This window comes from Cupressus sempervirens, chromosome 9 (genome assembly GCF_028749045.1).
Source record: "Cupressus sempervirens isolate cs-2001-9-10 chromosome 9, ASM2874904v1, whole genome shotgun sequence".
In the NCBI taxonomy this organism is placed as follows: Eukaryota; Viridiplantae; Streptophyta; class Pinopsida; order Cupressales; family Cupressaceae; genus Cupressus; species Cupressus sempervirens.
This window is the reverse complement of record NC_143126.1, coordinates 631,766,122-631,838,210: the sequence shown is the minus strand read 5'-3', so window position 1 is coordinate 631,838,210 and position 72,089 is coordinate 631,766,122. Positions and strand designations below refer to the sequence as shown.

The 72,089-nt window shown below is 35.1% G+C and overlaps 2 protein-coding genes and 1 pseudogene across 2 annotated transcripts; 1 reads left to right on the top strand and 2 right to left on the bottom strand.

Moving 5' to 3' along the window:
• Positions 1–35,865: 35,865 nt before the first annotated feature.
• On the bottom strand, positions 35,866–36,996 carry LOC149540299 (replication protein A 70 kDa DNA-binding subunit C-like). The gene is made up of 3 exons (XM_089802672.1): positions 36,729–36,996; positions 36,421–36,602; positions 35,866–36,180 (listed from the first exon to the last, which is right to left on the bottom strand). Exons 1-3 carry the CDS (start codon positions 36,994–36,996, stop codon positions 35,866–35,868), a joined length of 765 nt encoding a protein of 254 aa, XP_089658798.1.
• A 2,668-nt stretch (positions 36,997–39,664) lies between these two features.
• On the bottom strand, positions 39,665–45,971 carry LOC149540298 (uncharacterized). Its single transcript, XM_089801424.1, has 3 exons — positions 44,655–45,971; positions 44,466–44,542; positions 39,665–40,449 (listed from the first exon to the last, which is right to left on the bottom strand). Exon 1 carries the CDS (start codon positions 45,125–45,127, stop codon positions 44,714–44,716), a length of 414 nt encoding a protein of 137 aa, XP_089657550.1. The 5' UTR covers positions 45,128–45,971; the 3' UTR covers positions 39,665–40,449; positions 44,466–44,542; positions 44,655–44,713.
• LOC149540297 (TMV resistance protein N-like) lies at positions 45,332–53,829 on the top strand (annotated as a pseudogene).
• The last annotated feature ends 18,260 nt before the right edge of the window (positions 53,830–72,089 follow it).

Here is a 72,089-nt window from a genome sequence, read left to right as displayed (position 1 = left end):
TCAAAGCTCATGAGGGTTATCAATGATACATCAAATGCTACATGATGGTCATGTCGACACCTAAAATAACCTATCTCATTTTCAAGAGATCACATTCCATTTGGATTTGACACAATGATCTTCCTCAATGCTAAAACTTGCAGTGTGCCTTGGTTCATAGATGCATCACAATATAACATTGAAACTACTGACATTGGCATCAAATCATCAGTATTGTTCACTTTGGATGGGTGGGTGAACCTTAGTGATACCCTTGTTTTGGTTGTGGAGAACCTCCATTGTTCACGGCCACCCTATACCAAAGAGTCTCCAAGGTTCTCTAAGTGTGTGTCGAGGTCGATCTTCCAAGGGTCTAACTTGGAGCTTGTGGGGGTTATCGATGAAATTTTAAATGCTACAAGATGTTCATGTGGAGACCTAAAATAACCTATCCCATTTTTAAGAGATCACAGTCCATTTGGATTCAATACAGTGATCTCACTTGATGCCAAAACTTGTAGTGTGCCTCAGTTCATAGGTGCATCATAGCGTAACTTTGAGACCATTGATCTTGGCATCAAATCATCAGTGCTATTAGCTTTGGATGGGTGGGTGAACCCTAGTGACACTCTTTTTTTGGCCATAGAGAGCCTCCATCACTCGTGGCCACCTCATACCAAAGAGTCTCCAAGGTGCTCTAAGTGTGTGTCGAGGTCGATCTTTCAAGGGTTATAACTCATTGCTCATGGGGGCTATCAATGAAATGTCAAATGATACAAGATGGTCATGCCAAGGCCTAAAATAACCTATCTCAGTTTTGAGATATCACATTCCATTTTGATTCAGTACAATGATCTCATTTGATGCCAAAACTTGTAGTGTGCCTCAATTCATAGGTGCATCATAGTGTAACTTTGAAACTACTTATCTTGGCATCAAATCATCAATGCCATTAGCTCCAGATGGGTAGGTGAACCCTACGAACACCCTTGTCCCAATTGTAGAGAGCCTACATCATTTGTGGCCACCTTGGTGTAGGAGCACCTAGGTAGTCTTGTTTGTACCTTGTGCTTCTTTCTTGTAATTTTGGCATGTAGTTATGCTAGCCACATTATTAGTGGTTTAATAAGACCTATTAGGTCCTTAGGTAATGTTAACTTAGTTGTTGATTGGGTTTTTTCTCCTAAGTTGTTGTTATGCCTATAAGTTTCTCAATAGGGGTTAGGTTGACCAAAATGGTAGAAAAGTTGACCAAGGGTCAAAAACCATCTTGGAATGTATAAATAAACCTAATAGGACCCCTTACCAAGTTTGGTGAACTCGTCTAAAATTAAGAATTTTAAGTTATAGAAAAAATTGTTCAAAATTGCAATTTTGCAACTTTTTCTTACAAAGTTGAAAATGAGTGCAAAGAGTTAGTTAGGGGTTTGAGAATGACCATAAAAGGTTGGAAACACCTATATAAGGTGTTAAATGACCTTGCTATGACTATGATTTTAATGTGCTAACAACAACATCTAGTTGAAATTTGTTTGAGATATTAATTTTTACTTATTGTAGAGCTGTTGGTTGATCCAAACTCATACATATCAATGTCATGATCTTGATGGAAGCCTCGAATCTTTCTTGCATTGCCAAAATTTCATGTGGGATTAGTAAGCCAAATGTGTAGTAAAGTCTCATAATAGCACTTGTTCTCATTTTTCTTTGTAAAGTTGTTGTACCAGGGTGAAGGAGGTGAATTGAAAAGATTATTTCAAATTAAACATATATGATAACATTTCAAATTAAACATTGCATTAAAATTTGATAATAAAGGTTATTAAAATGTTATTCACAAATTATTGCATTTGAATCTAATATAACAAACATGATCAAAATGAATGATATTCCATAAACATGAACAATACACATGATCAACGATAAATTGAACAATATTATACATAATTAATACTTATATCATTATGCACATAAATGAAAAAACTAAATAAATATCAAAATACATGTATCCATAGACAAATTAGACAAATATATATCAACTTTTATGTATCCATAGACAAATTACACAAATATATGTCAAAATACATAGATCCATATACAAAATGTGGTTGATCATGCCATCAGAATGTGTATAATATCAATGTTTATGCAAGCAATGTGACATATGCCATCTAAAAATGTCTCATGATGCATCCTGTGACAACTATACTAACCTAGGCTACTGGTGGATTACTAAAATGTAGCCTCTTCACTACACTAAGTGGATAAGATGCCTCCTACATAAACAAAAAAGGAAAACCCAAAGTTAGACTACTAATTTATACGATTCTATGTATCTAACATTGAATTACTCAAGTGCATAGTGATCTTTTATTTAATGAAGAATAATAGTATTAAAATTTCATTATAAACATCTCTCTCATCAACCTCCTATGCCGGTCAAGAGTTGCATCAATCAGGAACCATATGTCCTTGACAATGCTTGAACCTTGCTGATTGTAGCTTCTATATGTTCAAGTATGTTTTCTAGATGAATCTACAACTTAAACTATAACATTATAGTTCATAGCATGCTAAATTTATAACATATAATCAAGAATTCAAACTACAACTTACTTGTGTTTACTCTTCCTCTGGATATAATGGTTGCATCAACAAAGATACAAAAATTTGATGTCCAACCTCTTGTGTACTAGGTGTTTCCTATAAGATACAAAATACTTTTTAATATCAAGGAAAATAGTTTTGAATTTGTTTATGAAAATAAGGAAAATAAAAAATAAATGATAATTATACATACGGTGGGGCTCTCAATGCAAATGAAAATGCTAGAGCATTTGCGCCATAGAATCTACTTGGACTCATCACTAGTAGCCACGCCCTAGACAATAAATAATGTAATTAAATTTCATTACCACAAAAATTTTACAAGAATGCATCGATATTTAATCAAATAGAAAGTACCTAATTACCTTTCCCTTGTTAATGGTTCCTACCTCATCCTGCACACTCTGTCTCCCACTGACAGATGATACCTGCAAGAAAAAAGAAAGATTAGAAACCATATATGCTACAATATCAAATAGAAAAAACAATGAGAACACAACATAATGTACCATACATGTCTCAAGGGAAAATAAAATAGTGGAGAGTGTGACATTATCAACCTATCAGAGATCCTCCTCAGTCATTAACTAAACATGAATGAAGATCACATACATGTATAAGTTAGTATAGGATAAGAATTAAAATTACTCTATCATAAATATTACTTTAAATCGCATATGTCATAAGAAAAAAATGTAAACATGTACTGACATAGAAGGAGTCCATGCCTTTACATACCCCTCCTCTCTCATGTTAGGGTGAGTAGCCTCTGTATGTGCATCTAGTGTATCCTCATCAAATACAAACTGATCCTCAGAAAGATCACCTATGAGACCTTGACAAATATTCTTGCGCGTTATGTAAGTAGGGTCACACAAACATGTGATGAGCTTGCCGATGATGAACTCACGCCAGCATCATCAACATAGGGAGGGAACAGTAACCTATCCCAGGATATCAATAGGCTACTCAATCTATGGATGGCTCTAGTAGTCTTAGAGCTAGCCTCTATAATGATATAAGGATGTTGTACTCAAGGAGGGTGGGAGACATCAGTAAAGGGGATGAAAGTGTTAGCTTTCTTCCACTGGGCAAAGGGTCTATCTTGAGGAGCTCCTCCTCCTCCTACACCCATGTTGGGCATCATTCTCCAATAGTTCACCTTGAGGCCCAACACAAATTTTGCATTCAATTTTCTAAGGAAATAAAATGGCACCTCTCAATTGTTGTGTGGAGGGACGTGAAAAACCATCCATCGACGATCCCAAAAGTTCGCATGCATAGCCTCATTTATGCATCATTTAATTGATAGTTTGGGCTTTATGCATTTGACTTGTTTACCAGTTTTTGGGTCCATAGAAAGGCTAAACAAATCATCTTTAGTTATATTTAGGGCCGCAACCTCATCATAGTCCAATCCATCATCAAAAATGGCATGCATTTTGTCATGCCAGTGAAGAGCAACATTTTTATTCATTAGTAAGTCTTTCAATATTATCCAGTATGGTGTTTAACATGGATAACGTAGGAGCCAATGCGGGTATAGTATTATATGTTGTTCGCAAAACTCTCAATTCAGTGAGATTTTCAAATATCAAATCTTCAATTCAAGGAGGTTTTTAAGGGGGTAGGGGATCATTTGGTGGATGGTTTTGAGGGGGCACTAGATTGTTTGGTGGAGGGTTACAAGGAACATTATTTCTTGCCTTCGTATCATCATTTTGGTTAGCCATACCTATTAATTTGTAAAACATAATTTCTATTCAAAACAACCTAAATTTAAACAATTTCTATTTAAAAAAAACTAATTTTCAATAAATCCAATTAAAAATAACTAATTTATAATAAGATCCATTCAAATAATTTAAAAAAAACTTACTAATATCATATACCTTTTCTGAGATCCCATATGGGACAAAAAATGCAATGTGAAAAAAACCCTTAGGTTTTTTTTGAAATCAATGTTATAGGTATCCGGTATCTGATGTGATATCAAATACCCGATAAGGTTTGGTCCTAACTTCTTAGCTTTGGTATCAGGATGGGTGGAAAAAAGTTAGAGCGGATTTTAAGATGCTTTGAGACGTTTCCAAACTCTCTTTTTTTCACATCGCCACTTTTAGCACACCATGATCCTGAACATACCCTCTTCTTTCCCTTTCTTATTGTCATATGATTTTTATTCCACCAATCTCCATTTCATCATATGAAATAATTTAGTACTGTTATTGTGAATTGAATCATTAAAATTGATACATGTCTCACCTACATGAAATAGGACAAATAGTTATTTGCAATTTAGTGTCAATAGTTTAACAAAGGTATAAATAATAACTAGAAAGGTTGCCTTCAACAAATTTGTTCTAATTGAATTGATCATTTCTCGATTAAAATGTTTCTATACTTTTATATAATTTCATTTTTTAGAATGCTAACAATTTTTAAATTCAATATTTTATAATATATTTTAATTAATTTTTTTCTATAAATAGAAATTATTTTTATTAAATGAAGGAATATTTTTAAATAATTAATAATTAATTTTATTTTTTTTAATTAGTAAAAAATTGGTTATGATGAATATAATAAAAGGTAATAATCATTTTAATTAAAATTACAATAGAAATGTTGAATTTATTATTGTAGATTGTTTCTACTTTTCCTTATGTGTTACTCATAGTGAACAAGGTTGCATAGCAATTTAGTTCCTGCCAAAAAGTTTTAAATAATAGATAGTTGAAATGTAATTTTGGATTTTAAAAGTTTACATAAATATTATGTAATTTTTTAAAAATAGATAATATATTTTAGAAAATTAAATAAAATTTTATATTTATTAAAAACATGTTTGATTTGATTTGATTTAAGTGAGACAACAACTTTTTATACTATAAACATCAAATAGTAAAGACTATGTGTTTAGATGGTCAAATGTTTAAAACTAATAAATATTAATATACTTTTCAAAAAAAAAATTTAAAAATTCTAATTTATAATTTGATAGTGCTATTATTTTAAAAAATAATCATAGAGATCGGCAAGGTTTTCCTCTCCTAGAGTTTCATGTGATCTTTGAGTTTCCTTGCGTATGACTCTCTGTCTAAGCTTTCCTTCTATGTTTTCCACCTATCACACCACATTTAATGCAGGAGTTTTTAGGCTAGTTTATAATGGCCCCAGCCAGTGATGACCCAGTTGTTGATACTCGTGTTCACGCTGCTACTTTGGAAAGCCATGGCTCCTCCATTGAATAAACATCCTCACAAATTCATACTGACTATTTTTCACAAGGTAATCTTGATATTGTCCTTCCTTTGCAAGAATTTGATGCTGCTTGTGATTGGTTAGAACAACATACCTTAATTGGTTATTTTGTGGGTAAGACTCCTCCTGAAGTTATGCTTTGATAATGGGTTAACAAGAGTTGAACTCCTCATGGAGTCTACCTTGATCCTGTGCAAAATCTTACCAAAGGTTTTTTTATTTCTCTTTGCCAACCCATCACAGGCTGACGCAGTTTTTAGTAATGGTCATTGGTCTGTGTGTTCTTCCCTCCTAGTTTTTCAAAGATGGTCAAGAGAGTTCATAGTCTCTAATGAAAAAATGCTTAGGGTTCCTGTGTGGGTAGAGTTCTTTGGTTTACCCTTACCATGTTGGCCTTTCATTGAGTCTGTTGTCAATACTATTGGAAAAGTTATTATAAAAGAATATGAATTATTTTTTAATACTCATCCTCAGAAACACGTATGCATTGAGGTTGATCTCTCCAAATATCTCAAGGATTCTTTGGAGATACAAATTGGCTCTCAAACCTTCTCTCAAGAGGTGTTTTACTTGAACCTACCTAACACATATTATAGGTGCCAATCAATAGAACACAAGATTAGGGATTTCCCTTTGGCTATGCCTAGGGTTAAAACCTTACCTAAAGAGGCCCCTGTCAAACAAGAAAAAGGGAAGAAAAAAGAAGAATGGACCACTGTTGGATGCAAGGGCAAGGCTCCCTTAGCTCCTAAATAGTCATATGTGAATGTTGTTTTAGTTCCTCCTCTTTCAACGAGAGTGCAAACCCCAACCAATGTAGGAAAGCAAGCAATTTTTTCAGAACCAAACCCTGGTGTTGTGCAAGTTTCAAACCCTAGTTCAAAGGGGATCAAGGTGGTCACTGGGGCTAACACCTCGATTGTGATTTGCACTCCTGTTGCTGCTTCTTACATTGCAAAGAAAAATGTGTGGCATTCTTGCAATCCTCTTAGACGTGCTGAGAAACTATAGGAGAAACATCAGACCATCAATCCAAAAGATTTTCCTTCTAGCTTTAACCAAGTTTCAACTTTCTTGTAGAATAGTTACTCCTTTCTTGAGGATGAGGAAGATATGGAAGAATTTTCATGAATTTTTTTATCATGGAATGTGCGAGGTCTTCTAGACCTCTCTAGAAAGTACTATGTCAAGGATACCCATCATAGACTTGGTAATTTAGATTTTCTTTGTTTGCAAGAAGTAAAGATCTCTGGTTTCATGCTTTCTTCTACATGTTATGTCATTTGGCCAGATGACATTATGTTTTCATCTCAGCACTATTCTAGCAGAGGTGGTGTAGTTACTCTTCTATCATCTCATCTTCATTATGCTATTATTTTGCATGGTTTTGACCTGATGCACATAATCATTTGGCTTTTGCTTTCTATCAATAATCATTCTTTTTGAGTAGTTAATGTTTATGCTTCCAATAATGTTGTGGAAAAATCTGAGTTGTGGAGCTGGATGGCTAACAACTTGCCTCCAGCTATGTGGGTTATGTGTGGTGACTTCAATATGGTTGAGTTGGCCTCTAACAAAGATGGGTTTTTTCTATTTCATTGGACAATTGGGGAAATGGAAGCCTAGTACTGCATGCATAATAAATTGGGCCTTTTTTATCCTAATAGTAACTGCCACTAGCATAGTGGAGTTTGGTAAACTTGGTCCAAATTTTGAGCTGGCTTTGATCATATTTTAAAACATCTCGTTCATGCCATGATTACTGCACAATTTTTTTCTCCTTTTCTAAGGATCGAGATTTACTTGTCATTCCCTTTCCATGTGTGATGTTATTAGATCACTATCCTATTTATTTTTTTATTTTGTGGTACATAATTTTCTAGTGGGTTGTCAAGACTCAGATTTTCCTCAATACGTTAGTACTAATGCATGCTTCCACTATTGCTCATATCCTACGTGTCTAAAATTTGGCGCCACGTCTGCATTCTTAGACATGATGGATTCAATGGTGGAATGATGTCAATACTAGAACTGCTCAATTTCTATGCATTTATGGACAACAATTGACAATTTTCATAAGGCAATCTTATGAATATACTACCACTACTCTCAAGAAAGCTTCTGAGGCTCTCACCCTTAACCCTTTTGATGTTGATTTACAAATTTATCTTTCCAAACTGTGCCATGACAAATAGGTTGCAAATAATTATGCTACACGAGGGGCCCAAATCAAAGCTCTCCTCCATTGGTTGGAGGTTGGCTATAAGGCTTCGAAGGAGTTCTTTTAGGCTTATTGATTTCGTCATACCAATTTTGGGATTAAGAAAATCAAACAAGGCACTTCTAATCTTTCTAGTCTTCCTGACATCATGTAAGCTTGTATTCACCATTATGAAAACATGTTTACTTCACAGAAAAATTTAGTTGCTTGGGAGGGAGCCCTCAAAAACTGTATTTCTATTACTCCAGACCACCTAGTGGTTAAGAAACATGCTTTATGTGAGAAACTTCTTACCATTTGAGACCTTAACAATGTAGTTTTTTCCATGGCTAACGACAAGTTCCTCGGGTGTGATGGGTTTCCTTGTTAATTTTACAAACACCTTTGGTTGCATATTGGTCTTGACCTATACAAAGTTTATCTTGAAGCCTACCATTCTAAAAGCTCAGAAGCTATTATCAGAAAAGGGAACACCAATTTTATAACTAAAGCTAGCAATCCTGAGGATATTTGTAACCAATTAGCTATCTTTTTTATTTTTAATTGATTTTTCCAAAGCCTATGACCAGATTGAATATCCTTTCATTTTGGGTATGCTCTAGGATCTTGGTTTCGGTAGCAATTTTCTTTAGTTGATGGCGATGCTTTTTAGAGATGCTAATGCTTGTATTACTATCAATAGCTCCTGAAGCCTTTGGGCTCTTTTGTTCCATAAGAAAGGTTTCCCTCTAGCTCAGGCGTTATATGTTCTTGCAACAGAAGGGTTTGGTTACTTGCTAGCCCACTCCATTTATTCAAGTTTGGTTCATGGCATTTCCTTACCAGATTCCTCTTTCCAGTTGGTCAATGGTCATTTTTCTGATGATTCCTTTCTAACTCTTTTGGAGGATGAAGAAAACATCACTAATGACTTGAATTTCCTTAATACTTTTTGTCAAGCCTTTGGCTCTACTATTCAATGGAATAAAACGCTCTGTTATCGCCATCCTTTTATGCTAACTTTGCCTTAGCTCAACTAGTTTCAATGGAAATGGGTTATGCACAAGGAGATTTTCTTCTTTTTGGGCATTCCTTTTTCCTTTCAAGCTTCGCCGATTGATCTGCAGAATGCCATGCTTGCCAAGATTACAAAGAAGATTGACTATTGGCTTACAAAACCTCTTTCTCTTGTGAGAAAATTCTAGAGTTTCTCTAAAGTTCTTGCAGCTACACATGTGTTTTATTCTTCCTTTTGGGCTCCTTCCAAATCCTCTTATCAAAAATTAAAGTGATTGCTCTGTGATTTTCTTTGGGCTTCTAGTTCTGACCATCATGGATTTCATAGGGTTTCTTGGGACTTTTGTTACCTCCATAAAGAGTTTAGAGACATTGGCCTTCTCTCCATGCAAAAGTGAGGCCTCGCTCTTTGTGTAAAATGGATTATTTGTGCCATCACTAGAGATGAGGCTTGGAAGATTCTAGTCTAACATTGCATTTCCTCTAGGTTTCCTATTAACAGACCTACATGGAAGGGGATTGACTTTCAAACCCTTCTCATTATGTAAGAACCCATGCACACATAGGGATATTTTTTTATCAAGAGCGTATGGAAATCTTGGGAAGTTGTCAAGCCTTGGCTTCACTGGTCTCGTGATGAGTTTTGCGATGGGCTCTCTTTGAACCAACAGAACATTTGGTGGTCTCCTCTATTTTTCATTCAAGGTATTCCTTTAGCCAAAACTTAAGGTGCTAGTGCTCTATGTTTCTTCAAATGTGGCATCAAGAGTCATAAAGACCTTTTCTCTAGGGTCTCCATGAGTCTCAGATCATGGGAAGATATGCAAGTCCAATTCTGTCTTACCCGTTCAAATTGATAGACTTTTCAATTGTTGCTTTCTACAATTCTAAGACACTTAATTCACAAGCTAGGTATTCAATTTCTTCGACCTTGGTGGACTAATTGGAAGTGGTATCATGCCACTCCCTTTACCAATTACAAGCCAAGTTTGGGATATCAATGACTTTCTATTAGAGTAAATAATTAATTATTTATTCTATTTACTTAAGCTTACTTAGGTAAATGCATTTATTAGTTGTAGTCTAGGAGTTTGATATAAGTTATTGACAATACAAGATTTTGTTCTCTCCTAAGTCATACTTATCCTCTCACCTTGTTCGAGGACTTTCCACCTCATGTGGATGTTGTGGGGCCCATTTTCCATTGCACCAAAAGCCATGACTATTAGTGAACATGGAACACCACATAATTAACCACCTGTGGGTAGGGGAGCGCGTCGCATCATCCAACAATATCCCCCTCGACGCGCATACCAGGTGCTTACGCGGGTCGGGATGGCACCGGGGAGATTTGAACCCATGACCAGGCCAAAACTAGGCTCTGATACCAATTGTGGGGCCCATTTGCCATTGCACCAAAAGCCATGACTATTAGTGAACATGGAACACCACATAATTAACCACCTGTGGGCAGTGGAGCATGTCACATCACCCAACAAATGTATGCTTAATTGTCACACTTATCTCCTAGTGTCTTCTAGCTTGTTCTAGGAGATTCCTTGAGCTCTTTATATTCGAGCTCCCTCATTGTATTTCATATCACTTATTGCATATTGTAAATACATATTTTCTTGTGTTTCAATATCTTGTGGTTTCTCATGTTCATTTAGGGTTTCTCCCTAGCTCCGGGCTCTTCCTTCCTCGACTTCCCTTTGACAGGTTATTTGCATGTAGGTGATCTTGGGCATCTTCAGAGTTGGATTTCTTCAACTCCAACATAGTATTAGAGCCTTCTTGCTACTGCTTCATTGAAGGGATTTTGAAGCCGTGATTTGAAGTCACAAACCCTAGTTTGTTTGTGTGTTTTTCTTCAAATTAGGGGAACAACAAATTTTCAGAGCACATTGGGCCCAAATGGATGCTTCCATTGGATCCGAAAGGCCGTTTATAATTAGGATTCATATAAAACTTGTCAATTTTGGAGACAAAGCTCAGGGAGGCAAAAAAAATTTAGTTGCAGGGTTCTGTACGGACGCAAGGTTGAGAATTTTTTTTTTAAAAAGCTGCCACCACAGCAGCACTCACATGCCACCACAAGGCAACCTGCACTCCACCAGTTTTGACAGTGCCACTTGCGCGCCGCCCTTTCAATGCCACAGTCCGACCTCAGTCTATGCTCCACCTGAGCGCCTCCTTCTCTAGATTGTGCCTCCCAGTAGCTTCACTCTGACAGGCAAACTCCTCCAGTACACCACCTTTGCAGTGCTCTACAACCAGTTCACAGCCTTTGCTCTACCCATTGACACTTGGCAACACAGTCAACCATAGTTTGAGCATAGTTGGCAACTTGGGGGGGTGACACATGGCCTAGGTACCACATGGCACACTACCACGTAGACCTACCACATCACCCCTACCACATCATCATTGCCACGTGGACTTTCCATGTGGCCTTCTTTTTTGTTGTGATGGTCATTTAGCTGTCAATTTTAAGCTAGTGATTTTTTGATGTCAGCATGACATCAGCACTGCATCATTAGTGCCTTGCACCTTTGTAAGGTCCTTTTTGACCTACCTTCAATTTTTTTGCCATAACTTGAGCATACAGAGGTATTCTTCCGATCTGAAAGAAGTGTCAAAAAGCTAGTTCCGAGATAGAGACATTGGTGCAAGTATTTTCAAATTTTGATGCTTTTTTTTTTGTAGCAAAGTTCGAAGTCCTATTTTTTATTCTGGCAAGCTTTTCTTTTGCATTCCATGTCCATTTTTTGAAAACGTTATATTTTTGAAAAGCTGGTTCTATCTACTTTTTGAAAATACTATCATTTCCTTTAGATTCTGCCCCATGTTTTTCTATCATTATTTTGGCATTTTTGGTTCATGGTGGATATCTTGGGTGTTTAAGGTCTAAGGATCATTTTCTTGGTATGGGATCCTTTGTTTTGGGATGTACTATGTTTTGTTGCAGCTTGTTTTGTGTTTAGATCATTGTAGCTATCACTTGTAAGCACTTTTATGTATCGCATTGAGATAAAGTGTCACTCTTGCATTCCAGGGGTCATGAACATTGTTTTGAGATAGTTGTACTTGCACTATTTTCATAAAGCACCATGGGGGGATAGTAGTTGCCATGTTTGTGTCATCTTCCTTTGTCAAGTGAGTGTCCCTTCCACGACATTAGCCCCATGCAGAGTCAGTTTGACCATGCCTTTATGGGTGTTTGTACCTCTTCATCTTTCTCTTTTTTCTTGGTTTGTCTGCAGGAGATTTTGGCCCACCTTTTTAGTTGCTTGTCATCTCACCTTGTCTTCATTAAGAGGGGGGGGGGGGCCTTGGGGTTGTTATTTTGTTCTAATGCTTCTGTGGTTCAATGGTTCGATAGTGTGAGCTATGTATTCAGTGGTTAATCCTATATATGAGGCGATTGCAGTGGTTGGCTACCTATGCATTTCAGTGAGATGGATCATCTACCATATGGACATGCTCAGTTCATGCCATCTTCTACCTTGGTGGTACTTCAAATCAGCAGTTGCAGTTTCTTTCTGATGGCAGATTTGTGGCTTCTTCATGCTTCAGTGATGCTCTTCATGATCTTCTTTGTTCCTATTTTAGGGGACATTCCACTAGTTGGAGGCTTCTTCAGTTCTTCACTAGGTTCTTACCTCTTTTTGGGGGAGGGGTTTTCCCACGTGGTTTTCTCTCTTTCCCTATTTTCAGAGGTTGCATTCCTTTGCATTATTCATGGGTACCTAACATGGCTTCATTGCCGGGACCCATTCTGCATTTCTTAGTTTTGTGAGCTTAAGGCATTTCCCTAAGTTGCACTTAAGGGGGGGTTTTAGAGTAAATAATTAATTAATTATTTATTATTTATTCTATTTACTTAAGCTTACTTAGGTAAATGCATTTATTAGTTGTAGTCTAGGAGTTTGTTATAAGTTGTTGACAATACAGAATTTTGTTCTCTCCTAAGTCATACTTATCCTCTCACCTTGTTCGAGGACTTCCCACCTCATGTGGATGTATGCTTAGTTGTCACACTTATCTCCTAGCATCTTTTAGCCTATTCTAGGAGATTCCTTGAGCTCTTTATATTCGAGCTTCCTCATTGTATTTCATATCACTTCTTACATATTGTAAATACATATTTTCTTGTGTGTCAATATCATGTGGTCTCTCATGTCCATTTAGGGTTTCCCCCTAGCTCCACGCTCTTCCTTCCTCGGCTTCCCTTTGATAGGTTATTTGCATGTAGGTGATCTTGGGTGTCTTCAGAGTTGGATTTCATCAACTCCAACACTTTCTCCCTATTTTTTGATGGTCTGGTGTTTGCAATCTTCTTTTTCTCAATGGAGAAAGTGCTTTGACACTATTTGGAGTGCCATTATAGAACCTAAGATTGCACATTTTTCTTGGTACCAGGATTTTTATGGTCTTCCTCTTGGGCCTTGACTCAAGCATATTTTGTTCTGGATCCTCAATGTCCATTTTGTGGGCAAACAGAGTTCTTGCATTTTTTTGGTTCTATAGACGTGCTCAAAATTATCGGAAGTAGATTCATGATTTCTTTAAGTCGTTTCAGCCTGAACACTTTTCTTGGCATATCATTATTTTGGGTGATTTCCTCAAGTTCCTAAGAAAATTTACCTAGACCTAGCATACTTTCAGGATGGAGATTTTGTTCACTTTGTGGAAAGATATAAATGTTCTTTTTACTAATAGTTTTATTGACATAAATGTTTCTATGTACACTAAAGCATGCATTTGTAATAATGTAATGATGCAAATCCAAGTGCAAGCCAACTAGGTGGCTTTGGAGGTGGCCCAACTTTAGGTGCTTCTTAATCATTAGGGCAATGCCCCTTGTATAGTTGCCAGAGTGCCTCCTAATTCTTTGGTTGATACCATGCCGCCCAGGGCTACCATTGAGGGTACACCACGTGAGTTCACCTATTGTATATGCAATGATCGTAGGCTTCATGCCACCACTCTCCCAATGGCGGTGATGGTAGGTTGCATCACCATTCAATTTCTCTACCCCATGGTGGCACACGTTGTTCCTCAGGATCAGTGGCACCCCCTCCTGGTGCATGACGAGTTATTTCTAGAAAGTGGCCCTTTCACCTAGAATTGGCCACCTCACCTCTATGGCCTGATACCAAGGATGTTGATCTAGCCCTTGATGATATTGTTGATGGCTAGACTATTCCCAGCCCATCTACCAATCCCAAGGATAACTAGGGATTTCATGATCAAGATGAACCACCCCCCTCAGTTGGCACTACTTTAGCTAGTTGAGGGTTGCTCCTTATATATATTTTTGATGAATAAATGTTGATTCTAGCTTCAACCATGTGAACTTTCACGGGCTGATCTTGTATCCGCCAACCCTTTTTTGTGAATTGTAACTTAACTAGTATATTATTTCTTAATAGAAAAGGAGTATTCATAAAAATAAAATAAAAATTACAATTTTTTACATCTATTTTGTTCAAATCTTTAAATATAATATACTTTTTATCAAACAATTTTTTTCAAATCTTACAGTAGTAAAACATATCATTGGCCACACAATAATATTTTCTTGAATTAAATATTATAGTCAAATCCACTCTTATCGCTTCATTTTATAAACCAATTAGATGTATGAGAAATAATTTAATAAATTAAGAAAGTTAAATATTTTGCATTTAACTTTAGTACATACTCAAATATTATATTGTTAAAATTTTGTATGAAGTTTGATTGGTTAAAACTGTGACATTTAATGACTAGTTAGATTTTGTCGTTTCCTATAGTTTTATAGCCTATAACAAAAACTAACGAATATTATAATGCTTGGTAAACTCAAAATAAAAAACATTAATTGACAATGTACATTCTTCATGAATTCTTTATAAGAATTTCTAAAAAGTCTCAAACAGTTTGTTTAATGTCAGATCTATAAACTATTATGCAATAGCATTCATTTTTTTTTTAAAGTATTATTAATATTTAATAGTAGTTTCAAGTTTCAATTGAAGAAAATGTTTTAAAATGTTAGATTGGACAACATTGACATAGCTTAATGCTTTTAGAACAATAGTATTAAAAGAAAGATTTTGTTGATAGTATCTAAAAGTAAATATGATAATATTTTTTAGAAGTTGTAGTATTAATGACTTATCCTTCTATGACAATAAGAATGACCTTCAATCCATTGTCAAAAGTAGATTGTTAACTAAATCATGACGGTTTTACTGTCTTCTACAATTACTAGGTTTGAAATCAAAGAAACATGTAAGGTCATAAGAAAATTTGATGCAATTAGTCTTCACAGCTTCAAAGAATCTAACATTTTGTTTCAAGTCCCTAGTTAAATGTACAACATGACTCAACTCTTACCTTAAAATCTACCACAATGAAGGCAGGAACATCTTTTGTAAAAGTATCAGAGTTGCTATTATTATTATTATTTAAATTTAATATTTGAAATAAAAATATATTAAAATTTTTATTAATAAAAATTCAACTTTTTTTAATGAATTCCCTTTCTAAAGTAGTCATTTAGGCTAACTTCAACATCTAGAACTCCTAATCTATGTGTTAAAATTTACCATTTTCAAATGAATTTATGTAAGTATTTTCCACATTTACTAAATCATAATAGAACCCATAAAATACGAGGTGGTTTTAAAATGCCATTTTAAAATTTTTGCCAAAACCTGTTATGTTCACCCTAATAACCACTTGACAAAAAAAACTTGTATGCATACTATCATTTTATAGAACTATTTATTTTATAGAACTATTTATGAACGTTACTTGGGAGAATTTATAAGATAGACTTGACTTGCAACTAATTAAGTTGCGGGGTTGCCCCTCTAACATACCTTGTTGTTCCTCCCAACGCAGTTTCCTTTTAATCTTCTATGGACCCTACATACAATGCCACTTTACCTATTAAGTCTCATCTTTCATTACCATGATAATAGCGAATGTACCTTGCTCGTTCCTCCAAAATGCTTTTGCATTTCTTCCACGCGTTTTCTTCTCACATGCACAGCATTTCACCTTCCTAGCAAATAGCGTTTTCCTTCATTCAGCTTTTATCTTTCCTTTACCATGGTATCTACTTCTACTTTTATAAATTCAATAATTTCCATCATCATACGTTTGAGTGAACTCCTGAAATATCCCATCATCATCATCAGAAAATGCCACAATAATTTCAACTAGCACTTGTCCCTACAGGTCCAAGATTACACCGATTGTTATGCTAAAGATTGTGTTTACAGCTAGACAGATCTTATTTATTCGGTTGAAATCATCTCTGCGATCAAGCCCATCTCAAGTGCATAATCTGGAGGTGACAGCAAAATTAAATTACTACAACAGCAGAGTCCAAATTTCATATTTGCTGACCCAAACATAACCTTTGAGATTGGATACCTGCCAAAACATTTGTGATAGCAGTGTATCTCTATATTTAGATTTCCTTATTTGAACAAGCTACTGGTCAAAATCAGTTGATTACAAAAATATAATTGTACATCATAGAATTAGAGGAATGTTATATATTTAGATGGATAATGAGAGGAACAACTCCATTCAATTTGATATGATCATATTTCATTTGAATAGGAAATCTAGACGGATAACAAGAAAAACAAGTGCATTGGACGCCTAGGAATGCAAAAATAAGATGAAGATTCAGCTCTTTCATCCTGGATGCACAATAAATGGAAAAGGCCAGATTGAAATTAGATGATTCATTTATACCATATTCAATATTCAGAGCATTAAATTTCACATTAAAAGCCCAAGAGAGATTGCCAGGAGCAAGTGTTTATTGTGGCTCATACCATATGCTGACAAGATCGAGAGAAACCCAAATTATCCCCGCAATCTCTATTTCACCAATGACAGAAATGATAATACTGCACAAATCTATTAGCCAAGCATTTCATTCATCATTGCTATTTGATCTTTTAGTGTAGCATTCTCCATCTCAATTTCCTTTCTTTTGTTGCGTTCTTACTGAAAGCGCAACTAAAGATGATCCAGGGAGCTAGAATCCTCTTCTAAGTGTTCATTCAATCCATTTATTTCGCTGTCCTATTTTTCCAAAACAACAAACTTAAAGCTTTTGTCAAATCACATTAACAAAAGCAACTATATAAGACAATAGCATGATTTTGACTAAAATGATGCATGAAATAAATGAGCAAGGTAAGCATGATTAGAGAAATATCTGAAGAATAAATTTTTAAAACTAGGTTAAATAATTTGAAGCTTTTAGAGGCGCAATAAATGAAATAGGATATCTGTAGGAAAGGAAGAAAGGACAAAACAACAAAACTTAAAATTCAAGCAAGATAAAGAGATGTGCGATATAAGTACAACATTTAAAAAATAAAATTTAATGAGTCAAAACATATGGGTCTAATATGCTTGTCATGAATGTTATATGTCACAAAATTTTGCTAGTATTGCACACGATTTAAACATATGTGAATGACATGGTTGTGTTATGTACATAAATGGTGTGTCATGTTACATCTTGTCTAAACAAAATTAGTATTTCTAGTATTGTAATAGCTGGGCTTATTCATATTCAATAGTAGTTGCATCATTAATTTGAGGTCAATTTACTGCACCAATTTACAATGTAAGATGTTAGCTCTAGACAATTTTTGCAGATGTGTAGAGAAAAAGAGGGGGAAAAAAAGCATTCAGTGGTGTTGCCTATAATAATATCTGGTATGTCTGATCTATGACATTATTTATCATAGGTACAATATTAAATTGTAACGCCCCGCCAAGGGATCCAAAAGAATTAACCTAAAGTTTTACTAAGTTTGCTAAACTTTTTTTTTTTTTTTTAAAGTAAGAACGTATAACATACACATCAAACACATAGTAGCGGAAGCAATAATATGTAATCATCAACAAACATACATAACAGGTTACATTCCTTAAAGATCCCAAGACGTTGAGTCACTTTTAAATTTAATTAATTCTAAGTCTAACAACTACCACATCCACTTGAAAGAATAATAATAAAGTCCAATGTCCACAATATACATTTGTTTTGAATGCCTCTTGGCAAATTAATTTGAAATGCTCAATCATCCACTGTACATGTCACAGGGTATGAAAGGCTTAAAAGAATATACATATGTAAAAATAGAAATGCATCAACCTCCACGAATCCATGATACAAAGTACAGTAAAAATATATGAAACCATTCACCATATATGATACATCCATACATCCATAATGATAAAACATCTATCATAAAATCTAACCATCCATCATAATAATCCAAGAACAGAATGAAGGTAAATGTCAACCAAGAAAGCTCAAGCCACGGCAACCACGGACGGATCTCAATGGTAAGAGTAAAAGCACTACCACCCGACCGCGTGGAACCTAAATGGTCCACTCCCACCGCGCTGAGGAGATAGTCTCAAGTCCCAACAGGATATCAAAACACAAAACACAATTACTCTCTAAGTCTGAGAAATCCTAAAAGTACACTAACTCAAAAGTTCCAACATAGATAGACATCTAGACCCAGAGGCACCACAAAGACACACGTAGGTATCTACCATGCAAGCGAGAAAGTGTCATCACATGAATCATATTGAAAGTTACCCGAGCAATCCTTTGGGAATCTCGGGTCCCCAGTAATCCTGCGGCCACTAGTATCCTCTCGTACTGACGAAGCATACTATGGAATGCAAGGTCGCAACCAAGCATTCTCTCTACCCCATCCTAGTCTGTACTAGCACTCAAGGTATGGGAGAGAACATAAAATTATCTTATTAGGTTCATTTAAGTCAGTATTTAGGTGAGATGTTATCACTTATTAAAACAAACAACTTACAATGAGTCATCCCCAGAGCCACTTCGGGTCTCCCGTCCCTCATTGCAAGCCACTTCCCGATAGTACACATAGATAACCTACCCTAGGCTCATGAAATCACAATCAAAGAATCATAATAAAATCACCTCAATCCTATACAAGCGACTGGAAAGCATCAAAAGATAAACCACAATAGTCACATCAGTTCTCCACGAAAAACTGGAAAGCATCAAATAATAATCATCATGATCACAACAGTTCTTTATCAGCAACTGAAGGCATCAATGATAAATCACAATATCCATTGGTTCTTAGCAAGCAACCAATAAAATACAATACTGATCGAAGACTCCAAAATGGTCAAGTCAAAACATGTCACAACATGACATCATAAAAAAAAAAACAATCACTTAAAACACCTCAGCTTCACACAAAGAAACTAGAAAGCAATACAAACATGTCATAGAGCACTCCATCACATTAACATGGTCGGATTAAGAATATCGAGACCAAATCATCATAACATCACAATCGCATAACACCCAAGCCTCTGGTAACAACCTAAACTAATCAACACTCTAGGACCACCCAAACCCCAGACATAACCAGTACATAGAAAACATCATAGTTTCACAGTAGGTTTGATTTGAAAGAAAATTATCGAGTTAAAAGTAAGGACCTAGTTTTCAGTTAACATATGTTTCAAGTAATTAAGTTTCATAGTTTGGGTTTGTTTCTAAAACACACAATAGGATTTAAATTGAAGTTTTCAATTTGTGTTCCAATGTACATTTCTAATGCAAAGGTTTCCCCACTATTACCCTTAAATTTTAATCTGATAATTTTAATCCGATATATAATTGCTCTCACGTTAAAAAGTTAATTTTCCTAACAAAATAGTCTAGGATAACCTTTTTATTTTATTAAGTTATAAAAGAAATCCCTTAATGATTATAAATAAAATAATCATGATTTTATTAAAATCAATATTTTAATATCTTCTAATCTTAACAAATATTATTTGAAACATATTTAATTTAAATAGATTAAAGTTTTAGTTCAATATATAAATATTATTATTAACATATCAAATTGTAAAATATTATAAAAGTTTAATATTAAAAATATTAATAACATAAATTAAATATAATTAAAACTTATATTTCTTTAAAAAACTAAATTGCAATTTATATTATATATAAAAAAAAAACTCTTAAATCGCAATTGTTTTGGGACTACATGTAAAAGTTTTAATAAAAATAAAACTAGCGATTTAAAATTGCTATCCTACGACATTAATCCACTACGCAGGGTACTGCTGCGTCAGCAGTACTGCTGCCGCAGTAGTACTGCTGTCGCAGCAGTACATGCTGCAAAAAGTGTGGTCGGCAGCCGAGTTGGGGTGTGGGTCAACGAAACCGCCCCCGCCCCACCACACACACACACACACACACACATATATATATTTTTAATAAAACTTTGTTTTATAAAAACTTTATAAATATTTAAATTTATTAAACAATTTTTTTAAAATATAACTATTATTATTATTATTATTATTATTATTATTTAAATTATTATTATTATTATTTTATTTTTAAATTGATTTCATCTATACTCTGCTGGAGAAAGTAAATAAATATGATTAACCATCCAAATTTAGAATTTCATCTTTAGATTCGACCCTTTCCTAATTAAATTCTATGTTCTTTGATTTAGAAACTAGGGTTCTTTCAGATCTCTTTTCTAATCCCTATGTGTACAGAAGATTAATTCATGAGCATTTGTTAATTTTCAATATTGGAATGTTTAAACTTTCATCACAGAGAATTTAGATATACAATCCACAAGCACGAAGAAGATAGGAAAGGATAATTGTGTAATTAATCGATGATCAAAACACAAGACTCTACCTGAACCTGATGCTATTATGCAATCCCCAAAAACTGTAAGAAAATTCGCTCCTCTTCAATAACCTTCTTCTGAAATCTTTCTTAGAATTCGCCTTTTGAAATTCGCTTCCAAGAGTTGTCTCCCAAAATTTCTGTCTCCCAAAATTCTTGTCCAAATTCGTGTCTCCAAAAATGAACCCCAACGTTGTGATAAGGAGTTTTCTCCTCAAATCGGGACACTAATTGTACGTTCACCCGAGAGGACTCTTTGCTCAACTGAGTTAACTCAAAATTAACTTTATTTATCTTTGCTTTATCTTTTAATGCACATTAAATGAATTATTAAATAACTTTATTTAATATTCCACTTGACTTCTATTTTTAATCTTTATTACTTTTAAACCCATGCACACTTTATGAAATTAAAATAACATTATTATTTTCACTTATTTTATCTTTTAATTTATTTCTTTTATTTTCAACTCAAGCTCACATCATGTGATCTAGAAACTTTAATAATTTAATATCTTTCAACTTTTAATTTATTTCAAAAACTTAATTGATAAAATATTTAATTAATTTAAATAACAATAATATTTAGCATTTATTTAAAAATGAATTCTAAATATATTATTATTAAATTAAATTAATATTATCATGTTCTAAATTATCCTTAAACTTTTATCTCCAAATTTAATTCTTTTATTTAATTAATTTCTCAATTAATTAAATATAATTAAATATGAAAATGTCATAATAATTTTTCATTAAGTTAAATCATTAATTAATCTTTTTAATTAGACTTAATTAATAGAAAACACATCAAGGACTCGTAAGGCAACATACAAAAACCCATCAAAGAAAAACACATACTAAATCAAACAAAAGGGTTATAATCACGAAATTACATCATGTGATGCATTCGGAGGGTACTTAACTCAGATACTTGTCCTAATTATCAATTAGGACAATTGGCTAAAGGGTTTTAGGATTTGGACTTAAGAGTTTATCTCCCCTCTCTTACCATTGAGATAATGCGATAGGGTACGCTCATCCTGGCAATTCAAGGAAGTCCATACCCGGTACCTGCAACCTGCATAAAATCCACGCATGTACAGACACAATATTCTAAGCTAAACAGACAATGGCATGAAGTGGTGCATCGTGTAGATCCTGACTAGCAGGTGACTACGACTCCCTTCCTTAACCATATCAGAAACACCATACATAAAGAAAACAAACACGCACACCATACACATGCAGTATGGGGTAAGTATCCATAAGAAAGCACATGTGATAATAAACAATCTAACTAATCATCATCGATAACTGAAAACATTGAATAATCATCATACATGCATGAAGTATAGAGTACCAAGTAATATCATCATATAATAAACTGAGCATAAAACAACATAAAAATAATAATACTAATCATCAAACATAAAATTGGCCTAAAAGAGTTTGGCAAGGATGACTGAAATACGACTTAGGGGCAAGCACTACATCCACCCCCCCCTAGACTTAGGCTTACTCCTGGAAGCCTACAAGAATAGAAAAGCTATGGACTCACTGTACGGGTCCCATTGGACCCTTTCCCCTTATAGGAGGATATGACTCCACTGAGTACACTCTCTGGGCTCTACCCATGTCACCAACTGTAGGTTCTGAAGCTGTGGGTCCCTAGCCTGAGAACTGTGGTTTCCTTTGAACACAATGAGATGATTTGTGTCCACATTGTCCACATGTGAAACACTCTCCATCGAAGCTCCTCTGAACTCTAGGTGCACTAGATTGCTGAAAACTACCCCCACTAGGAAAAGACTGAACACTCTGAGATGGCCGATCATACTGGTTGGGCTTGTTGCGATGAGTCTTGTGATAGTTCTTAGCATTGGAACCATCACCACCATTCTGTGTTGGAGGATAAGTACCTTCCTGCCATTGATTACCCCTAGAAGGAGGTTTCCTATTGCCACCTGCTCCTTGACCACCCTTCGATCCTGATGCTGAAGGTGCTCCTACAAAACCCCCATGTCCTAAGTTCACACTCTGCTCCACAAGGACAACTCAATGTACCGCATCCTTGAGGGTTTTAGGTTCAAACACCTTAACACCCCCAATTAAATGGTTGTTCAAACCTCTGATAAAATGTTGTGCCAACTATACTGGGTTGTCACTGAATCCTGAAAAGGGCATGAGCTCAAAGAACTTGCGCTCATACTCTATAATGGTCATAGTATACTATCTTAGGTTATGGAACTCATTTTCTCTATGCTGCTTCCATTCCTCTGGTAGGAATTTCTCACAAAAGCTCTCTAAGAATAACTCCCATGTGACACTATTCATGGTTAAGCCCAGCTTCTTTTCCTCGATTGTCCACCAAGTGGCCCCGAAGAACTCTAGGTTGGTGATAGCAAACCTTGCTTTGACATTGTTGTCAAAGTCTTGCATAGCAAAAATCCTATCAAGGGCAATAAGCCACTGCTCAACTACATACCTAGAACCTTGCCCGTTAAAGGGCTTGACCTTGGACCTCTGAAGGTCCTTCATCTGTGAAGATACAATGGATCTATGTCGATCCCTCAGAGGGCTCCTAGACCTAGGTCTATGCTCATGTGCTGCCCGATGTGCTCTATCCTGATCATAAATAGGAGGTAGGCGATCAATGATGGTTCGCATCATTTGCCTCATGTCAACCTCCTCCGAGTTAGCATGCTCCTCTCTATGGTTCTCTTCCTGATGCTCACTAACATGCTCTTCCCTATTCTCTTCCTGATTAAGGTCTTCATGGGCAGACTCATGGACACTGATAGCTCTACCTCGTCCACGGCCCCTACAACGACCTCTAATGGAAGACCTCGTCCCAGATACAATCTTATAATAATATCCAAGACACAAGATGCTATAATAACCATGAAACATACTACTGAAACACATAGATAAAAGATACATGTTTTGCAAACAAGATAGTTTCAATTTTCAGTTTGCCTATACTTTCAATTTTGAAGTCTTAAGTGTTGAAGTATGAAAAAAATGCAACTAATAGTTTACATCATGTTTCAGTTCAACTAGTTTCAAGTTTTAGTTTGAAAGAGATACACATAATAGTTTAAAGTTTGTGTTCTTGTTCAACTAGTTAACACTAGTGGCGTTCCAATATACCCAGAGCTCCCAATGTAGAAACTCGAGCTCTAATACCAGATGTAACGCCTCGCCAAGGGATCCAAAAGAATTAACCTAAAATTTTACTAAGTTTGCTAAACATTTTTTTTTTTTTAAAGTAAGAATGTATAACATACACATCAAACACATAGTAGCGGAAGCAATAACATGTAATCATCAACAAACATACATAACAAGTTACATTCCTTAAAGATCCCAAGATGTTGAGTCACTTTTAAATTTAATTAATTCTAAGTCTAACAACTACCACATCCACTTGAAAGAATAATAATAAAGTCCAATGTCCACAATATACATTTGTTCCGAATGCCTCTTGGCAAATTAATTCAAAATGCTCAATCATCCACTGTACATGTCACAGGGTATGAAAGGCTTAAAAGAATATACATATGTAAAAATAGAAATGCATCAACCTCCACGAATCCATGATACAAAGTACAGTAAAAATATATGAAACCATTCACCATACATGATACATCCATACATCCATAATGATAAAACATCTATCATAAAATCTAACCATCCATCATAATAATCCAAGAACAGAATGAAGGTAAATGCCAACCAAGAAAGCTCCAGCCATGGCAACCACGAATGGATCTCAATGGTAAGAGTAAAAGCACTACCACCCGACCGCATGGAACCTAAATGGTCCACTCCCACCGCGCTGAGGAGATAGTCTCAAGTCCCAACAGGATATCAAAACACAAAACACAAGTACTCTCTAAGTCTGAGAAATCCTAAAAGTACACTAACTCAAAGGTTCCAACATAGATAGACATCTAGACCCAGAGGCACCACAAAGACACACGTAGGTATCTACCATGCAAGCGAGAAAGTGTCATCACATGAATCACATTGGAAGTTACTCGAGCAATCCCTCAGGAATCTCGGGTCCCCAGTAATCCTGCGGCCACTAGTATCCTCTCATATTGATGAGGCATACTATGGAATGCAAGGTCGCAACCAAGCGTTCTCTCTACCCCATCCTAGTCTGTACTAGCACTCAAGGTATGGGAGAGAACATAAAATTATCTTATTAGGTTCATTTAAGTCAGTATTTAGGTGAGATGTTATCACTTATTAAAACAAACAACTTACAATGAGTCATCCCCAGAGCTACTTCGGGTCTCCCGTCCCTCATTGCAAGCCACTTCTCGACACTACACATAGATAACCTACCCTAGGCTCATGCAATCACAATCAAAGAATCATAATAAAATCACCTCAGTCCTATACAAGCGACTAGAAAGCATCAAAAGATAAACCACAATAGTCACATCAGTTCTCCACGAAAAACTGGAAAGCATCAAATAATAATCATCATGATCACAACAGTTCTCTATCAGCAACTGAAGGCATCAATGATAAATCACAATATCCATCGGTTCTTAGCAAGCAACCAATAAAACACAATACTGATCAAAGACTCCAAAATGGTCAAGTCAAAGCATGTCACAACATGACATCATAAAAAAAACAATCACTTAAAACACCTCAGCTTCACACAAAGAAATTGGAAAGTAATACAAACATGTCATAGAGCACTCCATCACATTACCATGGTCGGGTTAAGAATATCGAGACCAAATCATCATAATGTCACAATCGCATAACACCCAAGCCTCTCGTAACAACATAAATTGGTCAACACTCTAGGACCACCCAAACCCCAGACATAACAAGTACATAGAAAACATCATAGTTTCACAGTAGGTTTGATTTGAAGGAAAATTATCGAGTTAAAAGTAAGGACCTAGTTTTCAGTTAACATATGTTTCAAGTAATTAAGTTTCATAGTTTGGGTTGCTTCCATAACACACAATAGGATTTAATTTGAAGTTTTGAATTTGTGTTCCAATGTACATTTCTAATGCAAAGGTTTTCCCACTATTAGCCTTAAATTTTAATCCGATAATTAATTCAACCCATATATATATATATATATATATATATATATATATATATATATATATATATATATATATATATATATATATATATATATATATATATATATATATATATATATATATATATATATATATATATAAAATTGCTCTCACGTTTAAAAGTTAATTTTCCTAACAAAATAGTCTAGGATAACCTTTTTATTTTATTAAGTTATAAAAGAAATCCCTTAATGATTATAAATAAAATAATCATGATTTTATTAAAATCAATATTTTAATATCTTCTAATCTTAACAAATATTATTTGAAACATATTTAATTTAAATAGATTAAAGTTTTAGTTCAATATATAAATATTATTATTAACATATCAAATTGTAAAATATTATAAAAGTTTAATATTAAAAATATTAATAATATAAATTTAATTTAATTAAAACTTATATTTCTTTAAAAAACTAAATTGCAATTTATATTATATATTAAAAAAAATTCTTAAATCGCAATTGTTTTGGGACTGCATGTAAAAGTTTTAATAAAAATAAAACTAGCGATTTAAAATCACTATCCTGCGGCATTAATCCGCTGCGCAGGGTACTGTTGCGTCAGTAGTACCTGCTACCGCAATAGTACTACTGTCGCAACAGTACATGCTGCAAAAAGTGCGGGTGGTAGCCAAGTTGGGGTGTGGGTCAACGAAACCCCCCTACCCACACACACACACACACACATATATATATTTTTTAATAAAACTTTGTTTTATAAAAAATTTATAAATATTTAAATTTATTAAACAATTTTTTTAAAATATAACTATTATTATTATTATTATTATTATGATTTTAATTTATTTATTTTTTTAAATTGATTTCATCTATACTCTGCTGGAGAAAGTAAATAAATATGATCAACCATCCAAATTTAGAATTTCATCTTTAGATTCAACCCTTTCCCGATTAAATCCTATGCTCTTTGATTTAGAAACTAGGGTTCCTTCAGATCTCTTTTCTAATCCCTACGTGTACAGAAGATTAATTCATGAGCATTTGTTAATTTTCAATATTGGAATGTTTAAACTTTCATCACAGAGAATTTAGATATACAATCCACAGGCACGAAGAAGACGGGAAAGGATAATTGCGTAATTAATCGATGATCAAAACACATTTCCCTACCTGAACCTGATGCTATTATGCAATCCCCAAAAACTGTAAGAAAATTTGCTCCTCTTCAATAACCTTCTTTTGAAATCTTTTTTAGAATTCGCCTTCTAAAATTCGCTTCCAAGAGTTGTTTACCAAAATTTCTGTCTCCCAAAATTCCTGTCCAAATTCTTGTCTCCAAAAATGAACCCCAATGTTGTGATAAGGAGTTTTCTCCTCAAATCGAGGCACTAATTGTGCGTTCACCCGAGAGGACTCTTTGCTCAACTGAGTTAACTCAAAATTAACTTTATTTATCTTTGCTTTATCTTTTAATGCACATTAAATGAATTATTAAATAACTTTATTTAATATTCCACTTGACTTCTATTTTTAATCTTTATTACTTTTAAACCCATGCGCACTTTATGAAATTAAAATAACATTATTATTTCCACTTATTTTATCTTTTAATTTATTTCTTTTATTTTCAACTCAAGCTCACATCATGTGATCTAGAAACTTTAATAATTTAATATCTTTTAACTTTTAATTTACTTCAGAAACTTAATTGATAAAATATTTAATTAATTTAAATAACAATAATATTTAGCATTTATTTAAAAATGAACTCTAAATATATTATTATTAAATTAAATTAATATTATCATGTTCTAAATTATCCTTAAACTTTTATCTCCAAATTTAATTCTTTTATTTAATTAATTTCTCAATTAATTAAATATAATTAAATATGAAAATGTCATAATAATTTTCTATTAAATTAAATCATTAATTAATCTTTTTAATTAGACTTAATTAATAGAAAACACATCAAGGACTCGTAAGGCAACATACAAAAACCCATCAAAGAAAAACACATACTAAATCAAACAAAAGGGTTATAATCACGAAATTACATCATTTGATGCATTCAGATGGTACTTAACTCAGATACTTGTCCTAATTATCAATTAGGACAATTGGCTAAAGGGTTTTAGGATTTGGACTTAAGAGTTTATCTCCCCTCTCTTACCATTGAGATAATGCGATAGGGTACGCTCATCCTGGCAATTCAGGGAAGTCGATACCCGATACCTGCAACCTACATAAAATCCACGCATGTACAAACACAATATTCTAAGCTAAACAGACAATGGCAGGAAGTGGTGCATCGTGTAAATCCCGACTAGCGGGTGACTACGACTCCCTTCCTTAACCATATCAGAAACACCATACATAAAGAAAACAAACACGCACACCATACACATGCAGTATGGGGTAAGTATCCATAAGAAAGCACATGTGATAATAAACCATCTAACTAATCATCATCGATAACTGAAAACATTGAATAATCATCATACATGCATGAAATATAGAGTACCAAGTAATCACATCATATAATAAACTGAGCGTAAAACAACATAAAAATAATAATACTAATCATCAAACATAAAATTGGCCTAAAAGAGTTTGGCAAGGATGACTGAAATACGACTTAGGGGCAGGCACTACATAAACAAACAACAATGTTACTGACCTTGTTTATAGAGACATGATTTGTAGTCGAGCTTCCTCATTCTTGTGCAGAATTGTGTATGGATGGTTATGCATTTTCCCAAACCTCTAAAAGGTGAATGGTAGCTAAAGATGGAGGCCATTTAAGCCTTTCACCCTAGATAAAGTTGAGAATGTTAACCCTTGTCTTTCTATTTTTGCAATGTTGATCATAGCTTTTTGTAGAGTTAGGCCTTGAGATTTGTGTATTGTCATTTCCCATGCCATTCTAATCGGCACTTGTCTTCTTCTTCCTAGAGATACCAAGGTTATTGTCACCATCTTGGGGTAAGCTTGATTCCATGGTGTGTCAGTGTAATTTTTTACTCATACCAATACATATAACAGTAGATCGGGCAACTTTGAACTAGGACTATAAATGATCTCAACCACCTCACCCAGTGCTCCATTTACAATTCATGCTTGTGTCCATATGTTTGCAGTTAGCATGATTTGTTGGCCTTCGCAAAGTAACACTTGTGCTGCTAGTTTCTCATCATTAATGTAATTATTAGTCGTAGACCTTGTCCTCATTGCTATTCTTAATGCTACTAGGCAATTCATTTGATTTAGCATCTTCTTGTTATGTTGTTTGACTAAGTAATTAGTGGAGAATAAGTGGGTTGCATTATCAAATTCGTCCCTTTCAGGTGATGTTATCCATACAGAGGTGCATGTCATCAGCAACTCCCAATCTTCTTGTGTTGGTTCTGTATTCTATATGTTTTGCAGTGCATTACGGAATTGTATTTGTTGGATCAAATCTCCTTGTTGGTGGTACAATGTGTGCAGGCTTACAATTGTTGTAAACTTTTCCTAAAGTAATCGTGCTCCTGTATGGGTAGTGTATATGGGTCTATCCAGTATAGGAGGTAATTGTGCAAGGTCTTTGACTAAGATTATGGAGAGACCACCAAAGCAAAGGTGGTTGTTGCAAGGAAATGCTTGGTGTAATCTGTTGTCTATCTTCAGCAATAATCTTGGTACCTATGAAGCTCATTTCGTCGATTAAGATATATTTTATATTCTTTAGCTTTTCTTGAAAGGTTGTTAATGCCTGTCCTTGTAATTGCTGCATTTCTTTGATAGGAATGTGTAATGTAGAATGTATTGTGGTGGCATGTATGTTGAATGTGGCAACACCTATTGGAGCAAGTGTAAGTAGTTGGGTGGATCGTTGTTGTGCATTCTCATTTAGTGCAAATCTTATACAACCAATCAGGTAAGATTTTCCTATTCCTGCAGTGCCTCAAATGATCATATACAATGGTGTGCTACAAGGATCTCTATTATGGCTGATAATTGTGTGTAGTGCTAACTGTTGTTGACTAGATAATGCATGTGCATGTCTTACATTAGAGAATGGTGTGGTTATGGGCATCGAGTTTTTTTTGGTAAATTCTATAAACTTTTTTGTTGTTTGGTGAAAGCTGGGAGCAATTATAGTTTGGTCCCATCTGTTGCTATTGTTGAAATCAAGTCTTCCAAGCATTTGCAGATCATTCAAAGCACTATTGGATGTTGGTCCCATTTGTGATAGTAGTTTCCATTCATTAATTTCTAAAGTAGTACCATAGTTAGCATTGTTGTCCTCATCAGCTCCTTCATCTTCATTTATTATTGTCTCTATAGTAAGATGTTTGATGTGCCAAACTATGTAGCCTTCTGCATTCATTTGTTTATAGTTTCTTTTAATCGCATCTGTTTCAAGGCCAATGTGGCAGAAATGTTTATATAGTAGCAATTCTATCTGGCAAAATATTTCAAATTGCACAGAGTCCTATTCTGGAGTGTTGTAAAAATGAGGATATACACAAACAATGGCTTGTATTGGTCTTCTTCTCCATTGGTTGTCTTTACGTTGTGAAGAGTAGGTGAATGACCTTGCAGATTCGAGTAACGCCAGTGCCTCCAGCTCAGCTAGTCATTTCATGTAGTTGTGTATGTAGGTGTCATGTATTGTTGTGGCTCTTGTTATTTGATGGAGTACCTTTCTGCCTACATTCAGGGATGCAAAAGGATGACTGCAGTCTATAAGAGGCAATTTTTGTAGCATATGGCATATTTCTTGTGCCCCAATCTCCCCTTCAGCAATTATCTCTATCATGAATTTCGTATATGCTATTAGAGTTGGATTGTCTAGGTCTTGCATTACACATATTCTTGATAACATTTTGGTGCATGTTTCTGATGTTCTCTCTGCCTTTGCAAAATACTTAGCTATGTGCTTGAGGACTAATTCTCTCGAAATAATAGGTTGGCAGTCTATGTTGGCTCACCAAATTTGGAGCATTTGTTGATTATGTATGTTTAGTCTGTCATCATTCGGTGCAAGTTCATACTTCTTATTTATGATACTATCAGATGCTAGTGTAGATGAGATTTGTTCGTCCCAAGGAGCCTTATAATGATAGTGCATTATTGTCCCTTTTTTACAAAGACATGTTGCTTCACTGCATTTAGTGTGCCTCTGGACATGATTAACAAGCTCCTCGTAGTCGTCAGAAGGATCTATGGAGAATATTTCTACTATGTCTAGCAAATATGGATCATTATATGCGGATCATTATATGGATCATTATATGCATCAAAGAATGCTCTTGCTTTATCAATTTCTAAGTGATCATTCCAATTAAGTTTATCAACATTTGGTGCATTAGGGAGCCACATGAACCCATGTATGTGTCCAGTACCTCTACTCTACCATTCTATTCTATACCAATAATCCTTTGCATGTAGAAAGTTTTGAAAAACTTCTTCTCGAAAGATCTCGAATTGTTTGTGTAGGTAGAGTGACATAATGTGTGGGTTGTTCATGACATTTTCCAGATGCTCTGTGTTTGATAATGTTCTTGGTGAGGCTTCACCAATGAAGAGTTGTTGGAGATTTGACCATTTTGTATCTGTTGCACTTAGTGTGAAGAACAATGAATGTGGACCTAGCTAATCAATGAGGGTCTTTAGTTCTAAGCACCATTTATTCCAATATGGTCTGCTTCTTGGATTGAGGACTCAAAGTGCATAAGCTCATCTGCAAGTTGTGTATTTGGTACATTTTGTAGATGTGCTCAAAGTGTTTCGATACTCGTCGATATATCCTCTTCCACATTTTTCTTCATGAATATAGTTGCAATGCCTTGTGTGTGGTGGCATAACATGAGATTGTGGACGAAGTATCTAAAACGTGGATGTCTTCCAAATCTTTGGTCATAGAAGTGAACCAAGTGTGATACATACTCATGGAGTTCTCCCTCCTTTAGTCATGGCTACATGTGTTGTGCAGCTCCGGCCGGGAAGAGTGTAGGAAATGCCATATCAAGTACACTTTTAGTATTGTACTCATTTATTGGGGAGGTTTCTATTTCAGGCCAACTAATCGTAGAATCTGTGAGGCTATCAAGCTCCAATGTGTGACGTATTGTATCAAGCTCATAGTGTGCATTTGGCATTTTAGTAATGCATGATGATGTGTGAACCCTACTATCCTTGTCTTGGTCTTCATATATATCTAGCTCATTTTCTGGAACTTTGTTGTCATCTATAGTTTCAATGGTGGTTAACATGGCTGACACATCTTTGCTCTATTCTAGTAGCACAAGTAGGCTCGCTTCATCTATACATACATCAGCATAGTATGGATCGTGTTTCATTTTATATAGTAAGACATCCCTCACATGGATTCTACTCACGTAACAATCATAACATTCTGTTTGGTTGTATTTTTTCCGCACAATGAGTAAGTCTAATTTGACAATTTGATGGGGAAGGACTGTCATAATTCTCTTGATATCTTGTCTGAAGTTGATATCATACGGTACTTGTTCTGTCCACCAAACACTTGTATCACCTATATTACTAGATTGACCCTAGCAATCAATATTTCTTGGTTGCTCTCCTGGGTCCATGTTGTTTAACGTAGAGGAATGTTGCACTCTGCTCTCCCTAGAACATCTTTTGCATGTAGTCTATGATGCAGACACTTGCAAGGTCATGCCTGGGTAGCTTTCATTACAGTGTATGCATCTTTGTAGAACAGATAAATCATCTATTCTCTATCTAAATTTCTATGTTGTAGCTATACTATCATCATGGTTTCTACATGCATGGTGGTGACTTGCTGACATCTTTGAAGTAGTACACGGTTGAATAAGGATTGGTGATAAAGGTGTCTGGCTGGTAATGTTTTCATTAGCCTATTCTGCACTGTCGAATTCCCTGCGACATGCACAATAGCATCGTTTCTTTCTACTTTCTTTGATTCATTGTGTTTGAATATCCAAGGAGTGGTACTAAATATAATCTCTTTTATTTGTACATCTTTGGGCCAGTAGTTCATTTTTATGGAGACCATAATACTCTCGATCTTTCTTCTTTGCTTCCTCTATTGTGGGTTCAATCTAAGGTCTTTGTTTATTTTCATAACTCAACGACATCTGTAATGTAGTATTTGGATTAGTGGAGGATGGTGGAATATTCATTTGGTTGTCATTGCCATCAATATTGTGTCGTGTACTTCTTCGTTCCATGTGGTGTGCATGTCTATGACCAAGTATGTTATCTTTATGGAGAGCATAATATTCACGATCTTTCCTTCGTCGCTCTTCTATTGTAGGTTTGATTTTTTGAATTCGTGGCTTCTTTCCATTGTTGGATATGTCCATTTATTCTACTATACAACAAATCCAATCTTAGGATTCTTAAAAAGCACATGCAATGCCTAAACACACAAAATGATTATAACATTATTGTGCACTATCTTCTATGAAAAGCATATGAAAATGTAATAGCATATTGAGATTAATGCAGAAATGATAGGTTCAGATTTTAAAACATGTGGAATGCCTCAGATATCGAAATCAGTTTAACAAAATTGCGTGTTATTTCCTATGAAGATACAGTACAATAAATCTAACTTCATGATTCCTTTAAAGCATGTCTAATGGCTAGGAGATCAGAATGATTACAACATTACTGTCTATTATTTTATATGGTAAGTACATGGAAATGTAGCAGCAAATTGAAATTTGTTCAGGAATGACAGATTTACATTTAAAAACATGTGCAATGCTAAGAGATCAAAATGATTACAACAAATTTGTGTGTTATTTCCTAAGAAAACCACATGATGATGTAATAGCGTATAAACATTGGTGCACAGATGATAGCCTCAAATTATAGCAGACAGTGGTATTGATTATGAAATCCTAAAAGAAATAAACAAAGCTTTGCGGCATAATTGTTGACTGAGGTATAATATGTGATTCCAAATATAAAGAACTGGTTATATTTTTATAATAACAAAGTGTAATAACATGCTGGAATTTCAACATAGCAATGGTGTAATTACATGATCATCTTATGATAAAGTAGTGTAATAATTACAAGAGTAGGTTTTTCTTGAAGACAGTATATTGCAAAGCTAATTAACATACAAGACAAGCTGAACATATGACAGTAATTGACTCACATAGGATATTCCCTTCAGGGGCCGTTGAGTTGATTCATTTGCAAGGTAATGTTGGGATAACTTGTACTATGCTCAACTTGGGACTGTACAAATTCTTTTGCCATTGGGTACAACACATCAAACCAATAAAGATCCTCAAATATACGACATTGCAACCTGCAGTTATTCATAGTAGGATGAACCTTTGGAGAAAAGACACAATTTGTTTGTGTCCACGTGGGAATTTGTTCCATAGAAATTATTCCAATCCTTTCTTTGATCGGTAGACTTAAGTAGACTCCCTGCAGTCCCCACCTTCGTATTACCTGTTGAGTCCACATCATGTTTGAGAGGCATCTGAATTGTAGTCTAAATATTTGACCATGGTAGTACATAGTGCTTGAAATTAGAGCATTTATTTGCGGCCTTCTCAACATTTGTTCTATCCATATTTCCCCAGTGCCAGCCAATAAAGAAGCATACTCTAGTTTAGTTGCTCTGGATGCCGATTGGAACCAAATTTCGCTTGGAACATGTTCCATATCCATTGGATTATAGACACAACAAGTGATCATTTCTGAAATACTTGGGTCTATAAACATATGATCCAAATTGCGTTGTGATGGTGGTTGGTATGTAATCAAGCGCCTTTCTGCCAACATTTGTTATGCAATTATGGATGTATCTCTTGCTTTGATATGGATATTGTAGAGATCCATGGATTGGATGAAGTCCTCTGTTACAATTGCTCTGTGGCACAACATATATGGGCAACAAAATACACATTTCGTTTTATTTGATATCATGAATATGTTGCATCATTTGCATTTAGTAGTATTTTCTATTGTAATCAAGAATATACATAATGGACAGGCATAACCATCCTTATTACTCAAGGAGTATAGATTATATGTTTGAAATCAATGTCAAACTACCTAATTAATCTACTTAGTGAAATAGAACTTTGTAGTTTTAAAATCTGTTGGACTAATCTACTTAGTGAAATAGAACTTTGCAGTTTTAAAATCTGTTGGACTGATTTAATTCTTGATGAAAAATAGATATGCAATATTAGGCTATCGATTTATTGAAGTTTACAACCAAACATCCACTTATTAATATTTTGTTATTGACTTATTGGAACTTACAACCAAACATTTACTTATTGTTTATGGACGAGACGTGAGATCATAGCAAGCACTCTATAAGAAATGTTGTATTTGACTGCCTTGTCTAAGAGAAGGAAAATAAAATGACGTGCTTTGTTTACAAACCATATTTAGTAAGACATTATAATAATAGAGACATTTAATCAACCGTAGGGGTTAATACAGTAATATACAGTTGTAGAGTAAAAGCTCAATGAAACTAATGCTGTAATAAATGGATTATCAAGCTAACATGACCATAATGTATACAATGTTTTTTCTTGCTATAATACTGCAGCTATAATTGATCACATAATACATAGTGATACATGAGAAAGTTCACACAGAATGAACAAAACATGGTATTCACATATCTTGTTTACATATTGTGTTTGATGGAGTTTATAGTGGAAAGAGAAGTGCTAACGAGTCTCGATTTTTCTCTAGTCTCAATTTTTCTATACAATTATACAAATGCCAATGTACAACAATGGATATAGAACATGGAATAATAGATGCTTGGATACTATACAATTGCTGAAAGAGAGCATCGAACAGTTTATGTACAATCATTGTACAAGTATGGATATACAAGTGACGTGCAGCAAGAAAAAACTCTTACAAGTACGGATATACAAGTGACATGCAGCAAGAAACAACTCATCCTTGCATATGGTTATTAGTACTTAGGTTGCCGATTTGTTTTGAAATGTTGTTGTTCTCAGCCACAAAATCTATAACTTCAATCTGCTTAATAGTTGCCTTCAGTCGGTCTACCTTGTTGTATGTCTCTTTCTTAAAAATTAGGCTAAATAAATAATATTTATTTACAGGATTTCTTATGACTCGGCGAGCATAATTGTCATCTTCTCCTGAAGAATCAATCGAATATGGTTCTTTAGCAGTACCATCAAGTAGTTGAGTAGGAACATCATCGAATGCAATGGCCCACATTGTATCTATGTAGTCCTTAATCTTCATTTGCAGTAGATACCTATAATCATACTTAGAATGACTTATGTTATACTTTGTACATGTCCACTGTTCATCTGTTTCCTTGGTGAGTTTTTTATTACACTAATGTTCTCCAAGATTACAAGGGCAAGCCAAATAGTAAAGGTCATCTTCTTTTATAGTTGTGAGAGTGGCCTTCATGATGCAGTGTAAGGGTTCAATCATGCACTATATTTTTTCATGGATATCCAAAATTGTTACCCTTGCTATACATCCCCTCAGAGCAGTTGTTCCAGTTGTATTTGTTTGTAAGCTCCCTCCAACTTTACTATACCAATCTCGGATCTCTTGGGCCTCTTCAATGTTTGGGTCTACCACTACCATAGTAGTAGTGGACGTTGTAACCATCTTTCCATTGTGGTGACTGATGTGGCCTGTCTTTACTGCAACCACAATTTCTTGATGTTGTTCATCCTACTGATATACTTGATTACCCTCTTTACTTGCTAGTAGCCCCCATAGAGTGACATCTATATTGGTGCTAGATGTATCTAATAGTCGTATGGTACACCGTGGGACCTCTATGTGATCTCTTCTTCGTAGGGTTGATGATGGCCCTATGAATGTGACAACTCCAACGATGTCGACAGTCGTGTTATCACTCATATTTGTAATGTCGATGATCGATGTAAAATGAAATTGATGCATTGGGATGGCAGGGTCATCTTCGAGTGTAGAAATCATGGATTCCATTGACAATATGATTTCCACTCCACTATTCAACTTATTATACATCTTATTTGTTGGCTTCACATCTCCACTAGAAATTGTGTACATTGCACCTTTTTCTATATGCGGGAAATGCACCTTAGCAGCTTCATTGAAACTAGTCACACATGTTTTAGACCCTTCACTGTCTACGATATCAAAGCTAGATACTTGTTTAGCACCTCTATGATTTGTATATTCCCTCTTATCACCTTTATGTGTAACACAAGATGTTATTACCCATCTCGTCTTGTATGGATTTAGATCTTTGATAGCTGAAGGGATGGTTGGCCTTTGGGTTGACTTTGGTGGACTCTATATATGAAAACATAATATATGGGGCTTTGTTGAGGTCATATATGAGGCAGTATCAGTACATATCGTAGGCTCTACCTAGCCTTCTATTACTTTTGTTATGGGTCTGGCATTGCCAATAAGTTCATGATTTGTTTCAATGATTTGCATGCTTCCTATTATCACCCACCTATACATAAGATATATTACGGGTTAGGTACCTTTGAGATTTAACATTCTAGTGCACAATGAGCATAATAAGTGCATAATAGTGAGGTTTAGCTGCACTTACCTTGAATTAGTTATTGTTGGGCTGCTATACTTATTTAGTTGCAGTATTGTCCCAATACGTAGTTCATGTTCTGCTATGTGGTGGTTGTATTCCATAAGCAATGAAGCATTAATTTTGTACTCCCCATCTGATATGTCTATCTTGTATCATTTAATTTCTTCCTGCCCAAATCTAAGATCAAAGATTGCAACTATCTATACATTTGGGTTTATCGGTGGTTCTCTACTATGAATGAGCTTGATTGCTCCTTTTGTTAGAAAGGAATCCATGTGTTGTAAATTATCACAAATCCTACAAAACCATTGCATTGATCTTTAACTTAAATAGAGGATTAGTTATGAGATATGGGCAATTGTAAAATGAAAAATAATCATTCTGATGTATGTCAAGCGCGCTAATGTGTTACTTAAACCGCATACCAGAGCTCGAGGGAGTACCTCACATCATACTTTCAATGTGGAAATTTGAGGTTAGCAAAAGCGATAGTTACAAATTCTCCCTCCAAAATTTAAGACGCAAGATTGTCTATCAAAGCAGTTTTTACAGTATTTACTATACCTTTAAAGTCTACAAGAATATAAATATCCGAAAGATGTTGTTGACTAGTGAAGTGAAGAGACTAGTGTAGGAATCTTTATTTCTTTATAATATGCTGAAGAAACTATCTGCCTAGCGTGTTCTTCAAATGCTAGGAAAGCTTGAAAATTTAACCAACAACCACACCTAGAATCATATACTTTAATAGTTTAGACATTATCTACATATTAGAAATTAATGCATTCCGCTAAATGAGTCAACCGTTAAATCATACTAAGCGATATTAAATTCTCACCTGATAGTAGTGGTTCCTATTATAGAATTGTAGGTGAAATTGCAGATTCTCTACAGTAAAATTCTAGTGTCTCTGATAGTAAAGATGTGACATCTTATTGGGGTTTGAGCAGTAGACTGTAGAGTTGCGTTAGTATGATGTCTCCTTAACACATCTCTATGGCATATAGATATGTAATCACAAGGCTGCCATAGGCTGGAATAGAATCAGGCTCTGAGAGGCATAACTTAATTTTTTAAAGGGAACATTATTTGAATTAAGTACATGAGAAGAGGTTCTTGTAGCTTGAGGTTGCTGAATGAAAATTAGAGTGCAGAGTTATTATACAAGCTTCTAGTTGGTAGATTGAGAATTTGAAGAGATTCTTTTGGCATCATTTACTATTTAATAAATTAAGGATATTAATATCTCAGGTGAGGGAAAGCATAGGATGGAAGATGAGTAGCACATTATTGTTTGTAGGGGAATATGATCTTATTCGCAGTTGGCCTGGTACTGATGCTCCAAATAAAATGCTACGTTTATTTCACTTGGTTGAAATTTGTTAGTGTGAAAATTTAAAGTTAATCTTTTGAATACTTTCTTTTAGACAACTCAAGATGGGTGAATTCCTTGTTGATCACAAAGAAGTAGGTTTAATAACCAATCACGAATCCCTTAGTTTCTTTAAGGTAAAATGCACTCTCTGGTTAACAATTTTTTTCCCCAACATAATTATCTTACTTTTTATTCATGGAATTTATATTTTGGTGTCCTAGCTAGGTTCATGATGCAGGTCATATGGTCCCAAGGGATCATCCAAAGGAAGCATTAGGGATCCTCAGATGCTGGACAAAAGGAAATACTCTTGATGGTAGCTCTGAGATGTTAGAAATGATTACAAAGACATCAAAAGAGACTTCTTTATAGTAGTTTCTCAATAAAACCCACAAAATGTTGAAAATTATTTTCATCAATACAAGCTCTTATGTAAATATTTTCATAATTTAGTGCTATGGACACCCATACTCGAGTATATCTGTAGAATCATGAACAAATCTAGTGCTGAAATCATCTATTCTCCTACTTGTTTTATAATGACCATATTAACTGCTATTGGGATGACATGATATTCTATGTTATTTCTCACAAAGCTTATTACTTTATTGACTTTATTCCGAATGCATGCTCAACTAAAGTTCTACAAAACCCTTGTTTAATGCATGGATTTCTCTATTAGTGTTTTCTTCAATATCATTACTTTAGTTATTGAAGGCATATAGAATAAGAATATCAAGAGCAGAACAATTTTTTAACGCAACGTAGGATGCTCTTAGTGCTATACAAAAGCCTTTAAAGGTTTACATAACATGCTTTCCAATGGATCTGCTTATACAGAAGTATTTTTGAACGCTTATACAACAAGATTCCTATCCCAGTGAGGTATTCACTGTCTGGTATCACCACCTGGAATACTGTTTGGAACACAAAATTAAAGATCATGGCTATGCCGTCATCACAAAATTGTGTTACTGTTCTAATAGCTAGAAACGTGTACAACAGTGGAGCATTATTATTTTGCCGGCAACATATTTACCCTTTGAAATAGCAGCATTGTGTAGTCATAGTCGGAAACCAAATTTAGACTATTTGTCCTTTGGTGGCCACATTGTTTCCGAATATCACATAAACTGTGCTATGCAAGCTGAATTGTCCATGCTATAAAATTGGTAATGGCCTATTTCTCGAGTTGTTTTGCAGAATACTACAAGTATCTTGTACATTGCATCTATTGCAGTGACTGCCTCCTCTACCTTGTCGATACTGTAGTTGTCTACAACGTTCTTCATAGAGCATGCCCACCGTAGATCTACGATGAATGCATCACAGTTTGTAATGATGTTTTCAACAACGAACTCAATATCGTTAATCTCGATTGTAGGACCAACGATAGAAGTCAATTCTGCCTTTGAGGCTATAGTATTTATTGCCTGCTCAACATCTGAAGCACCATCATCCCCTGTTGTGTGGATAGTGATAACGTTGTCCTCATCATATGGGTTGTCATCCCCGCTGAGTGTATTGATAGTAACGATGTCATCATCTTATGTGTTTCCGCCATAAGCTAGCAGCACAAACATGAAGGACACAAGTTGAGTTCATCCAAATGTTTGTTAAATAGATTGCAAGAGTGTATACCAATATCTTAATGACTAATGATCGGCATCAAAAAACACTTTCCCTCCCTTATCCAGAGACTGAGACTAGCTTAAAAATTTCTGGTTTTTGTTGACAAAATAATTGCATAAAATTGAAAGCACAATTTCAAACCTTGGATGGGATGTTGAAATCTCACAGCTTCAGCTTGGACTTTATACCAATATCTTAGTGACTAATGATTGGCATTGAAAAACACTTTCCCTCCCTTATGCACAGACTGAGACTGGCTTAAAAAGCTCTAGTTTTTGTTGACAAAATAATTGCATAAAATTGAAAGCACAATTTTAAACCTTTGATGGGATGTTGAAATCACATAGCTTTAGCTTGGACTCAGGAGGATGTTCCTAGAGGTAGCTTAAATAAGACCGAATGTGCTAAACGATGAAACAATGTGATAAGTTGCAGTAGATGCCCAAATAAAAGATGAGCTGAAATAGGGTGTTCTTTAAAAATCATTTATCAAAGTGTTTATGTTGAAATACTAGGCCAATTGTAAGGAATAAGACAGAGGTGAGCTGTTAATGGTTAATGGACACAAGGTTTTCATAGTCCATGAGATAGACTTAAAAACTTTTGGAAAAAAGCTTTTTTCAATGTTTTGGATCAGGCTTCTGTGATCCATCATCAGAATGAGAATAATGAGAAAATAATGAGAAACTGCATAGTTGACTAACTCTAGCCTGAGTGGGGAACTGGGAAGAATGATAAAAATAGGGCCTGTCATAGCTAATTATACCTAGTATGCTATGGAAAACATTCAGCCAATTAATGACGGCTTTCTGGCAAGCAAGGCTACACATGAAATTGGCAGGCTTTCAAGTGAGACATTTTCTAAGGTTACTCTTGCAAATAACAACATTTATATTTCCTCGAAGAGAAAGCTCGCAAGGAAACTTTTACCACAGCTAAGATCAGTGATTGGATTAGAGTTCAGATACACTGTTCAGGGTTTGTCAAATTCCAAAAATAAAGGGAAAAGGACACCAGATAGGTTAGCCCTTTTGGAAATGGTAGAAATAGCTGCAGAGCTGTTCAAAATAAAATGGTCTACAAGGTACCCCCAGGTGATGCAGCCCAAGAAGCAAACACTTGATGATAATGATAAAGATGGGGCACAACTTCATAATAAAAAAACCCAAACAGATGATTCAGAGGTAGTTTTGATGAGTGCAGATGGTCATATGATGATTGCATCTGTTTCCTCATTGGATGAGCATTTAGGCCAGGCCCCCACAATATCATCATTTCATGATCAAGTTATAGTTACCAAGCCGGCTCTTAATTCATCTACCCAATATTTTAAAAGTTGTCATTATAATAATATACTCATAGATAATACAATAGACAATGATGGTCTTAAAGAAAATTCTTATTCTCAATTTATATTAGGTATATTTGAGAGTGTTGGTGACATTCATGGGAACTAAGAGGAACAAATCGGAGACCCACAAAATCCCCATAATTCTATGCAAAGAACATATTCTTTGAACAATACTTATGATATGAACCAGATATACAGAAACTTTGATAGATAAGTCCACGAGACACGACTGGAGTCCATTAGCATAGGACACATAGCTTATAAAATGTCAAGTGACTCGTACCTTAAATGATTTGGCCTGTTGAGAAAATAGTGTTATTTTCCATTACGTAATATAACTGCATACATATTAATATAAATATTATCTTACTAAATTAATTCTCGTCAATGGCTAATATTTAGATCAATAATAATAATTGAATATCACATATCTACCTTTTAAAAAAAAAAATTGCTTAACTTTCAAAAATATAGAGAATGATGTCTGAATTTCAATCTTCAGCAGTACTTTAATATTAGGTGACCAATTCTCCTTCATAGCTAACCATCTATAATGCTGACAGGCTTTGGAGGCATTTTTAACTGATAACTTGGAAATCCATGGTACTAATTAGCAACCACGCCCTTTTCTTATGGGATCTCAGTGACTCCATCTTTAGGAAGACAGTTGCAGGTTAAGATCAAAGCAGTGTTTTTGAAAATGGATTGCCTTTCATGGATTGGCTAATGTCAGACAATATTGAACAAAACTTCTTCTACACAGGAACGTCCAAAGAGGGAAGGGCAATGATTTGAAACTGTCAGTTTATTTAATAGAGCAGAAGTTTCAAAAAAGATTTAAGAAAATGGGTATTCCTATTGCATTATTGATTACTCAGAGGTGGAGAGGTGTTACATTAATTGCTCCTGGAGTCCAAAGCTCCACTTAACTATATTAATGAGAATCGTGACTTAAAAAATAATGGTGGAGAACAGAGTCCTTCTGGTCCTAAGTTTGTGAAGGACTGGAGGAATTGCCAAACTCTGGGAGGGAAGGGCAAACCCTCAGTAGCCATCTATGCCTGTTCCAATTCCGATGAGTGACCACAACGGCTGATAAGAGTCATAATAGAGGATTTTTGTGGGCCTGAGAAGTTGGCAGTTGTGAACTCTATTTGACATGCATTATCCGAGATTCTCAGTAATCATTGAAAGGAAAACACTTCATCCAGTGGTGCCTCTTTTACTTATATGTAGAGAGCCATACACAGGTCTACTGCCTGACGACGTAAAATTTAGAACATTAGCCCCATATATTATATGGGACGTTGTAATCTATCAAGAGACAATGATTTGTTATCCCATCAAGGACCTAACCAAATTAAACGACACCCAAAACCAAAACAAAATTGGAAGCTCATTTTTGTTGGCAAAACATATTATGCACCAAAGTTGGGCATTGCTTGCATATAGATACAATATATTTTGTACAAAATTAGACTATCCTTTGTGGAGTCACAAAAATCCTTAAATAACCCTTAGAAATTGTATTTCCAGCTTCTGTGAAAATCCACAAACAATGTAAAAATTCAATACAAAACGAACATTTCCCCTCTTAATCTCATATTAAGTAATAAATAACATATTATGTATATCATTCAACCATGATACTCAGATATTAAAAACAACACTATTGACAACACACAGAGAAAACTCTATTTTGGGAGCAGAATTTCGTTTTTCACTATTGCTGCATATTTCATTACATATATGAATGGTTTTTCCCGAATTCCTTAATCCTATTCCCTAATTCTAGAAATCAAGAACTCTGATCTAATCTTTATGCTAATGCAGAGGCTGATTAAACTGCTTGTACAAGAGTTCTTTTATTCAAAACTCTGCCTAACATGAAGATGATGCTCTATGTATAATACTACAGCCTGATCCCAGATTATTATGCAATCAAGAAAAAAAAAAAACTCTTGTTAAACTATTGAATACTTTATACAATCATTCATTGATGGAATCAAGCATGATAACTTTTAAACTGTTACAAACTGCAGTGGAACTGGACTTTGAAATTCAAGCAAATTACAAAACAAACAATGGAGCTCTGAGCGCAAACAGAGATCGTGCAAACCTTGGTCAATAGACAATTTTTGTGTTCTTTACTCTTTGACTATCTAAAATCTGGACATTGACAAGATTAATACATGCTCAAAAACCCAATTTCAATACCCGCCAAGAGGAAAACTTGACAGACGGATTGCCAAATAATCCCAACAAAATCTGAGAATGGAGGGTTCAAATTACAATAACCACCCATAAAAAAAGATGACTTCAATGTTCTCCATCTAAAAATGGGTGAGGCAAGGCTAAGACAGGAGACGGGGAAAAATAACAGAATGAAAGGAAATAGTACTAAAATGCAAAGAACAGATGATGTCGTTACCCTGTGAAGCCAACAATTATCAGATCCAAAAAATGAACATTTTATGTTCTGCATCTTGTTTCCTGATCTGAGATTAATGAACAGATTTTACATAACATTGACTCTTGAAATCTAACAGATAAAAGTCGTCTAAGCCCAAATAATCTAACAAGCAAAGATCAGAGATAACCTGCTACTGTGCTGAATGGGTGCAACGTAAGATTGATATCCTGCTGAATTCAATAAAATTTTGAACCCTTCCAATTCCTAAAAACAAAGAGTTCACATTACAAAGGGGATCAACACAATAGATACACTGACAAATTCACTATAACCATCAAATTCACTGTAACCACAACAGAATTAGGGCACAACAAACCTATTCGGATGTGTCTCAAAATCCATGTAATCTCACCCCAACCACTCTGAGGAACCAATTTATACTGCCACAACAACACCGACTGAAATGGTGGTCGCCCAGCCCACATTAATCCTGCTATCTCCATGGCCAAAGCATATATTGCATGGGTGAAAGCAGTAAAAATCATAACACCGGAGCGACAGCAGTAACAATCCCAGCATCTCAGTGGCTTTTGGTGGCCGGAACAATAGGCGAGAAGGCAGGCCACACAAATCAGGTCGAAGCAGCTCCGTGTTGAACCCCGGGCGTTCAAATCTCGGGTTGAACCATTTGCCGGATCGAATAGGACACTTCCTGTCAAAGGGCCCCCAGAGAAGTAGCCTATTGGCTAATAATATTTTAATGTTATAATTGAAATGGATCTCAAAAAATGCCACAAATATCTCATCATCATCATTGTAGTGGTAGCAAGACTCCTCACGATCCTTCATTTATGCGTTGTATCCTCCTTGACTTCTCTGCTTAACATGTTTCTTCCTTCCTTCCACGCATTTTTTGCACTATTCCTACAGATACACAAAATTTCTCTCTCCTGACAGTCGCATACAAGCTCAAATCCCAAATAAACACACACCCTTCCTTACTTTCGCGTTATTCTGTTTTTGTTTTTCATCTCAAAGCTCAAATTGCATTCCATGGCGTCCACCTCTACTTCTGCTGATGATGAGCATAAAAATTCATCTAAAGAAATTTCTTCATCTCCATCTACTTCTTCTTCCCTGTTTTCCTCGTGTTTTAATTGTTGTTGTTTTAATCTCTGTTTGAATCAATCTCATTCCACACAACATAAATCTCCCTCTACTCCTCTTGTTACAAATGACTTTCAAGAGACTGCTTTGTCACCGCCTACAAATGCTTTTCAAGGGCTCATTCCATCTTCATGTCCATCGTCTTCTTTTGCTGCTGCATATTCCATCTCAATGCAAGGGGAAAAGCTTTCGTACGATGTGTTTATCAACCATCGTGGCCCCGATGTCAAACACACCCTTGTAGCCACTCTTTAAAATACCCTCTCTACCATGGGTCTGAGGGTTTTCCTTGATAAAGAAGAGCTTCAATTGGGGAGATTATTTTCCCAAAGAGATTGAAGATGCGATGCAAAGTGCTTCGCTCCACATAGCCATATTTTCAAACAAGTATGCAGAATCCCCCTGGTGTTTGGCTGAACTTGCATATATGCTTAAAACTGGTACGCCAGTCATTCCTATTTTCTACCATCTTCAGCCTGCCCAGGTCCAATATGAACAAGGACTCTATGCTGATGCATTCACCTTGCATAAAAAGAAGGGCCATCATAGCTCTGAAAAGATTGAGGAGTGGAAGAAGGTGGTCAATAGGGTTTCGTACAATATCAGTGAGATCATAAATAAAGAGGAGTAAGTAGCAATTATTTTTCGTTCAGTTCTCGTTCTTTTCTTTCAATCGTATTCTATTTACACTAGGTGCTTCTTTTTGTTCTTTCTTATGCTCTTAGAATAGGTGTAATGGTAAACGAAGTTTGCCCTATTCTGTTTTGTTTTGTTCGGTAACTCAAGAATGTTGTTAATTGTGTTCTATCAGTAATTTAAAATGTTCAATTTTTGGTTGCCAAAAATTCAGTTGGTTTGAATGAAGCTCTCTTAGACATTCAAAAAACAACACTTCAGTCTAGAAAAATCCATCATACTGTGCAAATAGTGGGAATTTGTGTAATGACCTTTCCAATAGGCCACTAAAAAGACCTTAAATTTAATAAACTGCTAAAAATATATTGCTGAATTAAGGAAATTGTATTTCCTTATGCCACAGATCTACTTAAATAACTGATGTAAAATAGTGCCAATGTATTCATTCAATGATAGCCAAATGTTTTTACATATGATATGCAATTTTCAGCATCAAAACATTACAACACGGCACATTACAAACAAACCCTAACTGGCTAAATATAACTAAGAATTTCTTGCAACTACAAACTGAAATGAAAAAACCTAGATTGAGCAAATGCTAGAGGCCAAATGCTGAAGATGAAATGATGAAAATGAAACTCCAATCTGCCCTTAGACTTGCTGATCATACGGCCTACAAGTACAGCCGTACATGTATGGACTGGTATGACACCTAGCAAAAATATCAAATAAGCCCAACTTGAAGGGTTTTGGCTACCGAGGGGCCAAAATGCACCTTATAATCAATTGGTTTGTATTTTTTAACAAATGAGCATTCATATATAAATTTATAATTAATTAATAAAAGTGCATTTTGGTCCTTGTGTAGACAGTGTCAACTTGAAGTAGCTGAGTACCACTTCCAAAGTGCAACCCTTCAAAGGATATTTCACCTCCTCAGTTATTCCAGTCCTTAGGAGGCTCCATTCCTAATGATCAAATGATAATTTGCAGACCAAAATGGCACCACAAATGCTCAAAGAGAAAAGTAGGGTAAACTCAAATCATCCGATGATCAAATGAGAGGACAAGCGTTCTATTTATTTACTCTCCTAAGAAGCCACTAGGAACTTCTACAAGTATCCATAAAATATTCTTATGAAATCTCTTTATAATGCACTTTATAAAATAAAAAGTGCAACTCAACTCAAAACTATAATATTTTGGCCCCACATAACACGTAAAATAAAAAATATAGTAAACACCATCTCTCCAAGAGAAGATAAGACCATCCAATCCCCAAATAATCATCAGAATGACTCTCTCACCAAAACCATCTACCTACGAGATTCTATGATAGGCAAATTCACTGAAAAATAATCATGTCACTAAAAAGGGGACATGACAATCCACCCCTCCTAAAATTGCTTTCCCTCAAGCAATCTCAAAGCTAGATGTTGCAAAATTCTTCTCCTTCCCATGTGGCATCCTCCTCGGGTAAATCTCTCCACTTCACTAAGCATTCTCTGATAGTCCTCCTACGGAGCTACCTCTCTTTGCTGTCAATGATGTACTCAGGAACAAGAACCAATTTCCCTTCATCATCCAATGGAGGAAGAACTACTGAAGGCACAATATGCTGACCCAACACCTTCTTGAGCCATGACACATGGAAAACATTGTGCACCCCGATGTCTATTGGAAGCTCAAGCTCATAAGACATCTCACCTATTTGCTTGATAATCCTGAAAGGGCAAATTTCTAACCATCTGGTTACACTTAAGATTGTAACCATCAACAACTTGCACTTGTAGTCCCTCAAAATCCTCAGTCATAATACCATGATGTTCAACAAAATGTGCATCAATAAAATTGTGTGTAGCACTTGTGTCAACCAAAGTAATAACTCTTTGCCTTGCTAGAACACCACACAGTCTAAAAGATCCTTATTGTTGAATGCTAGACAAGCGTGCCTCCTGTAAATGCAACTCAAGCTCCTCCTTAGTCTTTGGAGCTTTTGCTTCTACCTCTAGCTCTACATCACTATGGTCATCCTCATGTCCAAAACTATCAAAATCTAAACCCTCATAGTAAGCCCACATAACCTTGTTGGCCTTCCCCTTAGGTCTCATAGGATAATCATGATCTCTTTCATAGGGACCCTTGCAGTAGAAACATAGCTTCTTCCTCTGCAAGTCATTCAGTGTCTCCATATCCAAAGGTGTAGTAGACTTACCCTTGGTGTCACCTTTTTTGCCCTTATTTTTATCAAACTTCTTATTGTCCTTGAATAAAGAAGTGCTTATGGAGGTGAACCTACTTGAGGGTGCTGTGAGCTCCATGCTCCATGCCTTCCTTATAGCCACCTACAATAAAGGGGGATCGAATGCCCTGATCCATCCTTTTAGAGATTCAGACAACCCCTTGTGAATAGTATAACCAACCTCCTTTTAAACACATCCTATACCATTATTGATAATCTCTGAAACTCATTTATTTAGCCCTCCAAACTGTCTGTCTGTCTTAGCTATGCAAGATCACAGAAGAAGACCTTTGGGTCTTTCTTATCAAAGCGCTCTACCAATCTATCCACAAAATTCTGATAGGATGTGACCTGATTATGTTGCAATGTAACCATACCATGTAACCACCAATCATGTGTTGCGCCCTCTAAATGCAAAGTGGCATACCTAATAGCATCCATCTCTGACATATGCCTCAATGCTAGGAATGTATCTAACTTATGGATCCAGGCCTATGTTGTCATCTGTCCACTATCATCAAAAGGTGGTAAGGTGAGCTTACTAGCAACTTGCTGCAACTTATTGTCCTGACCTCCTCTAGACCTTCTATTCTTCCTACTACTCCTCATGTGCTCTCTTCTCTAGCTCGGGTAGTGATCAAAATTTAGTATCTCACAAACATGTAGAGGTAGTGCCTCATTCTACATCTACAGCTAGAAGATCATCCTAAAATTCCTCTAGCATATCATCCTCTACTACCTCCTAGGTCACCTCTCTAAGGAATGTATGATGTGTAGGCCTGTCTGCAGTCCATGACCTGTGCCTAGGAGCACTCTGTGAACTTGCTACACTCATGTTATCATGCTCTTATTCCTAATTCCATCTATCTTGTGGATTCATGTGCTCCACCATGGTGGTGAGTGTCTACAAAGTCTGTGCCATTCTGTTTTGTCCTATAACCATTGCTCTGTAAAATTCTCTTTGATCTTCATCCCTATTGTCTCTTGATGGGCTACACTTGTGCCTATCACCCATGGTGTCTAGCTATTATAATTTCTAAACCCTTAGGATGGCAGGATTAGTCTCTGATACCACTGTAATGACCCTTTCCAATAGGCCACTAGAAAAAACACTAAATTTAATACACTGCTGAAAGTATATTGTTGAATTAAGGAAATTGTTGTGCCACAGATCTACCTAAATAACTGATGTAAAATAGTGCCAATGTATTCATTCAATGATAGCCAAATGTTTTTACATATGATATGCAATTTTCAGCGTCAAAACATTACAACATGGCACATTACAAACAAACCCTAACTGGCTGAATATAACTGAGAATTTCTTGCGACTACAAACTGAAACGAAAGAACCTAGATTGAGTAAATGTTGGAGACCGAATGCTGAAGATGAAATGATGAAAATGTAAGTCCAATCTGCCCTCAGACTTGCTGATCATACAGCTTGTATGGACTGGTATGACACCTGGCAAAAATACCAAATAAGCCCAACTTGAAGTAGTTGAATACCACTTCCAAAGTGCAACCCTTCAAAGGATATTTCACCTCCTTAGTTATGCCAATCCTAGGAGACTCTATTCCTAATGATCAAATGACAATTTGTAGACCAAAATGGTGCTACAAATGCTCAAAGAGAAAAGTAGGGTAAACTCAAATCATCTGATGATCAAATGAGAGGCCAAGCACTCTATTTATTTACTCTCCTAAGAAGCCACTAGGAACTTCTAGAAGTATCCATAAAATATTGTTATGAAATCTCTTTATAATGCACTTTATAAAATAAAAAGTGCAACTCAACTCAAAACTATAATATTTTGCCCTGCATAACATGTAAAATAAAAAATATAATAAACACCACGTCTCCAAGAGAAAATAAAACCATCCAATCCCCAAATAATCATCAGAATGACTCTCTCACCAAAACCATCTGTCTACAAGAGTCCATATTAGGCAAATTCACTAAAAAATAATCATGTCACTAAAAAAGGGACATGACAATTTGGAACATGGGTGGCTATGGAAAAATCACACTTGCTAAACAATTATATAATAATAAATACATAGATATGGTAAAGTCTAGTTTTCTATTTGATATTAGAGATGCTGATTCAAAAAGTACATTGCACAAGAAAAAACAAAGATTGGTAGAAGATCTCGGTATTCGAAATATATCAATTGAGAATTTAGAAGAAGGGAAGGGAATTCTCGCCTATCATTTGAAATCTGTAAGGCCCCGTTTGGTTGCTGGAAGATGAGGGCCAAAACCAGGTTATCAGGGGCAAAACCAGGTTTTGCAAAAAAAATTTGTTGTTTGGTTGGTTAAAATTATAACCCGGTTTTCAATTTCATCTTCCAATTTTGGTAAAAAATTGGAAGAAGTTTCTTCCAGTAAAAAGGTGGAATTCGAAATTAAAACCAGGTTTTGAATTTTATGACAGTTTTTTTAATAATATTGTGGGGTCCACAATATATTCATCTTCCGTGTCAACCAAACGAACCATTGGCTTTCCAAACCACAAAACCAGGTTTTTGAAAACCTGGTTATAAGATAATCTGGTTATGTCAAAAATTCATCTTCCCCAACCAAACGGGGCCTAAGGGTGCTCATTGTTCTAGATGATGTGGACAATATAGATCAGATGGATGCTCGAGTGCCTGACAAGGATTGTCTCGGAGAGAATAGTTTGGTTGTTGTGACTACAAGGAAACTCGATGTACTCCGACATTGGGACATCTTATTCATTTATAAAATGAAAGCCCTGGACTGAGCTCATTCCCAACAGCTTTTTTAAGTCCTCTTCCACGCAGTGGATTTGAGAATCTTGTTGAAAAATTCATAAGAGTTTGTGATGGCCTACCATTATCTCTTAAAGTGTTTGGAGGGCTGCTATATGGCAAATCCAGTAAAGAATATTGGGAGTGTGAATTACAAAAGATAAATAGAATATTACCTGATGATATCATAACTAGGCTACAAGTAAGTTATATGCTCTAGATTATGAAGAGAAAGTAGCGTTTTTGGATGTAGCTTGCTTCTTCATCGGAAAGCAGAAAACTTCAGTCATTGCAGCTTGGGATGGATCAATAGGAGCTGGGCTGTGTATTTGGGAAGGTCTCTTTAATAACTGTCTTGATGAAGTTGATTATTATAACAAAATAAGGATGCATGACCACTAATGATCAATCACCTTACCGTCTCTGGTCTCCTCACCAGATTATTAATGTTGACAATGAAGTGCAGGTAACATTAATACTAATCTTTGTCTGCCTATATATATTCTATTCTTGTTCCCCTGAAGTTTAATAATGTTCCCATAATTTTTTGCTTTCGTTTTTTTTCTTTTGTTGAATTTAAAAGGGAGTTTCAATTCGAGCAATAATGATAGAAACAGCAGATTCAACAAGCGAGGTTGAGCAGATTCCCCGATGTTCTGCGGGTGGAGAGCTCATTGTTAACACAAATAGAGGATTGCGTACTCTGGCGCCCTCTTCAGTAGGATTAAAATTTCTTAAAAGTCATGGGAAATGATTATAATCAGTGATTGGTGATCTGTCAAGAGATCTGATATGGCTTCAATGGTTCGACATTGAACAGAGAAACCTTGCCTCATTAAAATTATTGAAAAATTTGAGGGTTTTAGATCTCAGTGAAAAGATATATAGGAAAAATCGATTGGAAGAATTGTGGGAGAGTGGGAGCAACGTAAGTATCTCGTACAGATTCTCTTCGATATTTTTTAAGAATTTTCATTTTCAGTCAGTCTCATGGAGAATTTGTTGCAGGCTCCTGTACAGTTAAGAGAGTTGCTAATTTACAGCTGTGGTGCATTCCAAAGATTACCAGAATCAATAGGATGTTTCAGGCATTTGAAAAAGATAGTCGCAGATAAGAAAGGAGTGGAGAGTCTGCCCGATGAATTTTGCCGTCTTGAATCACTGGAGCACCTGGAGTTACGTTCAAGTAGAGAGCTATCATTACTACCCAACAATTTTGGTGATTTGAGAAATCTGAGGCACCTTGATTTGAGCTTCTGTAAGGAATTGAGGAAGTTGCCAGTCTCTTTCAAGGAGCTCTCACTTCTGCAACACCTCAACTTAGACGGGTGTTCCGAGCTCAGTCTAGAATCAGAAATGTTAGAAGCAATGGCACAACTAGAGTATTTGAACCTCTCTCGCTGCAGGCAAATGGAAGGGTTGCCTCGTAACATCACAAATCAGGCCTACCTGAGAGAGCTATATTTTTCTGGTGCAGATGGGTTGAGGGAGATACCAGTGAACATTGGCCAACTGAGCAAGTTGCAAAGGATGACCCTCGGAAGCCAGTTGTTGGAAAGTCTGCCAACATCTATTGGGGATTTGTCTTCCTTGACTCATCTTCAAATTAATAATTGTCCTAAACCGGGATGTCTACCCGAATCTTTGGGGCGTTTTAATCTCTTGGAGAAGTTATACATAGAATGTTCAGGAGTGAAGTCCTTATCAATTGTAGCGCGCAAGACTTGCATCTCCAAAGACTGTTATCCAGGCCTTGAATTTCTCAACCTTAAAAGAAATAAGCGTCTAACAGAGATAGATGTTCAGTCAACTACACTGAAGTGGATGGAATTGCAAGATTGTGAAATGTTGAGGAAGATAAGGGGTATTGATGGTCTGCTGAACATTCAAACGCTGATCATAAGTGGGTGCCCTGAGTTGGAGTTTCTTCCCAGTTTTGCACAATTAGCTTGTCTCAAAAGCTTTGAACTGATAGGGTGCTAGGGAGTGCAGAGAATAGATGGGTTGGAACATTGCAGAGCATTGGAGGAGGTGAGAGTGCAGACGAGGTGGGAAGAGGCAGGCATACAAAGTTTGGAGGGCACGGGAAGATTGAGTAAAGTGAGTCTCAAAGCAAACAGCAGAGCAGGTGTTGAAGATTGCATTCAAAGCATACGGGTAAATATTAAATTACAGTTTATTGGTAAATAGAATTCTAATCATTTTCAAATTAATTGCACAATATTGACTGACTCTGTTGAATTGCCTTTTAAAGAATTTGCAGAGGCGGCCGGAGAAAGTATGAATATGCACGCGGGCGGTCCCTGATGCGGCCTCGCTTCTTAACTGCTTTGACTTTTCCGATCTCTCCGTCGTTGGCTCCATTGCTAACCACAAACTGAGCCCTAAAAAATTATTGCTCGGGGAATCGCTGAAACCGTCATACACAGCGCGGTGCATTCTTGTATGCCTTCTTGTGAATTGTGAATCTCCAGCGGCTTCCTTGTATTTGATTTGTGGTCACTCGATTGATTTTGTGGAGTTGGAGGAGGGGAAATGGGTATTTATTACTGTCACAACACAACATTCTAGAATTTTGAATAACAATAATCCACTTCAGATAGCTTTTGAACTTGAAAATCTTAGAGCAGATTCAAAAGGAGAAGTGGAGAAAGCATTGCTGGTGACGGGGGAAGAGGAGAGAGTTATGGAGGCTTTCGCCTATTTATGGGCATTATTATCGGATTAATACATACTCCTCATACTCATGGGAAAGGTATTGCTAGCACTTGCATCCGGAAGAGTTACAAAAGAAGGATTTCAATTTGGAAATGTATAATTTAGTTATTTGAACAACTTTAATATTTTATTTAATATATTACTTCTAATTGAAGAATTAGTTTGAAATGTACAATTGTTGAAACAATTTGTTTTGCATTTAAATACATACATAATTTGAGTCATATTCATATCAGCCAACAAAAATCATACGAAAAAAGAAAATAGTTTTGATTGAAAAAAGTAAATATGATTAAATGGTGTAAAATGTAGAATGTAATTAGTAGAACATTCTATTAATATTAATATAATTAATAATGAAACAATCTTCTCTTGTATCCGGCATATGAATATTTCTTGAGCTAATATTATAAATGGCACTATTAGACTTATGTTTTCATTTCATTTTCTACAACTAGTGTGTGTGCATTATGAATATATTAAATTATATTTGTAATGTTTGTGAACATTCTTATTTTATTTTATTTTTTTAAGCATTTTTTTTTGTTTCTAATTGGCTCATTACATTTTTGCTAGTTGTTTTTTTTTTTTTTTTTAAAATTTAAAATATTTTTTTGTCTAACCAATAAAAAAAAGCAAAAAAAAAATTAGTATCTTATAACTTATATGTTGATATTTGTTGTGGTGAATGCATTTTTAAAATACTTAAATTAAAATTAAAGATGGATTATTTTTCTAATATGCATATGAGATTTTTATATTTTTTTTCATAAAACTTATTTTATATTTATATAATTCAATGAGTTTATAGTATAAATCATAATAAAATTACATTTTAGAAAATCAATATTTTATTTCCTTACAAAATATTTATTAAATATATATCAAAATATTTAATTTTTAAATTAATTTAATATACATAAATTATATAAATTTTATTTATAGAAAAATTATAAAATATAATAAAAAATTTAATAAGTTAATATTAAAAATATTATTTATTAAATTGGGTAAAAATAATCAACGCAAATTAACATTATCAAAATTCCAACCTCAAAGAAGGTACCTTCCATGTCAAATTATCTTTTATACAAAACTTATTTCATACAACATTTTTCTTTTGCAACTTTTTAATAATAAAAATAGAGTTGGAATGTCTCTTTTCCGACACTAACAATGTTCCAAATTCCAAAAGTTAGAACCTTAGGATGAAGTTTTCATAGAGTTTGATGATACACAGCATAATGATGTAAATGTTTTTTAAAATTTTAATTTTTAAATTTTTGAATGTTTATTAAATTACATACACTTCACATTTTATCTAAATCATCCAACATATTTCCTTCCAATCCTAAATCATTTTTACATTAAGCTTAGGAGGGGCTCCAATATATTCGTAGAATATAATAAACTATTTATATTCTATAAGATATTAATAATTATTATAGTATAGGATATCCTATTAAACATTATTTGGGATATCTAGTTAAGGATATTTATTAATACAATATTTAATATTATAATATTACATATGAATAGTACATTCATTTGTATCCCTTTATTTATTATTTTAAATAAGTTTCATCATAATTTTGTGAGCTAGTTTTTTTTTTTTCTTCTAAAAGTTGATAAATGATTTCTCATCTTCAAATTTATGCATACAAGGACATTAAAAAGGAAAGATTGTGACAACCTCAAAAGTGGAACAAAGAGGGCTTCAACATGACACGAGTAAGTTTTGTATCCTTAAGTGAGGAAAATTCATAATATAAATTTATAACAAAAATATTGTCAACCAAATTTTCAAGTTTATAAATCTTAGATATAAAAAGGTCCAAAATTGTTGAGCTTCCAATGTTCACCCATTATGGTTATATTATTATTGGATAGAAACTTTTAGACCAATCCATGCTCAAGGTGCTCATATCTTTAAGTGTCTGTTATGAAGTTTTCTTGCTCATCATAATAGTCAAACAAGACAAAAGTGTTGTTATGAGATTTTCTCAACCAAGAGATTATAATTTTTTTTAATTATTAGACGGATAGTTTGTAAATGATTATTGTCATTGATAATGTATATATTATATTTCATCAACAATAGAAAAAATTTAAATGAATAGATAAATGTCAAATGATAAGTTGTAGATCAAGTATAAAAAAAATTTAAATGATAAGGAAAGGACTCATGTTCGATATTACTTTGCATTTGAATATTCTATCCATTGCATTTCACCAATCAAAATGACACTATACTATTATCAAGTGTGTCAATATCGGCAACCATGGTAGAAAAAGAGAAAAGTAAAATGGAAAAAAATGTATTCGTGCTTACTGCACGGAAATGCATTGAGAAGATACGATTGAAATATCAGCCACACTATTTTCTATGAATGTTGTAGATGGATTTGCACTAAAATTTGATATGTCAAGATTTTTTAGCAAAACACATTTGAATTGGATACACAAATTTCTATTGGAAAGGTATGATTGAATAGAAGGAACGATCGTGGTTTAGTACCTTTCTTGACAGGGTTTGGATGCTTTTCCACTAGAGAGTGATTTGATATTTTCTTCTTGTCACTACATGTTCGAAATCATCAAGATGAGGGCAAAATATCTAAGTTTGTAAATGTCATGAAGGCTACTGGATGTGTTGAAGAAATGGTAAAATGAATAAAGATTTGGTGATGGAGTAGAGACCAGGATTGGTGAAGATGAGCAAGAGCATAGTTACAACCTACAAATGAAGGAGAAATTGATTCAAGCAATTTGGGAACTCTCTCATGTACAAGTCATTCAAGGTTGTAGTCTCCAAAGTTTTTCCAAAAAGTAAAGAAGTCATTTTTCAGGCCTACTTCCAGGACTTCATTATCTGAGCACCATGGCCATATGAAAGAAGTAAGAGAGCGTTTGAGTCATCGAATTGCATCGGCATCTTCACTAGATAGTGGAGAAATTTGGGAACAAGGTGATGTGTTGGTTGTCTTCTTAAGGGGAATTCCTTCTCTATATTTCAAGGAATAATTTTCTCTGGAGGAAAGGTGTACATTTTGGGTAGCTTGTCTAATGTTCTCATCCATTCCTCAAAATGTTATGTTGCAGGAGAAACTATCACATTATTTGGACACTATGGAAGTGCATTTGGTTCAAATCACTGCTATTCCAAAATTGAATAAAAGGGATCTGTAAACCTTGCAATGCAATGGACTGCTACATGCCCAAAATTTATAAAGAAACAAAATTTTTTTGAGTTCAATTAAATAAGTCTATAGATCTTTGTAATGGGTGTGTAACAAACACATCATCATATTTTCTTCGGTTCTTTTTAGAAACCTATGAAATATTAAATTCAACAAAACAGGTTCGCCAGTCTTGGCAATGGATATAAATCCTAGACATGCATAAAATCAATACTACAAATTTCCCCAAATCGGACAACCAAAATACCCTTGAGGATTTTGACTTTGCACATTCATAGCAGAGCACTTAATAAAGGTTCAGGGGATTCCTCTTATAATCAAATGAAACTCAAAATATTCTACCCATAAAGAGATTCATCAGCCCAAACATTGAATCCTACCAAAAATATAAGGAATCAATAATAAAAAAGTTCTTAGTAAACATTGTATATTAGCATCCAACATCCCGCAGCTAGGATAAGAGGTAAGTTGGGGATCTCACAGAAAGATGGGTAGACATTAGTTATGTATAAGTGACTGTAAGCAGCCAAAGAAGATCAAACTATTACTAAGGGATGCTCTAGTTCTATTTGTGAGAAAAATCAATTAAAATTTAAACTCACAACTGCAGCCCTAACCCTAAAAACTTTTCTCAGAACTCACAATTGCCGAGTGCCAGTTTTGCTCGGCACGTGAATGTGTCGAGTGGCAGGTTGCTCGGCACTTGAAGAAAAGTGCTCGGCACAGGAAGGTGTCAAGTGCCAGATATGATCAGCACTTTCTTGGCACTTGATGGTGCCGAGTGATAGGCAATAGGTGCAGAGTGAACTCAGCACAAAGAGGAGCTCGACACTTGCACAGGAAATGCTCAGCACCAATGGATGCCGAGTGAGCTCGGCTCCAACTAAGAAAGATGCCGAGTGTTCTATTTCAAACTTAAGAAATATAACTTAGGAAATATTTCAACGTGAATGCTTTCACCATTAAAACCAAAAAGCCAAAGTTTCAACCTTTCAACCAAACTTGTCAAATGCAATGAATAGAAGATGAAGAACAATGGATTAAGTATGTTTCTTGCTTTCTATTCAATCGTGCATTAAACTATTACAAAATCTGGGAGCATTCGGCTTCAACCAGAAAACCCTAAAATAACCCTAAATTGATAATACTTCAAACTTTAATAAACCTTTAAACTTGAAACTCTAATGGCTGCATACAATGGTGCCTGGAGCAATCACTGCTTCAACAGGACAAATCCAAACAACAAACTTACAGAGTGAACAAGGAACCATGTGCAACTGCAGTCACAAACTTCCTTCCTTCTTCCTTCTTTGCTCAGCTCTGCAACTTCTCTCTGATTTGCTTGATCTGCAAATTCTACAAAATGAATGAATAATAATTCCTTTTGTCTCATTCCATTTTCCCCCTCTCAATGTTCAAATTCAAAATCTCACCTACCAAAATGAATGCCTGTCGTTCATGGATGCCTGCAATGACCTGACAGGGTAGATGGGCGTAGGGCTCGAGGACAACCTGTAGGCATTGACGTTTAATTTCCAACACTCCCCCTTTGTCTCGAGCCAAACAAACAAGGATCACAGCTGATCCAAATCAACTACACCAAGACTCTCTCTTAGGTGTACAAAAGATCCAATGCCTAATGGCTTTGTGAAAATGTATGCTAGCTGCTGCTCAGACTTGTAAATTTTCATTTTGATATCCCCATTCTCCACCAACTCTCTGATGAAGTGATATCTGATTTCTATGTTTTTGCTTCTCCCATGGAAGACTGGATTCTTGGACAATGCAATTATGAGATGTTGTCACAATAAATTGTGGTTTCATCCTCTTGCCTTTCATTCAAATCTATCAAGATCCCCCTTAGCCAAATTGCTTGACATGCTGCTGCATTTGCTGCAATGTATTCAGCCTCTACTATAGATTAAGCAACAATAGGTTTCTTCTTGGATGCCCATGAAATTGCACCCGATCCCATATGAAACATGTATCCGGAAGTGCTCTTCCTATCATCTAAACTTCCAGCCCAATCGCTATCAGTGTAACCCACCAACTTGAAATCATCATTTGCAGTATATAAAATTCCAAATCCCTTGGTACCTTTCACATGCCTTAGGATCCTTTTTCCCGCTTGCCAATGGGAATCCTTTGGTGTTTCCATAAATTTGGAAATCAAACTTACTGCATGCATTAGGTCTGGCCGAGTTGCAGTCAAATACATTAGACTTCCAACCATACTCTTGTATAATGTTGGATCCACTCTCTTCCTAGAGTCTTCCTTGCTCAACTACAGACCTACTGCTATTGGTGCGGAGGTTGCCTTACTATTCTACATTTTAAATCTCTCCAAGATCTGGCCTACATACTTTTCTTGAGAGATGAAGATGCCATCATGCATTTGTTTTACTTCTATGCCTAGAAAGTATTTCAAGAGACCTAGGTCTGTCATTTCAAATTCACTTTTCATGGCCTCTTTGAACTCATCAATTAGAGCCTTATCATTACTAGTAAAAATGAAATCATCTACATACAAGACAACAATCAATACATTACCATCTGCTGCCTTGATGTAAAGAGTGGGCTCACCATTGCTTTTGCTAAAGCCATTGCTCATCAAATATGAGTCAATCCTACTGTACCATGCCCGTGGAGCTTGCTTGAGCCCATAAAGAGCTCTCTTCAACCTATATACTTTGTTCTCTTCACCTGCAACTTCATAACCAGGTGGCTACTCCACATACACTTCTTCTTTCAATACACCATTTAGGAAGGCATACTTCACATCCATTTGAAATACCTTCCACTTGTGCTGAGCTGCAATTGCTATGATAGCACACACAATTTCCATTCTTGCAATCGGGGCATAGGTCTCATCATAATCTCTTACATACTGCTGTTTGTAGCCCTTGACTACCAGCCTTGCCTTATGCCTATCAATGTTGCCTTCAGCATTGCATTTGGTCTTATAGACCCATTTCACTCCAATCACTTGCTTCTTGGGAGGTAATTCAGTTAGCTCCCATGTCTCATTTCTTTCTATAGCATCTATTTCCTCATCCATGGCATTACACCATTTCTTCTCCTTAATAGCTTCCTCAAAATATATTGGATCACTATGAGAAAATAATGCAAAATTAACACTCTCATCATAATCTTCATACCTTTCATCTTGGTATATCTCCCTAAGACTCTTGGTCTTTCTTGGTAATAGGGAGGAGAGTGTGGGATTATAATCTTCATTGCTGCTGCATTGTTGACTAGCTCGGTCTTCACTGGTACTCAACACTAACACTTGGTCATGCCTAGAGGAGCTCGGCAATGTCTGAACCTGCTTGCCTTTTCTTCTATTTTCTCCTTCTTTCTGTTCATCAGCATCTTCTTCACTCATAATGGGCACTTTACTAGAAGTGCACGGCGACTCATCAATTGAACCATACCAAGACTGATTTTCAAGAAATTTCACATCTCTTGAAAGCATCATTTTGTTGTTCAATGGGTCATCCAATCGGTATGCCTTTGATTCTGAGTTGTACCCTATGAAAATGCATTTCACACCTTTTTCATCAAGTTTCTACCTTTGCTCTTTAGGAACATGTGCATATGCTACACATCCAAACACCCTTAAGTGTTCAACTGTCCATCTTATACGTGACCAAGCTTCCATTGGAATTCTGTCATGGACTACCTTTGTAGGACACCTATTAATTAGGTAAACTGCTATTGCTACAACCTCTCCCCAAAATTCAGTTGGGAGACCTTTCTCTTTCATCATGCTCCTTGCCATTTCAACAATGGTCTTGTTCTTTCTTTTAGCCACTCCATTCTGCTATGGTGTATAGCTAGCTGTGAGCTCTTTCTTAATGCCATGTTTCCTGCAAAAATTTACAAAAGAATTGGAGGTATACTCCCCTCCTCTATCCGATCTAAGGACCTTGATATAGTGTCCACATTCTCTTTCAGCCTGGGCTTTAAATTCTACAAATTTATCAAATACTTCAGATTTGTTCTTTAAGAAATACACCCATGTCCTATGACTGAAATCATCAATGAATGTCATAAAATATGTACTCCCCCCAATGGAAGTAACTTGCATAGGACCGACTAGGTTAGTATGTAATAACTCTAATGGATATCTAGCCCTCCTAGAATTTCTAGAATTAAAGGGAAGCCTATGTTGCTTACCCAAAATACAAGCCTTACACTTGTCACAAAAATTTCCTACACGTGGCAAACCTTCTACCATTCTTTTATTTGACAATAAATTTAAACCAACATAGCCAAGATGACCATACTTGAGGTGCCATAGCCATGAGGGGTCTTCTTCAATCACACTCCTTAGAGCTGATTGTGTGGGAGGTGTAGCACTAACTTGAGATGAGAAACATGTCTCAATCTTCAAGGGAAACATTCTGTTCTTTGTCATTTGAACTATTGCAAGTAGGTTGTTGCTCCCATCTTTTTCTTGAATGATACAACTATCATTCTCCATCAACACTTTGTATCCATTTTGAATGAGCTGACCAATGCTCATCAAATTGTGCTTCATACTAGGAGTGAAATACACATTTTGTATTTCCCTTTTCTCACCTTTCTTGGTGCGAACCATAATAGATCCTTTACCCACAACTAGTAGGGTTCCATTATTACCCATTTTAATTTTTGATTTGAAACTCTTGTCAATGAATGAAAATAAGGTTTCATTACCACTCATGTGGTTGCTACATCCACTGTCAAGGTACCAAACCTCAGGGCTTCCTTCTTCACCAACATTACACATGATGAAGGCAGTGTTTTCACTTCCCATATTCACATCAGCCACATTTTCTTGTCTTGACTAATCTTTCTGCTTCTTCCAACATTCATTTGCATAATGCCCATATTTATGATAGTAGTAGCATTCTACATTACTCTTATTTGAGTTGTAGTTTTTCTTACCTCCTCTTGAAGTATTTTGTGAGCTACTTGCTCCATCTGCTCTTCCTAAGCTTTCTGCTGCAGCATTTCTTTGTCCTCCATTACCTCGGCCTCTGCCTCTGGAGTTTCTGCCTGAGCCATTTCTTCCTCTCCCCCTTCCTCTTGGATTTGACTGAGCCTTAAATGCTTGGTCTTGGGTAGAAGAAGATGTAGATCTATTGATCCTATACTCATGGGTTTGAAGAGAACCCATCAACTCATCCATTGTCAAAGTAGTGAGGTCTTTTGCCTCTTCTATGGTCATGACCAAATGGTCATATTTATGAGGTAAACTCCTCAATATCTTTTCCACTATCCTCTGCTCTTGATAGTCTTCTCCATTTGACTTCAGTTGATTAATTACATTTGAGGTCCTTGAACTGAAGTCTGCAACTGATTCATTTTCCTTCATCTGAAGGTTCTCAAACTCCCTCCTTATATTCTGTAGCTTTACTGTACTAACTTTATCAGTCCCCTTGAAGTTTGTCTCAAGGATATCCCATGCTTCCTTTGTATAATTCTTTGCTGCAATCTTTGGGAAAATTGTCTTTGTCATTGATGCTTCAATAAGACTTAATGCCTTAGCATCCTTCCTCCTTGACTCTTTCAAATGAGTCTTCTATGCATTTTTCAGGGCAGAATACTGAGTTGGGTCAGTCACATCATTGAATCCATTGACCACAAACTCCCACAAATCATTTGCAACCATAATGGTTTTCATCTTCTTTGCAAATGTATCATAATTCTGTCCATTAAATGATGGTGGCTGCTGCCATATCTTTCCTACATCTCCTGCCATGATCAAATATCCCAAGAAAAAACAAATGCCCTAACTCACTTTGGATGTGGGGCCTCAAAGCTCTGATACCATGTGAGAAAAATCAATTAAAATTTAAACTCACAACTGCAACCCTAACCCTAAAAACTTTTCTCGGCACTCACAATTGCTGAGTGCCAGTTTTGCTTGGCACGTGAATGTGCCGAGTGGCAGGTTGCATGGCACTTGAAGAAAAGTGCTCGACACAGGAAGGTGTCGAGTGCCAGATATACTCGGCACTTGATGGTGCCGAGTGACAGGCAACAGGTGCCAAGTGAACTCGGCACAAAGAGGAGCTCGTCACTTGCATAGGAAATGCTCGACACCAATGGATGCCGAGTGAGCTTGGCTCCAACTGAGAAAGATGCCGAGTGTTCTATTTCAAACTTAAGAAATATAACTTAGGAAATATTTCAATGTGAATGCTTTCACCATTAAAATTAGAAAGCCAAAGCTTCAACCTTTCAACCAAACTTGTCAAATGCAATGAATAGAAGATGAAGAACAATGTCCAGATAAGTATGTTGCTTGCTTTCTATTCAATTGTGCATTAAACTATTACAAAATTTGGGAGCATTCGGCTTCAACCAGAAAACCCTAAAATAACCCTAAATTGATAATACTTCAAACTTTAATAAATCTTTAAACCTGCAACTCTAATGGCTGCATACAATGGTGCCTGGAGCAATCACTGCTTCAACAGGACAAATCCAAACAACAAACTTACAAAGTGAACAAGGAACCACGTGCAACTACAGGCACAAACTTCCTTCCTTCTTCCTTCTCTGCTCAGCTCTCCAACTTCTCTCTGATCTGCTTGATCTGCAAATTCTACAGAATGAATGAATAATAATTCCTTTTGTCTCATTCCATTTTCCCCCTCTCAACGTTCAAATTCAAAATCTCACCTACCAAAATGAATGCCTGCCGTTCATGGATGCCTGCAGTGACCTGACAGAGTAGATGGGCGTGGGGCTTGAGGACAACCTGTAGGCGTTGACGTTTAATTTCCAACACTATTATGCTAAAGTGGAAAGATTTCCTCACAAGCCTGCTCTCCAAACTATAATTTTTGATGCTAGTCTATTTATTATAAAGAAATTTGAAGCCTCTTTTAAAATTAATTAATTAGGTACTCTACTATTTAGTCCTCCATTCCCTATCTAATTAATAACAAATATTTCCTCGATCCATTCCAGAAAAAAGCAATATACAAGAAAGAAAAGGTAACATCATCCCCAACCAAGTGTTTCCTTAGTAATTACATACCCTAGGCTAGCTTGATTGCACCAAATAAAACATAAATATACAATGATACAAGTGATTGTATGACATATACATCATATTTACGAGCCATACATATCTAAGAAACCAAAATTGTGACTACATAAATTACTAAATGAATATAGTTTCTCTCAAGAATCTAATAAAAAGTATTTGTCCATAAAAATTGGATTGATCAAAATTATAGTTGTGAAAGAACATACAATTTATTGAGATTGATTGATGGATTAAAGAGAGCATAATGAATTATGCCCTTACTTTTGCTGTGTCTTCAACCCCTCGATCAGTGCACAAGTAAAACAAACAAAATAATGACATTAGTTGTGTGTATAGTTGATCTCGTTACTATATCAGTGTTGATTGTTGTCCAACCGAGACACAAATGTAAAGAGATGCAAATAATTGTGTGTTAGCTTCCACAATAATTTATCATCTAGTCTATGCCTACAAGTTGCGAACCACAGTAGTACATCGTCCTCTCAACTCTAAAATATCCATGTCAATACCTAGAGGATGCAAACCACTTTAGAGTAGAGAGAAATCACATTTCACAGTTGCACAAACTAATTAAATGACTTCATATAATATTTAAATGATTGAAAGGAAAGATTATTATTTCCCAACAACTATGCTAAATCCACCGAATCTCTTGAGATTACATCTGTAATGAAAAATTGTTAATGGCAACAATCTCATCAGGATCCAAACATGATTTCTTTAAGATTTTTCCATTATGAGACTAGATTGGAGAAGTTAGAAAATAGCGACGAGTATAGCTTCATTTAATTTATTGTGATTCCTGAGAAATTCCTTTTTATAGTAGGAAAAACATGATCGCAAAATCTTTTTTTAAAGCCTGAAACCATTTTTCCAACATCTATTTACCAGCGTGAGTCAATTCCCGATTGCAGGCAATTCCAGAAGGAAAGCCTATCAGCTAATTAGTTTCTACCTACATAGTATAGCATTTAGTGCTAGTGAAGCTTAATACCAAATAATCAATTTGTTGCATAGTTTTAATATGTTAGATTAAACATTGAACAGAAATAAATATGGAGGATCATATGCGAGCGGATATCCTCCTACAAATTGTATAGTTGAACAATTTTCAAAAAATGAAAAACATCATGGATTTTTCTAAAATTGAGCATTTGATCTTCAAGATCTACATAGTTTCTAGTCTTTCTAAATTTGGAAAAAAAAATATTGACTTTGTTTTGTCTTTAATGCATTTTGTGAGATTAGCAATTAATTTTGCCACATATGATGTGAACATATATATTCATATTATTTGATATTGTCAAATGATGACAACTTAACTTATTTACCTACTATAGGACTACTTAACTTATTTACCTATGAGGGTAAAAATTAGTTGTTTTAAGAGTGTTCATAGATGACATTTAGATGGAATTCTTACATTTTTGGAGATTAATTACGACGAATTAAATGAGAGGATTGAAATGGAAAATCCATGTATTGTGTTTCAACTACATTTTGTTTCATGTTTTCTAAGTATACTGAATTATACATATTTATGTACACCCTACAACTATATTAGTAAATAGCACTACGTCTCTTCAATATATTTTTCCAAATTATTATGGAAACTAATATTTTCTCTATCCCTTGTCTATTAATTTTTATAAGGAAAAAGATTAATTTCTAAAGTTTGAAAATTTATTATTTATTATTTATATTTATGTTCATTAATTCCTTATAATTTTTAATTTTACTCCATGCCAATTTTGTTAGGATTTAAATTATTTTGTCACTTTAAAAGTAAGAAAAAAAGTTGATAAACATCACTTAATTATATTTATTAGTGATGTTAATGGTTCCCATTATTTTAAAATGCATGCACATGTAGGTACAATATTTTAATTTTAATAGCTAATTGCTTAAGGATTTTGAGCTAGTGTTTGATCTATACAAATTTTCCTTTCTGAAGACCTTCTAGCTTTTGCGTGATAATTTAGGAATATTTGTAGAGAAGTGAGAAATTTTCTTGCAAATTTACTTTTGAATTTATTAGGTACATCAAACCTCCATATTGTAATAGTGGAAAACCTTAAACTTTTTTCTATAACTCGTGCTCCTTATGTATATGAGGTATTATGGTGGCATCTATGGTCATGGTCTCTCTTCTCTTGTTAACTTATTTCTATGTTAATGTAGAACTAGCATTGGCCAAGGATTTACATTTCTAAGAGTTATTTTCTTTAGTTCATACATTTAGAGTGAACCCTATAATATTTTGGATTGTTTTTCTTTTGTGAAGTTAGTTGAAAGTACAATTTGAAAAAAAATGACAATAAGAAATTAAGTACACAACACAAGTATTGATCATGGTTCATCACAACTTATGGTTATGTCCACACTGATATGGGGGAATATCTTATTTATTTAACTCGTATTTACATCACATATGTACCTTCATCTTGTCGAATACAATTTATCATTAAGCCTTCAATTAGATACATTTATAAAGACTCTCAAGAATTAAAGTCATAATGATTTGAATGGAAACATAATAAAAATCACAATGATAAAATATCCAGGTTGCTAGGATTCACACATATACAAAACAAACTCCCCACTTCAAGTACAATTTTTGTAATGTTAGAGACTCCCCTGCATTCCCCTATGATTATTTCTTTGCAATGTTGAAAGAACTTAAGAAAAACTCAAATTTTCCTCATGGAATAGCCTCTATAAGTGCATCAATTAGACTATCCTTGGTTTTAATCTTCATGACTTGAAGTTTTCCCTCCTCAAGTTTTCTTTGAATGAAATGACAATGAACTTCAATATGTTTAGTCCTGTTAGGAAACATTTTTTTCTTTACTAAATCAATGACACATTTATTATCACAAAACAAAACAAAATCTTATTGAGGACAATCAAAATCACCAAATAGTTGTTGCAACTAGATTAAATCTTTTGCCCGTTATACTAAGAGCAATATATTTAGCCTCAGTAAATGAAAGTGAGACCACTCATTGCAACTTTGATACTCAAGTGATTGTAAATTGCTCCAATAAATGTATCACATGTAACCAATAATAAATCTTCTATTATCTTAATTCTCAGCCATATCTGAATCAATGCATCCTTGTCATGATGCATCCTTTCCCACCAAACAAAAACACATAATTAGAAGCACCCTTAAAATACTTCAAGATCCATTTAACCACATCTTAATGTTGTTTACCCAGATTACTCATAAATCTTCTAAGAACTCCCACTACATGGGCAATATCTAGATGAGTGCACATTGTTGAGCTGTCGTTATGCACGATGTTAAATGACAAGAATTCTTTTGAACTCCTCTCTTGAAAAGTTGATCTTGTGAATCAACTCCAAGGTTCTGAACAATCTTGCGACCTACTGAATTCTACTTTTTTGAAGATACATTTTTTTTTTCCCACAAAGATAAATTTTCTAGTTCAAATGATTTTAGATGATATGTAGAATATGTTCGTTGCTTCAAAATAAACATGTGAAATAACTATATTTTTGTATTTTTTTGTTTTTCGATGAATGCAATATAACAATGCAACTAGTATGAAATCCTATTCTAACAAGGGGGTTAGTAAAGAAAATAACAAGAACTTTAAAGAAAATAATGTGAAAATAAAATCCTAATAGACATAAGCTACAGAAAACAACATGTCAGCAAGTTAAACTTTTAAAGAAATTAGTTGGTAACCAATGAAAGAATGAGCAGTGCTTCCTTAATTCCACTGATGTAATCGTCGATGGGAAACTTAATAACAATATGATGTTTCACTCTTCATCAAATCCCAAGGCCACGAAAGTGTGCACATGTGAGATAAAAAGTTATGTAGGCACAATTTGGTGATTTCTTCATGAGCTAGATACGTCAATGGAATTCATCAAACCATAGAAAACACCAAAATTAAAAGAGCGCACAACCAGAAATAATGCAATAAACTTTGGGCTCAATTACAATTCCATGAACATACATTCACAAAACAATGACACATTTAGGCAAGAATCACTACACTCCAAATGCAAGCACCAAAAGAATAATATTATTGCAAAATAATGGTGGCCCCTATTACATATTATAATCCAATAATTATAAGAAATAGTCTCCTCAATTTGTGTTGAGAGTGAGAGATATCTTCTTGCAATAATATGCTTTTAATTTAATAAAACAAACTAATTATATACAAACTAACAATCTAACTAGTGCTTAGTAGGACTCCATCCATTTTATATTCATTAATATGATGCATGAGCCTTTACATGTCACAAAATAAAGAAATTATGAGAAAATAAGAAGAAGAGAGGCTTCAGTCGAAGTAGAAGTGTATGAAAGTATAAAAAATAGAAGCTGATCCTTCACTCGGCATCAGTCAAAGTTAAACTACTATCAGAATGCATTTTCGATGCATGGAAAGCTCTATTTTTGGAACTAGCAGTTAACTGTCAGTGCACCTTTGGAAAAGAACACCTTGGAAGAAGCACACTAGTGCACCTACTCATGTTTGACTTCTTCAAAATCCTTGCAAAAATTTATAGCAAAAAAGTGCACTAGTGCACCAATGCACCAGCGCACCTCAAAGGTCCAAAAATGCAAAAATTTCACTGTCAAAATTGAAATTTAGGCTTCTAGGTTTTGTCACCCATCATACTAGAGCTATATCTGGATGCTTGCCCTTGAATTTCTTAATAACTTTAGTGATTTATTTTGCATCTGGTAAATCTAAGGCATCATACTTATCCTTGACCTTTTGTCTCTAGTTGTCTACTTCAATATAGGTCTCAACAAAATCCTTGAGTTTGGTATCCAACTCTAGCAAGTCTTCTTCTGTTCTAAATGCTTGTCAGATATCCTAATCACAAGAAGCTTCTTCAAAAATCTTCCTAAACTTCTCTACCACTACCTCTATTGGCATTAATTTCTTCCATTCATCATCCTCAAAAATGTTGAGACATGCATCACTGTAATGTTTCTCTGCCTACAAAATTTTCTCTTGGGCTTGGTTCTTGAGCTGATGGATCTCCACATGTAATGTTTCCATTACTTTATTACTATCTTCTATCTTTTCAATCTAATCATAAATTAAATCTAACTCCTATATTGTATATACATCTACAAGCATTCTATACCTTTGCCCCTTTATGGCTTGTCATACCTGTAAATCATTAGCCCATGCACACACTTTGTCCATAATATTGAAATCTTGCTTCAAAATTCATACCATTTTGTCTATGTTTTCCTGCATAGCATGAAGTAGCTTCAGGTTTCCTTGGATGATTAGGATGCCCTTTTCCTCAAAACATTTTTGCCATTTTAACAGACATTCAAAAATGGATCCAAACGTACTCCTGTCCCATCTCTTTTATCAAGTGTAGCATTCAAAGTCTCCTCCAGGTGCTTAGGATCTAAGGGACCAACAACTTTAGCTAAATATCCCTTTATGATTTCATTTTTCCTTTGAAGCATTATTAATTCTGCCCCTTCCTATTCCAAATTCCTCAGTACCTCCTTCATCCCCAATGTAACCATTATCTTGGCTATATCCAATGTGGGCTTCTCGAGCATAACCTCTCTAATTTGATAATCTTGTGGACTCAAATCTTCTATGTCTGCATCAATAGGAGGAATAGTCACTTGTATAAATAAACCTTGGCCCTGATCATTGTTAATGAATGTTAAGGCTCTTGCTTCCTTTGATGGGGACTTAGGTTTTGTAGGGAGCTTAACCAATTCTATCATATCTTCCTCATCAACATTGAATTGTGGCTTTTTATTTCTTATCATTTCCTTCCACAACCACCTTGGGATGTGTTCCACCGAGGTCCTAACTCTAGATGATGAAGGAGTTTTTTCAACTACTCCTTTTCCCTTATCACTCCTCTCTAGAGTTTTCTCCCTCTATCATGGTTCCTCCTCTGTAGCTTTTGTTTGAATGGAGCTCACTACTCGCACCTCAATGTCCTAGGAAGCTTGTTGAGGATATTCAACCATTTTTCCTTCTCTAGGCACTTCATGGGTCAATATTTGATCTGGCTCTTCCTCCTACTCCTTTTGAATCTATTCTTCATCTATATTTGGTGGTAGAGGAGTAGTCGAGCCTTTATCTACAACTATGATTTGCAATGGTGATGGAGGAGTTATCTCAGGACCCTGTGATTCTAGTAGCATTTGGGTCTAGTCTTCTTGTTGGGGCTCATTTGTTAGGGTATCCTAGATCTTATCCCTAACATATAGACATGCCACAAATAGTGCGAAAGATAATTAGAAGATTATTAGAAAGTAAAATTTTTATATGAGGGATGATAGATTTCACTCTCACGAGTTTGTCCAACATTGTTTTGAGAATTATTTTAATTTTTTACCTGAGCATGCAATTGCTATGGATAGACATATCATTTGGTCATCTAATTGTACAAGTCAATTAAAGAATTCTTGCATGTTTTATTGGTTGTGTAGGATGCACATAGAGAGGGGGGTGCCTCATATTTGGAGTTTTTTTGAGTCAGTCCATGGGAAAGGGGAACATGATGGAGTAGAGACATGTGTGAAGAGAGCTCTAGTTAAGGAGCAATTAGAGATTTCAAGAGCAGAGCTTCTTGATGCTTGTAGCATTGTTGATTGGTGTAGTTCAACATTATTACAGAGGGAACTCTTGATTTAATAGTACATAGGTTCTTTTGGTTGGTCGAGGAAGGGTCCATATGTGATAGATCAGATTGTGCTACGTTGAGAGACTCAACAAATTTATTCATTCCAGAGCTTTGACTCTAGTAAATGGACCATTTGGACATGATAGCTAGCTTGTTTTTTTCCTAGTTGTTTTCAGTGTGATTGGGATTACTATGAGTCGAGTGAGTGGGTGGACACATGAGACCCACATTATCTCACTCCATTGTCTATCATACACATTTCTTGCAAAGTTGAAAATGAGTGCAAAGAGTTAGTTAAAGGTTTGAGAATGTCCATACAATGTTGGAAACACCTATATAAGGTGTGAAATGACCTTGCTATGACTGTGATTTTAATGTGCTAACAACAACATCTAGTTGAGATTTGTTTGAGATATTAATTTTTAGTTATTGCAAAGTTGTCAGTTGATACAAACTCATACATATCAATGTCATGATGCTGATGGAAACTTTGAATCTTTCTTGCATTGCCAAAATGTCATGTGGGCTTGGTAAGTTGAATGTGTAGTAAATTCTCATAATAGCACTTGCTCTCATTTTTCTTTGTAAAGTTGATGTACTAGGGTGAAGCAAGTGGATTGCATAGATTATTTCAAATTAAACATGTATGATAGCATTTCAAATTAAACATTGTATCAAAATTTGATAATAAAGGTTTTTTAAATGTTATTCACAAATTATTGCATTTGAATCAAATATAACAAACATGATCAAAATGAATGTTATTCCATAAAAATGAACAATACACATGATCCATGATAAATTGAACAATACTATACTAAATTAATATGTATATCATTATGCACATAAATGAAAAATATATATCAAAATACATGCATTCATAGACAAATTATAGAAATATATATCAAAGTTGATGTATCCATAGAAAAATTACACAAATATATATCAAAATACATAGACCCATATACAAAATGTGGCTAATCGTTCTATCAGAATGTGTATAGCAGTGTTTCTGTAAACAATATGGCATATGCCATCTCAATATGTCTCATGATACATCTTATGACAACTATACTATCCTAGGCTACTAGTGGATGATCAAAATGTAGCCTCTTCACTACACTAGGTGGATTAGATGCCTCCTACATAAACAAAAAAGGAAAACCCAAAGTTATACTACTAAATTCATATGATTGTATGTATCTAACATTGAATTACTCAAATGATTAATGAAAACCCAAAGTTAGACTACTAAATTTATATGATTGTATGTATCTAACATTGAATTACTCAAATGCATAATGATCTTTTTTTTTAATGAAGATTTGTAGTATTAAGTTTTTATCATAAATAACT

Excerpts from the sequence above, each read along its gene's own strand:
- LOC149540298 (XM_089801424.1), bottom strand. The coding sequence starts at position 45,127 with ATGAAGGATCGTGAGGAGTCTTGCTACCACTACAATGATGATGATGAG.
- LOC149540299 (XM_089802672.1), bottom strand. The coding sequence starts at position 36,996 with ATGTACACAATTTCTAGTGGAGATGTGAAGCCAACAAATAAGATGTAT. Across the intron at positions 36,603-36,728 it reads TCACATAGAGGTCCCACGGT|TAAAGACAGGCCACATCAGT; the intron begins GTACCATACGAC and ends TTGTGGTTGCAG. Across the intron at positions 36,181-36,420 it reads TGAGGGGATGTATAGCAAGG|ATTAAGGACTACATAGATAC; the intron begins GTAACAATTTTG and ends CTGCAAATGAAG.